General features: G+C 38.5%; 1 protein-coding gene across 1 annotated transcript; it reads left to right on the plus strand.

Moving 5' to 3' along the window:
• Positions 1 to 21723: 21723 nt before the first annotated feature.
• LOC130962937 (uncharacterized) lies at positions 21724 to 41471 on the plus strand. The gene is made up of 6 exons (XM_057889095.1): positions 21724 to 22219; positions 22358 to 22596; positions 22977 to 23069; positions 23174 to 23278; positions 23391 to 23792; positions 41250 to 41471. Exons 1-6 carry the CDS (start codon positions 21724 to 21726, stop codon positions 41469 to 41471), a joined length of 1557 nt encoding a protein of 518 aa, XP_057745078.1.
• Positions 41472 to 72089: the final 30618 nt, after the last annotated feature.

A 72089-nucleotide genomic window follows, 5' to 3' on the forward strand; every position in this document is an offset into this window, starting at 1 on the left:
AATTTGACTTGACTTATAAGAAACAACTAATTTTAAAATTTTTTGACTAAGTCAACTCAAATTTTCGAAAATTATGGGCAAATTAAGGAAAAGATATTTTTTATTTTTTGAATTTTTAATGATGAAAGAGAAAAACAACTAAAATGACTCACAACATGAAAATTATGAATCAAAACACATGATGCATGCAAGGACATTATGAATGTCAAGATGAACACCAAGAACACTTTGAAGATCATGATGAACATCAAGAACATATTTTTGAAAATTTTTTTGATGCAAAAAAAACATGCAAGACACCAAACTTAGATATCTTTAATGCTTAGACACTATGAATGCAAAAATACACATGAAAAACAATAAACAACACAAAACAAGGAAATTTAAAGATCAAACAAGAAGACTTACCAAGAATAACTTGAAGATCATGAAGAACACTATGAATGCATGAATTTTCAAAAAATGCAAGAAATATATTTTTAAAACATGCAATTGACACCAAACTTAAAACTTGACTCAAGACTCAAACAAGAATCACAAAATATTTTTTATTTTTATGATTTTATTATTTTTTTGTATTTTTATTATTTTTTTTCGAAAATATTCTTTAGGAAAATGAAAAAGAGAAAAAATTTTTGAAAGATTTTTTTGAAAATTTTTTGAAATTAAAACGAAAAGAAAATTACCTGATCTGAGCAACAAGATGAACCGTCAGTTGTCCATACTTGAACAATCCCCGGCAACGGCGCCAAAAAGTTGGTGGACGAAATTGTGATCATCAACAATGGCCTCAAAGGCTTGGTGCTATCAAACGTGAATCACACTTTGTCACAACTCCACACAACTAACCAGCAACTGTACTGGGTCGTCCAAGTAATACCTTACATGAGTAAGGATCGATCCCACAGAGATTGTTGGTATGAAGCAAGCTATGGTCATCTTGTAAATCCCAGTCAGGCGGATTCAACTATATTAAGAGATTATTAGATTTTCGAATAATAATAATAAATTTAAATAGAAAATAAACATAGAGTTACTCATGTAATTCAATGGTGGGAATTTCAGATAGGTGTATGCAGATGCTGTGTTCCTTCTGAATCTTTGCTTTCTTACTACTTTTATCCCATTTTTGTCACTCCTTTCTATGGAAAGCTGTATGTAGGGCATCACTGTTGTCAATGGCTACATCCCATCCTCTCAGTAAAAATGGTCCAAATGCTCTGTCACAGCACAGCTAATCATCTGTCGGTTCTCGATCATGTTGGAATAGAATCCCTTGATTCTTTTGCGTTTGTCATCACGCCCAGCAATCGCGAGTTTGAAGCTCGTCACAGTCATTCAATCCCGGAATCCTACTCGGAATACCACAGACAAGGTTAGACTCTCCGGATTCCCATGAATGCCGCCATCAATTATTGCTTATACCACGAAGATTCTGATTAAGGAATCCAAGAGATATGCGCCCGATCTAAGGTAGAACGGAAGTGGTTGTCAGTCACGCGTTCATAGGTGAGAATGATGATGAGTGTCACGGATCATCACATTCATCATGTTGAAGTGCAACGAATATCTTAGAATAGGAATAAGTCGAATTGAATAGAAAATAGTAATTGCATTGAAACTTGAGGTACAGCAAAGCTCCACACCCTTAATCTATGGTGTGTAGAAACTCAACCGTTGAAAATACATAAGTGATGAAGGTCCAGGCATGGCCGAATGGCCAGCCCCCAAAATATGATATGAATTCAAAAATAAGGAGAAGGACCAGATATGTGATCAAAAGACCAAATGGTCAAAGACATCTAATAAACTAGTAAAAAGTTCTATTTATACTAAACTAGCTACTAGGGTTTATAGAAGTAAGTAATTGATGCATAAATTCACTTCCGGGGCCCACTTGGTATGTGCTTGGGCTGAGCTTGATCTATCCACGAGTTGAGGCTTCTCTTGGAGTTGAACGCCAAGTTGTAACGTGTTTTGGGCGTTCAACTCTGGTTCGTGACGTGTTTCTGCCGTTTGACTCCAGAATACAGCATGGAACTGGCGTTGAGCGCCAGTTTACGTCATCTAATTACGAATAAAGTATGGACTATTATATATTGCTGGAAAGCTCTGGATGTCTACTTTCTAACGCCGTTGAGAGCGCGCCATTTGATTTTCTGTAGCTCTAGAAAATCTATTTTGAGTGCAGGGAGGTCAAATTCCAACAGCATCAGCAGTCCTTTGTCAGCCTCCTATCAGAGTTTTGCTCAGGTCCCTCAATTTCAGCCAGAAAATACCTGAAATCACAAAAAAACACACAAACTCATAGTAAAGTCAAGAAATGTGAATTTAGCATAAAAAATAATGAAAACATCCCTAAAAGTAACTAGATCATACTAAAAACTACCTAAAAACAATGCGAAAAAGCGTATAAATTATCCGCTCATCATGGAGCAAGGAATGAAGATGCCAACGTTAGTGACATGAACTTTGTCACTAACGTTGGAGATGGCAAAGTACACCCACGTTAGTGGCCACGTTAATGCAATTAAGGTGAGCTCTAACGTGGAAGAGAAAGAGTTTTGTAGCGTTAGTGACAAAGTTAGTGTCACTAACGCCTTCGTGTCATGGCATGCCTACGTTAATGGTCACGTTAGTTACACTAACGAGGACCATTAACATGGGAGAAAAGGGGAAGAAGGTAGCGTTATTGGCAAAGTTAGCGCCAATAACGCTAGCGAAGGATGGAAAGGCTATGTTAGTGGTCACGTTAGTGCCACTAACGTTGGAGTTAACGTGGCTCAAGTAGGTTGGGACGTTAGTGACAAAGTTAGTGTCACTAACGTCTTCGAACCAGAATTCACACTTAACGTTAACACCACTAACGTCCTGACTAACTGCATACCATTCCTGACTCACCCTCTTTCTGCAAGCAAAGCTGAGCCCACTGAGGACTGTAACTGCTTCAACTAAAGATCAAAGACCCATATCCAAGACTTGGAGAGCTAACTAGAAGATCAGAAGAGTAGTATATATAGGAGTAGTTTTTAACTAGAAGAGAGCTCGGCATTATTGGGAGCTACACTCTGTATATTTACTCTGCAATTTCTAGTTACTTTAGAATGCACTTTTCTTTTACGCGTTCCATTCCCAGAGCTATGAACAACTAAACCCATTTCATTGGGTTAGGGAGCTTTGTTGTAACTTGATAGATCAATTATAGTTTTCATTCTTCTTCCTCTTTCTTTTCTCTTGATTTTGCTAGAAAGCTTTCGGTCTTCAACCAATTGGTTAGTTATCTTAGAAAAGAAACTCTCCATAATTGGATCTCCTCTGAGCCTTGGAAGATGAATGAGGAGATCATGCTAGAAATGCTTTCTCACATTGGATTAGGTTGGGGGTTGGATGGATATCGTGACATGTAATCCTACCAATACTTTGATCCATGAAGGTATATGGTATAATCAGTGACCAAACTTCATCTCTTCTCATGAGCAATTAAATCAAGAAATTGGAAAATTGTTCAAGCTTAGAGAGATTGGGTTGCCAAGAAATTGGGATCCAATCACCTAAGATTGCCAATGAGATCAATGAATGCATTGATTGAGGAAGAGATGAAGATGAACTTGATCCGGAGAATGTAACATCTCCTAAGCCCAATGAATTTCCCATCTCTGATCTTACCCATTCTCTTTACTTTCTATTATTTACTTTCTTGCTCATCTCCCCAATCCCCCATTTAAGATTCTGCAAATTTATATTCCATGTCATTTATCTTTCCCGCCTTTAATTTTCTGCAATTCTCACTCAATTTGGCTTAGCTTGACTAGAACACTCCTCTAATTAAAGTTGCTCGACCAATCAACCCCTGTGGGATTCGACCTCACTCTATTGTGAGTTTTTACTTGACGACAATTCGGAATACTTGCCAAAGGGAAACTTGTTGAGAGACAAGTTTGTGTGGATCACTATCCGAGTGGATTTCAGTTCAAGAATTTGAAGTTTCCTCATGAGAGATAGAGGAATCAAGTTTATGCTTGCACCAAGGTCATAGAATGATTTCTTAATTGTGATGTTCCCTATGGTGCAAGGGATATGAGAGCTCCCAGGATCATCTTTCTTCACTGGTAGACCTCTTTGGAACATAGCACTACACTCCATTGTCATCTCAACAATTTGTCCTTCTTTCAAGGGCCTTTTCTTTGTTAACAGTTCCTTCATAAACTTGGCATATAGTGGCATCTTCAAGTGCTTCTGTGAAAGGAATATTGATGTGGAGTGTCTTGAATATCTCCAAGAATTTGGAGTACTGCTTCTCCTTGTTTTCTTCCTTGAACATTTGAGGATATGAAAGTTTGGAGACATATGACTTCACCTCTTTCTTCTTCTCTTGTGGCTGTGGTTCAAGGATGTGCTTGTCTTCCTTTGACATTTGTGAGTCTTTAGTCTTGTGATCCTCCTCATTTCTCTCCTCTATCTTCTTTTTTGAAACCTCTCTATCGTGTTCTTCTTAATGGTGGCTTCCTTTCCCACAGCCTTCCCACTTCTCAATGTCATTTCTTTGCACTCCTCCCATTTTGTAGCTTTTTCTTTGTCCCTTGGGTGTCTTTTGTGGCACTAGGGAAGGTCTGAGTACCTTTTAACACTCATATTCAAATTTTTCCAGGTCTTATTTTTCTATCCTCCATAAAAAAGTGGCCTCTTAAATGCATGGATCTTCTCTCTTTTTGCTTCCCTGGAATATTAGAGGTTAGATGTATGGTTAATGAACTTTTATCTTTCCCATATTCAAATCAACAGCTAATGATATTCTTACTTGTATTTAAACTCTTGTCAATAGTAGTTTATATATGTATGTGTACAGTGAGCAGGAATAAAGTCTTCTACTTGTTTCTCTTACAATTTATATTTATGTTTATACGATCACTTAGTTAAGTTTCAGTGTTTTTGGTTTCAATTATGGTCCATTGGGTGAACCCCTTCCATGAGTGAGTTGAATGAAAAAAAATGCTTGTAAATTGACTTTAATATAAAAATACTAATTTTTGTGTTTGATTCTTAAGACTAAATGATACATTTCTAGCATAAAGCCCATATCATAGTCCCAACTACTCAATGATTTTTTATTTTTCAAAGGCTACAATTGAATTCAAATCCAGGTCACTAGACCCAAGTTCTGTAAAAAAAAAAAAGATATATATATATATATATATATATATATATATATATATATATATATATATATATATATTGATTGTCTAGATGGCCCACAATCACCGTGGATAACATGGCCTTCAAATTGGAGAACTCTTATAATAGCCTTCTTACAAATAACTTTATTTTCCAAAACCTAAAAAGAAAAAACGATTCTTAATATTAGTATTACTTTTAATTTTTTAAATTTTTGTAAGCTTGAAAACATATTTTCGGATGCACATTCTAATAGATAGTTTACACAAAATAAATAAAATAATAATAAAATTTTGATTAGTGACTTGTTAAGCTGCTATTTTGTTATGGACTTATGGCACTGAGTGTTTTGAATTTTGAATTTGTGAAAAGTGATCTGTGATTTATGATTAGTGATTTTGTTATGCTGTTGGTTTGATTTAATTTAGGGGTGATTATTTGTTATGCTGCTGTATAGAAAATTTTTTAAATCATGTATAGAAAATTCTTTTTCATAGGTCTATTTCATGAGTCTTTACCTCCACAAAGTGATGATGTTTTTGGTTTCTGAAGTCTAATCTGTCCCTTTGAGCTCGTCAGTTTTGCAACATTGACTCGGTAATTTAAAGCTCAACCTTATTCCCTATTATTACACTGCATTATTAGTTAGAACTTATCCTGCTACTCTATATTATGTATATATCAAGATCATGGGACACTAATGGGAATTATTCTGCCTATTTTAGATGCGAACCCATATTAGTAAAAAAAGTTAACTTAATAAGTGCAAAAAAATGTACATTAGTATAGAAACTTAAAATTGGGCATTATTTGGTTTTCCCTTTCTGAACTTGATTATTTTGACTTTGTTTTGTGTACAAGATAATTTTTTCGTACTGGTAAAGATAACAGAAGTTGCTGCGGCACCGTTTATAAAAACTTCATATGGCATTTCAAAATGAAGGAACTAAGCAGTAAGTTTATCTTGTAATTGCCATATATAATAATTTGATAGCACATTTAACTAGGGTAGTAAGCACATATATGGTAGTTAGATTGTCTCTATAATTAACCTATTAGATTATGCTTAGTAAGTTCAGATATTTGCATTCTTAGGTTTAATCATGTTTTGTCAAAAGATTGGATGGATTTACCAAGTTTTGAGAACGAGTACATAGTTGGTGTAAATAATTTTTTAGAGTTTGCCTTCGTAATTGGAAAACCGGTTGGAAAAGAAATCCAATGTCCATGTGCAAAGTGTGGAAACACTTATTGGCGTGAACAAGAAGACGTACATGAGCATCTTATTTGCTATGGTTTTGTCGAAGGTTATAAATGATGGATTAATCATGGGGAATCGGTAATTCCAACAGTTGTAGATAGTGACATTGATGATTAAGGGGGCATTGATGATATTGACAGGTTGCTGCGTGATGCATTCGGAAATATGACAAATCTTGAAGAGGGAAACAACGGGTTAAATGAAGATGCGAAGAGATTTTATAAGCTGGTAGATGAAGCAGGTCTAGAATTACATCCGAATTGTACTACTGGATTTTCGAGACTATCGTTTATCATTCGTCTTTACCACTTGAAGTGTCTGCATGGTTGGAGTAACACATCCTTTACCTCCCTCTTGGAGTTATTGAAAGAAGCTATACCTGATTTGAACATTCCCACTTCTTTTAATAAAGCAAAGAATATGGTTAAAGACTTGGGTCTTGACTATGAAAAGATTGATGCATGTCCTAATGACTGCATGCTATATCGGAATGAGTACATAAATGACTCAATTTGCCATATCTGTGGAGAGTCTTGATATAATCAGACTCCTACTATGGATGGCAACGAAGATGACTTTGCGCTTCCCAATAAAGTTCATAAGGTTGTTGCGAAGACCTTAATATACTTTCCTTTAATACCAAGGCTTAAAAGGCTTTTTATGTGCCCAAACATAGCAGAGGCATTGAGGTGGCATGATGAGCAGCGTTTGAAAGACGGTTACATAAGGCACCCTGCTGATGGCCAAGCATGGAAGAACTTGGACACTCGGTACCCAAACTTTTCAAAAGAACTTTAGAACTTGAGGCTTGGTTTGGCAAGTGATGGTTTTAATCCTTTCCGAACTATAAACGTGTCACATAACACATGACCAGTTGTCTTAATGTACAATTTCCCCCCTTGGATGTCCATGAAGTCAGAATACTACATGCTCTCTTTACTCATACTTGGACCTTGTTCCCTAGGAAATAATATTGATATTTTTTGCAACCATTGATCGAAGAGCTAAAGGAGCTATGGGTGTCAGGGATAGATACATATGATTCTTTTAAGGGATAAAATTTTCAAATGCATGCTGCACTTCTTTGGACAATCAATGATTTTCCTACATATGCGATGTTGTCCTATTGGAGTACGAAAGGGAAGCTTGCTTGCCCTTGTTGTAACCATGATACTTCTTTTTGTTACTTGAAACATAGTCAAAAGACAGTTTACATGGACCGTAGGAGATTTTTGCCAATTGATCATGCATGGAGGTCTAACAAGAGATCTTTTAATGGAAAAATAGAATTCAGTCCACCATGAATGTTAACAAGTGAAGAGGTTCTAGATATGCTAAAGTCAATAGATAATGCCCTTGGGAAGACGCAAAGCAAAAGTAACGGCCAATGGAAAAAAAGATCAATATTTTTTGAGTTACCATATTGGCAGCATTGTATGCTCAGGCACAACCTTGATGTAATGCATATCGAAAAAAACATAGTCGACAGTATAATTGGTACCTTATTGGATATTCCTGGAAAGACAAAGGATCATGCAAAGGCTCGTTATGATCTTAAGGAGATGGGCATTCGAAAGAATCTTTACCCAATAAATACGAAGGATGGCAAAAAAACTAAAGTTACTAGAGCATGCTTCTCCATGACCAAAGCCGAGAAATCCATTTTTTGCGGTGTTTTGAAGAAAACAAAATTGCCTGATGGAAGTGCTTCAAACATTTCTCGTTGTGTACAACAAGAAGAGATAAAGCTTTACGGTTACAAGACTCATGATGCTCACTTCATGTTGCATTACCTGTTGCAAATACCAATCAAGAGCATTCTTCCAGATCATGTTGCTGGACCGTTAGTTCGCTTGGGTTCCTTTTTTCGTCGGCTATGTCAAAAGGAAATCTCTTTAGAATAGATTAATGGTTTGGAGTCAGAGATTGTAGAGACATTGTGCCAGTTGGAGAGGATTTTTCCCCCTACCTTTTTTGATATAATAGTTCATTTGCCTATTCATTTAGCTAATCAATTAAGGTTAGGTAGTCCCATCCAGTTTCGATGGATGTATCCGATTGAGAAATACATGTGCACACTAAAAGGGTATGTGTAATAGAAGTCGTCCAAAAGGATCAATTGCGGATGGTTATTTGGCTGAAGAGTGTTTAACTTTTTGTTCAAGATATTTGCATGAAGGAGTGAAAATAATATTCAATCGAGTATCTCAGAATAAAGATAAAGGCACTTCAACCAAAGAGCCTGATTCAAACTTGTTCACAAACAAGGGAAGTCCATTGGGTGGAAAAAAAGACAACTAATTATTTTGGACGAGAAATCACTCCTTCAAGCTAATGCATATGTATTGAACAATTGTATTAACGTGGAGCCTTACATGAGGTAAATTTGCACTTCTCATTAGTTCTATTCCTTAGACTAATTTTGGTAGTATTACATAATAATATACATCCCTTGTAGAGAACATGGTGAGCAACAAAAGCAAGACAAGCGGAAGCGAAAGTGGAACGTTGTTAAAGATCAGAATGAAGACTTTATAGACTGGTTTACAAGACGTGCCATGAAGGATGATGTTCCCAGTTGGATACAACAGTTGTCTAAGGGTCTAAATAAAGTGGCAAAATCATTTTCTGCTTATGTCGTCAATGGGTACAGATTTTATACTAAATGGTGAGAAGTGATGCGAAAAACGCAAAACAGTGGTGTCAGTGTGGTAGCTGAAACTACAAGCTTTGCAAGTGTTAAGGACCAAAAACCAATCACAGCCAATATAAGATATTATGGTAGAATCATGGATATTATCGAGTTAGACTATTATAGCCAATTTAAAGTTGTGTTATTTAAGTGTGAGTGGTTTATGGCTGAGGAAGATGATTATGGTCTGACATACGTTAATTTCAACAAAAGATGTTACCAAGACGAACAATTTGTGTTGGCAAGCCAACCACACCAGTGCTTTTATGTGAAAGATCCATATATTCCCCAGAAGTATTATGTAATGAAAACGGTTCCAAGAGACTTGTTTAACATTGGTGTCCAATTACAGTTTGACCCTAACATAAGAGAGCCACATGAATCGGCGAATAGTCCGATACCCTTGAGTGATATTGGCGAGGTAGACTTGGTTAGACAGGGTGTGCGACCCACTATTGTTGATGTGGCACCGAACAAGATCAAACCTAACCACAAAGAAATAGAGTCTGATGATTCTGAGAGTGAAGTTGAAATTGAGGTAGTACAAAAATTGTCCATGATGCTTTATTTGTTCATGATGCTTTATATGTCGCTGTCCATATGATTTATTTGTACAAAATTGATGAGAATAGTGGGCCATAGCCTTCTTAAAATATGTGGATGCCGTATGATTTATTCGTCCATCAAGCTTTATTTGTTCATGAAATCTCAATGTTTGTTTACTTTATTATGTGGCTGCCTGATGAGCGGATAATTTATACGCTTTTTGGCATTGTTTTTAGTATGCTTTTAGTATATTTAGTTAAGTTTTTAGTATATTTTTATTATTTTTTAGTTAAAATTCACTTTTCTGGACTTTACTATGAGTTTGTGTGTTTTTCTGTGATTTCAGGTATTTTCTGACTGAAATTGAGGGTTCTGAGCAAAAATCTGATTTAGAGGCTGAAAAGGACTGCAGATGCTGTTGGATTCTGACCTCCCTGCACTCAAAGTGGATTTTCTGGAGCTACGGAAACCCAATTGGCGCGCTCTCAACGGCGTTGGAAAGTAGACATCCTGGGATTTCCAGCAATATATGATAGTCCATACTTTGCCCAAGATTTGATGGCCCAAACTGGCGTGGCAAATCAGCCTCAGAATTTCCAGCGTTTAACGCTGGAACTGGCATAAAACTTGGAGTTAAACGCCCAAACTGGCATAAAAGCTGGCGTTTAACTCCAAAAAAGGTCTCTACACGAAAATGCTTCATTGTTCAGCCGAAGCACACACTAAGTGGACCCAGAAGTGGATTTTTCTGTCATTTACTCAATTCTGTAAACCTTAGGTTACTAGTTCACTATTAATAGGATCTTTTGACATTGTATCTGTACCTGATGACACTTTACACGTTTCTTTGTGTACTTCTTACAGCATGAGTCTCTAAACCCCATGGTTGGGGGTGAGGAGCTCTGCTGTGTCTTGATGGATTAATGCAATTACTACTTTTTCTTATTCAATCATGCTTGCTTCCATTCCAAGATATTACTTGTTCTTAAACCGGATGAATGTGGTGATCCGTGACACTCATCATCATTCTCAACTATGAACGTGTGCTTGACAACCACCTCCGTTCTACCTTAGATTAAGTAGATATCTCTTGGGTTTTTTAACCGGAATCTTCGTGGTATAAGCTAGAACTGATGACGGCATTCAAGAGAATCCGGAAGGTCTAAACCTTGTCTGTGGTATTCTGAGTAGGATTCAATGATTAAATGACTGTGACGAGCTTCAAACTCCTGAAGGCGGGGCGTTAGTGACAGACGCAAAAGAATCAATGGATTCTATTCCGGCCTGATCGAGAACCGACAGATGGATAGCCGTGCCGTGACAGGGTGCGTTGAACATTTCCACTGAGAGGATGGGAGGTAGCCACTGACAACGGTGAAACCCTACATACAGCTTGCCATGGAAGGAGTCTTGCGTGTTTGATGAAGAAGACAGTAGGAAAGCAGAGATTCGTAAGATGGAGCATCTCCAAAACCTCAACCTATTCCCCTTTCTGTGTAACAAGTACTTATTTCATGTTCTTTTGCTTTTCACAATCAATCCTGATAATTTCTGATATCCTGACTAAGATTTACAAGATAACCATAGCTTGCTTCAAGCCGACAATCTCCGTGGGATCGACCCTTACTCACGTAAGGTATTACTTGGACGACCCAATGCACTTGCTGGTTAGTTGTGCGAGGTTGCAAAAGTGTGATTGCAATTTCGTGCACCAAGTTTTTGGCGCCGTTGCCGGGGATTGTTCGAGTTTGGACAACTGACGGTTTATCTTGTTGCTTAGATTAGGACTGTTTTATTTTTGTTAGTTTAGAGTCTTTTATTTGAGTCTAGTTTCATATTTTAAGTTTGTTTTCAATTGCATGCTTTTGTTTTTCTTCTAATTTTCGAATTTGCATGTCTTTAGTCCCTTTTTGATCCGTAAAAATTCTAAGTTTGGTGTCCTCTTTATGTTTTTCTTTTAAAATTTTCGAAAAATTGTGTTTGATTTTCTAAAAATTTTAAGTTTGGTGTCATTTTGTTGTTTTTCTCTTTCCTCTTTTCAAAAATCAAATCTTTTTCATAAAAATTTTTCAATCATATCTTTCTAATTGCTAATCTCAAAATCTTTTTAATTAACTAATTGAGTCAGTTTTCAATTTGCTTTGATCTTATTTTCTTTTAATTTTCGAATTTTTATTTTGTTTTCCTTTTGTTTTATTTTATTTTATTTTATTTTTTCGGTTAATTCAAAAAAAAAAAACAAAATTTATCTATTTGCAATCCATATCATTTTCCTTTATCCGTTATGGACCTAAGTGGGATTGATCAGTCCAGAAGGACTCTGGGGTCATATGCTAACCCCATTACAGCTGCATATGGGAGTAGCATCTGTACACCTCCCATCAAAGCAAGCAGCTTTGAGCTAAATCCTCAACTCATTATCATAGTGCAGCAAAATTGCCAGTATTCCGGTCTTCCACAGGAAGAACCTACTGAGTTTCTGGCACAGTTCTTGCAAATTGCTGACACAGTACATGATAAAGAGGTGGATCAGGATGTCTACAGACTATTACTGTTTCCATTTCCTGTAAAAGATCAAGCTAAAAGGTGGTTGAATAACCAACCTACAGCAAGCATAAAGACATGGAAACAGTTATCAGACAAATTCCTGAATCATTTTTACCCTCCAAAGAGGATGACACAGCTAAGGCTGGACATCCAAGGCTTTAAACAAGAGGATAATGAATCCCTTTATAATGCCTGGGAGAGGTATAGAGGTATGCTTAGAAAATGCCCCTCTGAAATGTTTTCAGAGTGGGTACATTTAGACATCTTCTACTATGGGCTTACGGAAAAAGCTCAGATGTCTTTAGACCACTCAGCTGGTGGATCTATACACATGAGGAAGACAATTGAAGAAGCTCAAGAGCTTATAGACACTGTTGCTAGAAACCAATACTTATACTCTAGCAATGAGTTCTTTCCAAAGGAGGAAGTCATGGCAGTAGTCACTGATCCTAATCCTCAAGAACAGATGATTGAGCTTAATCAACAGTTACTCCTGATGACAGAACAGTTAGCAGAATTTAAAGAGATGCTCCATGAAACTAAAGTTGCTAACAAGAACATAGAACTGCAGTTGAATCAAGCAAAACAGCAGATATCTAAACAGATAACAGGAGAGTGTCAAGCAGTTCAACTGAGGAGTGGGAAGACACTGAACAACACCACTCAAAAGAGCAAAAAGTCAAATAAGGAACAATTGACAGAGGATAACCAAACCCCTGTTCAAAATCCCTCTGAGGACAGTAAGAGCCCAGAGAGGAATGCTAGTGGCGTTCAAACGCCAGAAGGGGAAGGAAAGCTGGCGTTAAACGCCCATTCCTTGCCCAGTTCTGGCGTTCAAACGCCAGAAAAGGGAGAGAAGTTGCCGTTTAACGCCCAATCTTCACCCATTCCTGGCGTTCAGACGCCAAGGGAGGATCAGACACCTGAGAGTGCTGACAGTAATCCCTCTAAAAAGGCTTCTTCAACCACTTCTGTAAGGAATAAGCCTGCAACAACTAAGGTTGAAGAATATAAAGCCAAGATGCCTTATCCTCAGAAACTCCGCCAAGCGGAGCAGGATAAGCAATTTGCCCGCTTTGCAGATTATTTAAGGACTCTTGAAATAAAGATTCCATTTGCAGAGGCACTTGAGCAAATACCTTCTTATGCTAAGTTCATGAAAGAGATCTTAAGTCATAAGAAGGATTGGAGAGAAACTGAAAAAGTATTTCTCACTGAAGAATGCAGTGCAGTCATTCTGAAAAGCTTACCAGAAAAGCTTCAAGATCCAGGAAGCTTTATGATACCATGCACATTAGAAGGTGCTTGCACCAAGACAGCCCTATGTGATCTTGGAGCAAGCATCAATCTAATACCTGCATCCACTATTAGAAAGCTTGGGTTGACTGGAGAAGTCAAACCAACCAGGATATGCCTCCAACTTGCTGATGGCTCCATTAAACATCCATCAGGCATAATAGAGGACATGATTGTCAAGGTTGGGCCATTTGCCTTTCCAACTGACTTTGTGGTGCTGGAAATGGAGGAGCACAAAAGTGCAACTCTCATTCTAGGAAGACCTTTCCTAGCAACTGGACGAACTCTCATTGATGTACAAAAAGGGGAAGTAACCCTGAGAGTCAATGAGGATGAGTTCAAGTTGAATGCTGTAAAAGCTATGCAGCATCTAGACACACTAAATGACTGCATGGGCGCTGACATTATTGACTCTCTAGTGGAAGAGATCAATATGACTGAAAGCCTAGAATCAGAGCTTGAAGACATCTTCAAGGATGTTCAACCTGATCAAGAAGAACCACAGGAAACAAAGGAATTTTCGAAAATTCCTCAGGAGGAGGATAAGCCTCCCAAACCTGAACTCAAACCACTACCACCATCCCTGAAGTATGCATTTCTGGGAGAGGGTGACACTTTTCCAGTGATTATAAGCTCTGCTTTGAATCCACAGGAAGAGGAAGCACTGATTCAAGTGCTAAGGACACACAAGACAGCTCTTGGGTGGTCCATAAGTGATCTTAAGGGCATTAGCCCAGCTAGATGCATGCACAAGATCCTGTTGAAGGATAATGCCAAACCAGTGGTCCAACCACAGAGGAGGCTAAATCCAGCCATGAAGGAGGTGGTGCAGAAAGAGGTCACTAAATTACTAGAGGCTGGGATTATTTATCCTATTTCTGATAGCCCCTGGGTGAGCCCTGTCCAAGTTGTCCCCAAAAAGGGAGGCATGACAGTGGTTCATAATGAAAAAAATGAACTGGTTCCTACAAGAACAGTCACAGGGTGGCGTATGTGTATTGACTACAGAAGGCTCAATACAGCCACCAGAAAGGATCATTTTCCTTTACCATTCATAGACCAAATGCTAGAAAGACTAGCTGGTCATGATTATTACTACTTTTTGGATGGCTATGCAGGCTACAACCAAATTGTAGTAGATCCTCAGGACCAAGAGAAAACAGCATTTACTTGCCCTTCTGGCGTGTTTGCCTACAGAAGGATGCCTTTTGGTCTGTGCAATGCACCTGCAACCTTTCAGAGGTGCATGCTCTCTATCTTCTCAGACATGGTAGAGAAATTTCTGGAAGTCTTCATGGATGACTTCTCAGTATATGGAGACTCATTCAGCTCCTGTCTTAATCACCTAGCACTTGTCCTGAAAAGGTGCCAAGAGACTAACCTGGTTTTAAACTGGGAGAAATGTCACTTTATGGTGACTGAGGGAATTGTCCTTGGGCACAAAATTTCAAGCAGGGGAATAGAGGTGGATAAGGCAAAGGTAGAGGTAATTGAAAAATTACCACCACCTGCCAATGTTAAGGCAATCAGAAGCTTTCTGGGGCATACAGGATTCTACAGAAGGTTCATAAAGGATTTTTCGAAAATTGCAAAACCTCTGAGTAATCTGCTAGCTGCTGACACACCATTTGTGTTTGACACACAGTGTCTGCAGGCATTTGAGACCCTGAAAGCTAAGCTGGTCACAGCACCAGTCATCTCTGCACCAGATTGGACATTGCCATTTGAACTAATGTGTGATGCCAGTGACCATGCCATTGGTGCAGTGTTGGGACAGAGGCATAACAAGCTTCTGCACGTCATTTATTATGCTAGCCGTGTTCTAAATGATGCACAGAAGAATTACACAACCACAGAAAAAGAATTACTTGTAGTGGTTTATGCCATTGACAAGTTTAGATCTTATCTAGTGGGATCCAAAGTGATTGTGTACACTGACCATGCTGCTCTTAAATACTTACTCACAAAGCAGGATTCAAAACCCAGGCTAATAAGATGGGTGTTGCTTCTGTAAGAGTTTGATATAGAAATAAGAGACAGAAAAGGGACAGAGAACCAAGTAGCTGATCATCTGTCCCGAATAGAGCCAGTAGCTGGGACGTCCCTCCCTTCTACTGAGATCTCTGAGACTTTCTCAGATGAGCAACTCTTTGCCATTCAGGAAGCTCCATGGTTTGCAGACATTGCAAACTATAAAGCTGTAAGGTTCATACCCCAGGAGTACAGCAGAGTGCAAAGAAAGAAATTAATTTCAGATGCCAAGTACTACTTATGGGATGAGCCATATCTCTTTAAGAGATGTGCAGACGGAATGATCCGCAGATGTGTACCCAGAGAAGAAGCACAAAGGATCCTATGGCATTGCCATGGATCACAGTATGGAGGACATTTTGGAAGTGAGCGAACAGCCACTAAAGTCCTCCAATGTGGCTTCTACTGGCCTACTCTCTATAAAGATTCCCGAGAGTTTGTGCGTAACTGTGACAGCTGCCAAAGAGCTGGTAACTTGCCTCACGGATATGCCATGCCTCAACAAGGGATATTAGAGATAGAATTGTTTGATGTATGGGGAATTGACTTCATGGGTCCATTCCCACCATCATATTCAAACACTTACATTCTGGTGGCAGTAGACTATGTATCTAAGTGGGTAGAAGCAATTGCTACACCCACCAATGATACCAAGACCGTGCTGAAATTCCTCCAGAAACACATCTTCAGTAGGTTTGGTGTTCCCAGAGTACTAATCAGTGATGGGGGCACTCATTTCTGCAATAGACAGCTGTACTCTGCTATGGTCAGATATGGAATTAGCCACAAAGTGGCAACTCCGTATCATCCACAGACAAATGGGCAAGCTGAAGTCTCTAACAGAGAGCTAAAAAGAATCCTAGAACGGACTGTGATAGCCCGAAGAAAGGATTGGGCAAAGAGCTTGGATGATGCTCTGTGGGCATACAGAACAGCATTCAAGACTCCTATAGGAACCTCTCCATACCAACTGGTGTATGGGAAGGCCTGTCATCTGCCCGTGGAACTGGAACATAAAGCCTACTGGGCAACCAGATTCCTAAACATGGATGCTCAGTTAGCTGGTGAAAAAAGATTGCTCCAGTTAAATGAGCTAGAGGAGTTCAGACTCAATGCCTTTGAAAATGCAAAAATTTATAAGGAAAAGGCAAAGAAGTGGCATGACAAGAAGTTGTCAACCAGAGTCTTTGAGCTAGGACAAAAAGTTCTGCTCTTCAACTCTAGGCTCAAATTGTTTCCAGGAAAACTCAAATTCCGGTGGAGGGGTCCGTATGTGATCACAGGAGTGTCACCATATGGATATGTTGAGCTTCAGGACATTGATTCTGACAAAAAGTTCATTGTTAATGGACAGAGAATCAATCATTATCTTGAAAGCAATTTTGAGCAGGAATGCTCAAAACTGAGACTTGAGTGAGTCTCAGTAAAAGTCCAGCTAAAGACAGTAAAGAAGCGCTTGCTGGGAGGCAACCCAGTCATTAGGAGGTTATATGATTTGTTTTTACAGAGGCAAGTATCAAAAATGAAGCAATTCACAGAGTTACAGAAGGATTCAACTCAAAAAGCAGAGAAAAAGAGCTTGCTGGCGAAAAAACGCCAGTAAGGGGCATTTTGGGCGTTAAACGCCAGAATGGGTACCATTCTGGGCGTTTAACGCCAGGAATGGTGCCATTTTGGGCGTTAAACGCCAGAATGGGCACCATTCTGGGCGTTTAACGCCAGGTGTGCCGCATCCTGGGCGTTTAGCAAAACGCCCAGTGATAAAGGAATTCTGGCGTTTAACGCCAGCCAGGGCACCTGGCTGGGCGTTAAACGCCCAAATTGGGCAACAGATGGGCGTTAAACGCCAGAATGGATGCCATTCTGGGCGTTTAACGCCAGAAAGGTGGGGGGACCAAGATTTCGTTTTTCAATCAAATTTTTTAAAACTTTCCTTTTGTTACCCATACTCTTCTACATAAACACACTTCACCCTCTCATCATTCACTCTCAAATCTTCAAAAATCAAAACCATTCTTCAAATCTATCTCAAATCAATTCCAAATCTCATTCAAAAACTCACCCTTTTTTTTTTCAAATTCTCTCCATATCTTCTCAAATCTCTTCTTTTTTTTTTTCGAAATCTCCTTTCCCCCCCCCCTTATAAGAACACGTTCGGCCTCACCATTTCCCCACACCATTCGAATTTGCTCTTCTCCTCTCTCTTCTCCTTCCTTTCTTTTGCTTGAGGACAAGCAAACCTCTAAGTTTGGTGTGCTTTTCCGTGATCACTAAAGCCAAGATTCATCAATATCATGGCTCCTAAGGCAAAACAAACCAATTTAAGAGGAAAGAAAGAGAATAATCCAAAGAATCTTTGGAATCAAGAGAAGTTCTTAACCAAAGAACATGAAGACCATTATCACAAAATAATGGGTCTGAGGTCAGTGATCCCGGATGTAAAATTTGATCTGAAAGAAGATGAATATCCGGAGATCCAAGAGAAAATTCGAAACAGAGGATGGGAAGTTCTAACCAATCCTGAGATAAAGGTTGAAAGGAACATGGTTCAGGAATTCTACTCAAATCTGTGGCTAACAGATAAGCAGAGAATGACTGGAACCGCTTACCATACCTACAGAACCATGGTCAGAGGGAAAGTTATGTACTTCCATCTGGACAAAATAAGAGAAATCTTCAAGTTGCCTCAACTGCAAGATGATCCTGACTCCTTTAATAGGAGAATGGTGAGAGCAGATAAAGGGTTGGATCAAGTTCTAGAGGACATATGCCTCCCTGGAACTAAGTGGATAACCAATTCAAAGGGTGTCCCAAACCAACTCAAGAGGGGAGACCTCAAACCAATTGCAAGAGGTTGGCTAGACTTTATTGGGCGTTCTATACTGCCCACTAGCAACCGTTCTGAGGTCACTATCAAGAGAGCAGTGATGATTCATTGCATTATGCTTGGAAAAGAAGTGGAGGTGCATCATGTGATTGCTTGTGAGATCTACACAATTGCAAATAAGAATTCCACTGAAGCCAAATTGGCTTACCCAAGCTTGATCTCCTTGCTCTGTAAAGAGGCTGGGGTAAAGATGGGAGTAGATGAATTCATACCCATTGAACATCCAATCACCAAGAAGTCAATGAAAGGACAAATGCAAGACAACTCTATCAAAAGGAGGGCGCAGGAGTTCCTCCCTGAATTCCCTGAAATTGGCTAATGGGCCAGCCTAGAAGCATCTATCAACAAGTTGTAAGAGACTATGGAGCAACTTAAGGAAGAACAGCAGAATCAGAACTGCATGCTCTGTAAATTGCTGAAGGAACAAGAGAAGCAGGGGCGTGAACTCCAAGAGTTGAAACGCCAAAAGCTCTCCTCTCAAGCTGAGGGAGCATCCACTTCTCAAAATCAAGGTTGTTGAGTCCTAACTCTGTGAAAACCTCTATCATTAGGAGCCTAGTTTAAATTTTTGTTTTATAATTTTTTTAGTCTCATCTTATATCCATTTTTGAGTCTTGTTCTTAATTCATAATTAATAAAATTTAGAATTCATGTCTTAAAGCTATGAATATCCTATGAATCCATCACCTCTCTTAAATGAAAAATGCTTTAATCACAAAAGAACAAGAAGTACAGGATTTCGAAATTTATCCTTGAAACTAGTTGAATTAGTTTGATGTGGTGACAATACTTTTTGTTTTCTGAATGAATGCTTGAACAGTGCATATGTTTCTTGAATTTGTTGTTTTGAGAATGTTAAAAATTGTTGGCTCTTGAAAGAATGAGGAAAAAGAGAACTGTTATTGAGGATCTAAAAAAATCATCTAATTGATTCTTGAAGCAAGAAAAAGCAGTGAATACAAAAAAAAATTTCGAAAAAAAAAAGAAGAAAAGAAAAGAAAAAAAAATTAAAGTTGTGAACCAAGGCAAAAAGAGTGTGCTTAAGAACCCTGGACACCTCTAATTGGGGACTCTAGCAAAGCTGAGTCACAATTTAAAAAGGTTCACCCAATTATGTGTCTGTGGCATGTATGTATCCGGTGGTAATACTGGAAGACAGAGTGCTTTGGGCCACAGCCAAGACTCATACACTAGCTATGTTCAAGAATCATTATACTTAACTAGGAGAATCAATAACCCTATCTGAGTTCTGAGTTCTTATAGATGCCAATCATTCTGAACTTCAAAGGATAGAGTGAGATGCCAAAACTGTTCGGAGGCAAAAAGCTACTAGTCCCGCTCATCTAATTGGAACTATGTTTCTTTGATATTTTGGAGTCTATAGTATATTCTCTTCTTTTTATTCTATTTTGATTTTCAGTTGCTTGGGGACAAGCAACAATTTAAGTTTGGTGTTGTGATGAGCGGATAATTTATACGCTTTTTGGCATTGTTTTTAGTATGCTTTTAGTATATTTAGTTAAGTTTTTAGTATATTTTTATTAGTTTTTAGTTAAAATTCACTTTTCTGGACTTTACTATGAGTTTTTGTGTTTTTCTGTGATTTCAGGTATTTTCTGACTGAAATTGAGGGTTCTGAGCAAAAATCTGATTTAGAGGCTGAAAAGGACTGCAGATGCTGTTGGATTCTGACCTCCCTGCACTCGAAGTGGATTTTCTGGAGCTACAGAAACCCAATTGGCGCGCTCTCAACGGTGTTGGAAAGTAGACATCCTGGGCTTTCCAGCAATATATGATAGTCCATACTTTGCCCAAGATTGGATGGCCCAAACCGGCGTGGCAAATCAGCCTCAGAATTTCCAGCGTTTAACGCTGGAACTGGCATAAAACTTGGAGTTAAACGCCCAAACTGGCATAAAAGCTGGCGTTTAACTCCAGAAAAGGTCTCTACACGAAAATGCTTCATTGTTCAGCCCAAGCACACACTAAGTGGACCCAGAAGTGGATTTTTCTGTCATTTACTCAATTCTGTAAACCTTAGGTTACTAGTTCACTATTAATAGGATCTTTTGACATTGTATCTGTACCTGATGACACTTTACACGTTTCTTTGTGTACTTCTTACAGCATGAGTCTCTAAACCCCATGGTTGGGGGTGAGGAGCTCTACTGTGTCTTGATGGATTAATGCAATTACTACTGTTTCTTATTCAATCATGCTTGCTTCCATTCTAAGATATTACTTGTTCTTAAACCGGATGAATGTGGTGATCCGTGACACTCATCATCATTCTCAACTATGAACGTGTGCCTGACAACCACCTCCGTTCTACCTTAGATTAAGTAGATATCTCTTGGGTTCTTTAACCGGAATCTTCGTGGTATAAGCTAGAACTGGTGGCGGCATTCAAGAGAATCCGGAAGGTCTAAACCTTGTCTATGGTATTCTGAGTAGGATTCAATGATTGAATGACTGTGACGAGCTTCAAACTCCTGAAGGCGGGGCGTTAGTGACAGACGCAAAAGAATCAATGGATTCTATTCCGGCCTGATCGAGAACCGACAGATGGATAGCCGTGCCGTGACAGGGTGCGTTGAACATTTCCACTGAGAGGATGGGAGGTAGCCACTGACAACGGTGAAACCCTACATACAGCTTGCCATGGAAGGAGTCTTGCGTGTTTGATGAAGAAGACAGTAGGAAAGCAGAGATTCGTAAGATGGAGCATCTCCAAAACCTCAACCTATTCCCCTTTCTGCGTAACAAGTACTTATTTCATGTTCTTTTGCTTTTCACAATCAATCCTGATAATTTCTGATATCCTGACTAAGATTTACAAGATAACCATAGCTTGCTTCAAGCCGACAATCTCCGTGGGATCGACCCTTACTCACGTAAGGTATTACTTGGACGACCCAGTGCACTTGCTGGTTAGTTGTGCGAGGTTGCAAAAGTGTGATTGCAATTTCGTGCACCACTGCCGTATGATTATGCATATGCCAATTTCTTTATTAGTTTTGATGCTTTATTTTTTTCTCTTCATGCAATTGAATTATGTTGATGCTTTATTTGACTTTTTTTATACAGGATGAACAATGAAGGAAATCCCAAAAGAAAAAGGTTAAGGACCCTATCACAAATAGAGTCACAAAGAAGTCCCTTGAAGATGAGGAGTCCAATAAAAAATTCAGGAAAAATATAATTCACGAGTGCTTATGCATTGTTAAAACAATTTCAAATCAAAAGGGAAGATATTTTAGCTGCATGTGGGGATAATAGTAAACATGAGACATGAAAAAGGACAAGATGCCAAAAAAGTTGCTGACAAGAGTTGACGATGAAGGTCAAAGCAAAATGGCAACCAAGAAGATAACAAACATGAAAGACCGTGAGGATCAAATCAAGATGCCAACAAAGAACTGCAACGAAGAAAATCATCTAGGCAAGATGAAAGCCAATGAAATTGAGGGTCAAAGTGGGAAGAAGCCGTCTAGGAAGAAGGTGACAATGAAGAAATCAAAGATGGAAGATGATAAAACCAAGATGAATAGCAATGACGATAATGGTCAAAGCAAGAAGCCGACCAATAAGAACATGCTGATGAAGAAATCAAATGAAGAAGATGCCAACGAAGAAGAACATAAGATTGAGTCTCTTATCCCAACTATGACTTTGGATGAATTTTTCAAAAAATATGGGATATCATTGGATGAAAATGATGAGGAATATGAATATGATTATGATGATCACAATCCAAGTGTTGGTGATTGTAGTGACAGTCAACTCGGTAATGCCTTTATCCTTTTTTTTTTCAATAGCAAATAGTGAAAGACATCAATCTAACTCTTGTAATTTAGTTGATTACTCTTTTATTTACTTTATTAGTATTCTTGTTAATATTCTCTAGTAATGACATTGGAAATAGGTACGAAAAAGAAAAAAGTTTGTGGTCCCACCCAACTCAAGCATATTCATGCTATGGAGACACAGATAGAGTTAACATGGTGCAACGACAGACCTATAGGCCCAACAAAGACTCAGGTTCAATTGTTTAGTCGATTCTTAGGTACACTTGCAAGAAACTCTAATTTGGTCATGTTATTATATACTAGTTGGCAAGCTGTTTCAAGTGAGACTAAAACTTTAATGTTCGATTATGCAAAGGTAACTAGACCATTCTCCTTTTTAAATTGTTTACAATTAGGCTTAGCATTGTATGGTAAAATAACATAATTCACTGTTTATTCATAGTCTAAATATAAAATTCCAAGTGATGCTGAGCCTTGGGTGATAGATACCACTGGAGAGTCATGGAAGCAATTTAAGAAATGCATAAAAAAATACCACTATACACCGTACAGCTCATTCAGAGAGATGATAAAAAATCATCCAATTACTATACCTGAACTGCATTTTAGAAAATTAGTTCAATTTTGGAGTCTTGATATCATCAAAGTAAGTTATTTTCACAACTTTCTTAGCTTTATTAATGGTATCGTGTATTTAACTAACATTATGTATTTTTGCATTGCAACAATATGTAGGTTATTTCTCACAAAAATCGTGAAAATAGATCCAAACAAAAATGGAATCATCGAATGGGACCTGTTAGTTTTGAATTAGTACGCACTGAATTGGTATCATATTTATGCTTCGCATTTAAGTATCTTTACATCTTTCATGTCATCTATGTTGACTTCATCTGTGTGGACTTTGAGTAATCTTGGTGGTTTCTTTGTAGCATGCAAAAAAAGAGCACAATGAAGATCCATCACAGTATGAGATGTTTGTTGTAACTCGTACTAACAAGAAAGGAGAGACTGACTCGGGAACACAAGAGACGATTGTGAATTGTTTAGTTTCGTAGAAATGTACACTAAAAGAAATGTGTAAATCATTTTTTTTATTTTCAGCATATGCGCACATGAACTTATTACAATTTTCCTTCTTTGTAATAGGATCATCTTCAAAATTTGAAGCAAGCTGGATACAGTGATGATGAAGCACTTCAAACGGTTTTTGGAAAGGAGAGACATGGTAGAGTTCGTTTCTACGGTCGATCAGTCACAAAATCCTCACTTAAAAAGGATAAGCAAATTCGACAAATGCAACAACAACATACTGAAGTGGTTTCAACTATGGAGAAAAATCAAAATAACTTAACTTCCAAGTTGGATAGTTTAACGAGCTTGATCAAAACGTTGTTGCAACAAGTTAATCCTGGTATTAGTGCGAAACAAGTGCAAGTAATGATAGAAGCTGCCCAACAATCTCCGCCTGATGCAAGTAGTGCACCAAATGATGCGAGGCGAAGCATTCCTCTTTCACTAGGATCGAACCATGTGTCAAAAGCTATGGAAGTAAGTACTGTCAAAGTTAGTAGTTAAATTAATAGTGGCTGATTGCTGTTTGCTTAATAGTGGCTGATTGCTTAATAGTGGCTGAAGGGGTAGCAATCAGCATTGAATTAGTACTCAGTAATATTATTTTAAATTTGACTTTGTCTATTGATTTCACACTCGATCTGTTTTTTCTGTTTTGCTGGTGTTGATTACTTGATTTGTTTGATAGGTTGGAAGCTAATAATAGTATTTCGGTATTACCGTATTTTTTAAGCTTCTATTTTGGTTGTAGTTGTTTCTTTGTGCTGGATTTTTTTCAGTTTTAAGCGACTTCAACAGGGGAGTTGAAGTTCCCCTCAAAGATAGATTAAAAACATATAAACATTACCAAATGTCTCAAAACATTAGCAAATGCTCCTTATTATTTAGTGGTTGAAATTTTCATATTGATTGACTTACTTAACTTGTGCTCCATATTCATTACTCAACTGCACTGCATGCATCATCAAAAACATTTTTGTTCTGTTCTAACTTCTTTATTTCTTTTGCTAACAGGAGGACATGATGTGAAGAAAATATGTTCAATACAAATATAAGATGGGATGGGTCTTATAATGATTTTAGTTATCTAAATGTATTATTTTGATGTGTTCTTTACATTTTGATAAGGGACTTTATCCGATATTACATGTAATGGATAAATGACACCCTATTTTGATTAGTGTTGTAATGGATATTTACTTTTTGATGAAACTTTTATGATTTACATTAATTGAATTTCTCATTCTAAGATTTATTTTGTGATTATCATTATTTTGGAATGTGATTATGTTTTAAAAAAATAGGTTACCATAGATAAGTTATGGCCACGGTGAAAACCATGACCATAGATAAGCTATGGTCACGGTTTTCTCGCTTGACCATAGATTAACCTATGGTCACGATAAAAAAATGTGGCCTAAAGTGCCAGAATTTGAACATTACAACCATGATCATAGAAATCGTGACCATAGATAAAAACACCGTGACCATAGGTCTATGGCCACGAGAGAATAGGCCACGGCAGAAAAATCCTGACCATATGTCAAAAACCGTGACCATAGACCTATGGTCACCTTTTTCACTAGCTATGGTAACAGGTTTTCACCGTGACCATAGACCTTTTCTTTTGTAGTGATAATAAAGGGGTGTGGGATTCTGGGATTCAAAATTTAACAACAGAAAGTAAAAAAGATGAGTTAAATGCAGTAGATCTAAATAGAATTGGAAAATTGCAATGAAGAACAAAACAGAAAGTAAATTCAACTCAATTGCAAGAGCTAGGAAAGAAATCCAAGAGATCAGAGGCTCAATGAGACTAGAAAACAAGTCTAGATCTCAATTCTTTCCTTGATCCAATAGAGAACAATTTGTAGAAGAAAAGAAAATGAAAACAGTAAAGGAAACTCAGATTCAATTCTTGGAACAATTGAGAAGAGAGGTAAAGATGATTCTCAAACTTTGAATCAATGAAACTCTTCAATCTCAATTCAAATTGCAAAACAGAAAGCAAAAATAGTAGAAGGAATGAAAATGAAAACAGAAGGCTAAATCCAATTCCCAAATCTTAGAATTATGCAGAAGAAAACAAAGATGAATTGTAGATCAATTATTGAAATAGAATTCTTCAATCTCAATCCAAAATTTATAAACAGAAAGTAAGAAACGCGAAAGTAAGAAAAAGAAGGAGAGAACTCAACTCTCAATCCCAATTCAAAGCTCAAATGTCAAAGTCAGCTCAAAATAAAACTCAAAAATAAAAGAAGGTTCAAAAGTGAAAGTAAAAAAAAAGTTATCTCTAAATCAAACTAAGTCCTATTTATACAATTTCTATTTTTTTATCTTGAGAATTTGGAGTGGGCTTCTCAATTTGGTGAAAATTTTGATCCAAGGTAGCTTTTGATTGAAATTGGACTCAGGAACCACCTCCAGTGGAGCGCTCAGTTATGTAAAATAACGTAGCGCTCCCTTGCCTTCTTCCTGGGCTCATGCCAAGCCCATATGCATAGCAAAGTAGTGCTCAGTGAATTATTGTAACGCAGTGCTACATGCTTAAGTAGGATTCCCTCTTTGAGACTTGGTGAACTCATTTTGGACCAATTTCCTTTGTGAAGAGTAGCGCTTCATGCCTTGAGGAAAGGCTCCCTCTTCGAGCCCTGGTGGATGCATTTTGTGGCAAATTTCCTTGGCCCAAGCAATGTAAAGTAGCGCTCAGTGAACTACACAAATGTAGCGCTACTTGTTGCTTCCCTTGTGTTCCCCAGTTCGATCCTTGCTAGCTTCATTTTGGGCAATTTCCTTGCACACTAGCGCTCCTTCCTTCTCCTTGTGTACATGGTTAGAAACTTGGTGAAGCCATTTTGGCTAGTTTCCTTGCCAAAGCCTTGTGTTGCTCCTTCCTTGTCCCCATTTCGAACCTTAGCTCCATCATTCCTTAGCATTGCGCCTTGATTTCATTTTCATGAGGAGCCCGATAAAGTTAACTTAGTTAACTGAGTGCCCTTGCTTTCTTTGGTTCCTTGTAGTGCTCAGTTAAGTGAGTTCACTTAACGCTATAGGCCTTGCTCCCTTGGTTGATGCCACGCTTTTGTTTCCTTGATTGCCACTTTTTTATTTCCTTAGGTCATGCTTTCCAAAGCGTGGCCTAAGGTCCAAAGCGTGCTTTAACTTCAAAAGCATGCCAAAAATTCCTTTTTCCACCATTTCTTCACCTACAAGTAATCAAAACAACCAATCAAAGTATCACCAAATTCACAAGGATGATTTTGTGTCAAATAAAGGATGATTGATTGATTCAACAAAACCATGCAAATCCACTCCATATTACTTACTTACAATGCAAGAAAGTGCATAAAACCTAATGAAACAAGTGAAAAATGCTTGAAAAGCTAGCATAAGCTGAATTGTCATCATCGCCTTCCCAATTGCACACCCCACGTGTACGCATCAATCACGCGTATGCGTCGCTTACACGGCACCACTACACCAGCGCGCCGCCCAGTTTCAATTATTCCCTCCTCCCAAATCCTAATTCTCTTCCTTCTTCTTTCTTCTTTCTTCTTTCCCCTCTCTTCTTTCTTCTCCTCCCCTCTCATCTTTATTCCCTTTATTTTCTTCTATTTGTTACATTTGCATACTCACATTCATGGCATTTTTACTTCATTGTTTCTTCTCCCTTTTTTTCTATATTTGTTGTTTTCACATTGGTGTTAAATTTTTCTTACTCAACTGTTGCATATTTCCTGCATTTTTTTGGGTGCTCCTTGACTTGTTTGCTATTTAGTTGACATGCCCTATGCTTCTATTAATTTCTCACTTACATGTTGTAGCTACATGTAGTCAAGAACCTCATTATTTGGCACTAGCCCACATATGCTTTATTTCTTTTCATATCTTTGCTTGTGGGTTCTTTTCCTTCCTTTTTCTCTTCTTTCAGGCTGGCCACCAAGAGGTAAAAGGAAAAGTTTCTAACTGGAGCAATAAACAAGTCTACCGCACAATCTTTGGAAAAAAAAGCATCAGTTGGAGCCACCCATCCACTTGTACATCTCTGCATGCACCGAGGACGGTGCAATCTTTAAGTGTGGGGAGGTCGATACCGATCTCCGTGGGTTAGTCACTTTCTTTTCAACACCAATTTTTGTTTTTCTTTGTTAGTTCATTGTTGCATTTGCATGTTTGTTTGATTTTGTGCATATATTACCGTTACTTAGTTGAAATGATGAATTCTTTTTCAAGAAACTTTTTAGAGTATTTCACTAATTTGAATTAAAACTTTTGTTAAACCTATTTGAAAAAATTGTATTTGGAACATAGTTTATAGCTAAGAACACACAACCTGTGAGACTTGAGCTTAATTATATGGTTACATTATTTAACCATAAATTTTTATTCTTGTGTGTTTTCTTCTCTATGATTGTAATCTATATTTTGCTCCATTCTATATTTCCATTATTTAGTGTATTTACATGCTTGCATATGATTGAGGCCAACATTTGTTGTTAGCTCCCTTATCCCAAATAGCCTACCCTTTCAATCACATTTGTTTGCCACCTTGAGCCTTTTAATCCCCGTTTGTTCTATATTTTACCACATCACTAGCCTTAAGCGAAAAAATAATTAATTACCCCAAATGAATCTTTGGTTAGCTTAAGTTAGAGATTGTGTGTCAATTAAGTGTGGAAAACTGTGGGAACTTGGGTTGATGAAAGTATACAGTGTTTCATTGAAAAAATATTGGGAATTTGGGTACCTACTCATGTGAGACCAGAAAAATTTAAAACTCATGTGCATTGATATGTTATGTTTGCTTCCAAAAAAAAAAAGAGAAAAACCGAAAATATTCAAATAATTAAGTAAATAAGTGAATAAGGGGACAAGATTTGCCCAATGTTAAGTTTAATAAACGATCAATGCATATGTGATAAAATTAAAGATAATTTGGTACATGAGTATGTAATGTAAAAGTGGAAATTTTGGGTAGCTAGGCATGATTTTGGAATTACATAGAGTGTGTATGTGTGTTAGGTGAGAGCTTAGGTTAATTAAAGATTCATATTTTAGCTCACTTGACCATACATATATCCTCACCCTTACCTTAGCCCCATTACAACCTTGAAAAGTCCTCATGATGTTTGCATTGGTATACTAATTAAATACTTGTTGATTGATTAGATGAAGAACAAAGTTTTAGAAAGCATGATTAGAGAAGAGTAGAGTGATTGACCCTAGACACTTGAGAGATTAGAGCGCATATACACTTCCTGTTAGGGTTCAATGCTTGATTTTATGTTCCCTGCTTTCATGAGTTATTTTTTTCTGCAAGTCTATTTGTACTTTATTTTTATGATTTGAATTAGTGAAATACAGTTCATATTTGTTTTTGAAAAATTTATCTATTTTTAACCAAGTGGGTAGAAACATTTTGCATGTAGTTGCATTCATATAGATAGGTTGCATTTCATCTATTCTACCATTCCTCTTCACTCGTATAGCTTCTCTTGAGCTTAGCATGAGGACATGTTAATGTTTAAGTGTGGGGAGATTTGATGCACCACTATTTCGTGGTACATCTTGTGCTTAATTGAGTGAATTTTATCCACTAATCTCACACTTATTCATAGAAATAGCATGTTTTACATTTTTCTTCCTGATTTTGTGCTATGATTGGAAACATGTTTCTTTGGTCTTAATTTAGCTAATTTTAATCCCCTCTTATTACCATTCGATGCCTAGATATGTGTGTTAAGTGATCTCACAATTTATAGGGCATGAATGGCTTAGAGGATAGAAAGGAAGCATGCAAAAGTGGAAGGAATACAAGAAATTGAAGGAATTGCTGAGCTTTCCAGCTTGACCCCTTCGCATTCAATCGATCATAACTTGAGCTACAGAGGTCCAATTGAAACGGTTCCAGTTGCGTTGGAAAGCTAACATCCGAGGCTTCACAACTACATATAATTTGCAATAGTTGCCATGCTGTTAGGTGATGCGCACGCGTGGATCACACGTACACGTGACTTGGCAAAAGTTCAATCCACGCATACGTGTGGACGACGCGTACGCGTGACAGAGACACGTGCTGGACATATCAGAAATCACTGAGGTCGATTTCTGGGCTTTTTTTAACCTAATTTTTGGCCCAGAATATGCAGATTAGAGGCTACAAAGTCAGAGAATCCATTCATTCAATCATCATTCACTTATCATTCACACAAGTTTAGGTTTTAGATGTAATTTTTAGAGAGAGATGGGCTCTCTCCTCTATTTAGGCTTTAGGATTTAGGATTTCTCTTAGTTTTAGGTTTGTTTCTTCCCAATTCCAGGTTCAATGTTCCTTTAATTTATTTTTCTTCTACTTTTTATTTATCCCATTACTCTAGTTTATCTATTCCTCTTGTGGATTCTCTTCTTATTCATTTTGGCTATGAATTTTCCATATTAGAATTGATTTCTCTTATTAATGCAAATGAGGTGTTTCATATTTATTACTTCTTCTATTATTTGTTATTAATTGATGTTTTATGTTAGATTTGTCCTCTTGGCTTTGGTTGAGTAATTGGTGACACTTGAGTTATCAAACTCCTTTGTTGATTGATAATTGGAAGTTGTTGATTGATTTAGATCCCTCTAAAGCTAGTCTTTCCTTAGGAGTTGATTAGGACATGAGGAATCAAATTGATTAGTCCACTTGACTTTCCTTCATTCGTTGAGGGTTAACTAAGTGGGAGCAATGAACAATTCTCATCATAATTGATAAGGATAACTAGGATATGATTTCCAGTTCTCATACCTTGCCAAGAGCTTATCTAGTTATTAGTTTATTCCTTTTGCCATTTACTATTCTTGCTTCTTATCTTAAAAACCCCAAAATAGACCTTTACATAACCAATAACAATAACACTTCTCTGTAATTCCCTGAGAGAAGACCCGAGGTTTAAATACTTCGGTTATTATTTATTAGGGATTTGTTACTTATGACAAACAATCTTTTGTACGAAAGGATTCTTGTTGGTTTAGAAACTATACTTTCAACAAAAACTTATTTGTGAAATTCTAGACCACGAAAGAATCCGCTCGTCAAGCATCAGCACTAGTTAGAGAAGATGATAGTGGACAACAACCCATTTACTTCATCAGTAAGGTTTTACAAGGGCCTGAACTGAACTACCAAAAGATAGAAAAATTCGCTTACACCCTCAAACTCACCTCCTGGCAGCTTCGACCATATTTTCAAGCCCACACCATCAGGGTACGGACTAATCAACCTATGAAAGGAATCATGCAAAAAACATATCTGGCTGGAAGAATTCTACAATGGGCAATCGGGCTGTCAGAATTCGACCTCAAATATGAAGCTCGCACTGCCATCAAGTCCCAGTACTTGGCTGACTTCATTGTATAGTACACAGACACCCCGGGGACCTCCATAGAATGGAATCTCTATGTCGACTACTCATTGAACAAAGCCAGAAGTGGGGCAGGCGATATCCTAGGAAGCGACCAAAAAGAGTATGAAGAGTATGAAGCCCTACTGGCTGGCCTGAAACTGGCTAGGGAAGTCAGAGCACAAGAGCTTACCATCCTCAGCGATTCACAAGTAATCACCTCCTAGATAGAAGGAAGCTACCAAGCAAAGGATCCCACCATGAAAAAGTACCTAAACAAGACCAAAGAACAGCACGGGAACTTCAGAAAATATGAGATCCAACACATACCTCGGGAAGAAAATGCCCGATCCGACGCACTATCAAAACTACCCAGCACCAAGCAGGGGGCAACAATAGAAGCCTTATCCAAGAAACATTACAGCACCCATCGACTTCAAGGGAAGAGAAGGTCTTAAGCATATCAGACCAGAACCTAGGGTGGATGACCCCCATAATCAACTACCTCAAGTCCGAAATACTTCCCACAAAAAAGAAGGATGCAAAAAGGCTTATACGGGAAGCACAATATAACACCCTGGTACACGACGTCCTGTACAGGAGAGGAATTTCAACACCCCTCCTAAAGTGTGTCCCGACTTCTGCCACAAAGGAGGTCCTAGAGGACGTTCACAGCGGCATGTGCGACAACCACCTCGGGGCACGGGCTCTATCCAAAAAGGTACTCCAAGCCGGCTTCTACTGGCCGACCTTACAGAAGGAAGTAATAGAGTTCGTCAAAATATGCCCTCCATGCCAGAAGCACGCCAACTTTCACATCTCCTCACATGAAGAGCTCATTTGCGTCACTTCATTCTGGCCGTTCGCAAAGTGGGGGCTCAACCTCCTCGAACCATTCCCCCCAGGGGTTGAGACAAGTCAAATTTCTCATTGTAGGAATAGATTACTTCACAAAGTGGATTGAGGCAGAGCCACTGGCCACCGCTACTGCCCAGAGAAGTCAAAAGTTCCTGTATAGAAACATCGTCACAAGGTTTAGGGTTTCGTACTCCATCACCATGGACAATAGAACTCAGTTCACTAACAGAGGCTTTAGGAACCTAGTAGCTGATCTGAAAATCAATCACTAGTTCACCTCAGTGGAACACCCACAAGCCAACTGTAACAACCCCAGTTTTTGAGTACACGAGATATTTTCTGAAAGTACGAATTTCTCCAGAAGATCAGTAAGAGGAAAACCTTTGATATATCATCAAGTATCTCGATCCTCATTGTCATTATGTCATCTTTAAGCTAGAACCTTTTCCGAGGCAAGCTTGATAACGCAGTCACAAAGAACCTCGTTCTTGAACCACATCAGTTAGAAATTTTGATTCTGTTTTTCGTAAATTGTCTCAATTTGATGAACTGGACTTGATTCATAAGAGAAGAGAGATAATAGGATAATATCATCATTATATTAGTATTAGAAGCTTCTTGGATGATATTATAAGGTTACCTGGTCAGTTTTAGTTAAAAACAGAAAATCGGTTTAACCGGGTTCACAGTTTACTGGTGCAGCTTAGCACCAGCACTCTCTGATGACTTTAGCAATGCTAAGGCCTCATTATACATGTTTTATTCTCATAATAGATATGTTACTAGTGTTATTTATGCTAGTAGCTCAGAAAATAATTTTTAGAGATGTTTTTACAAGTGTTCCAATACATCTAGTTTTAGTAGTTATACACGGAGATATTTTAATATTATTTTAACCCACCTCCAAGCCAACCAATCACAACTCTCCTTACACCCCCAAAGCACTCCAAGGCTGGTCATTTACTCCCTTTGGCCGAAAATGAGAAGAGAGAAAAAGAGAGAAACTTTCATGACACTTTAATCTTCAAAGCTTGATTTCTGCTGAACTAAAACTCAAATCAAAATTCCAATCCAACCAAAATGATACTCTCTTCTTTCTCTACATGATCATATGACTTATCAAGGCTAGAATCAAGGTGAGTTGGCTGCACCATCTCCCTTTTGATTCGGTTTCCAGAAAACATGCTTAAACATGTGTTTTCTTGATGTTCTTCCTTAGGAATCATGCTTAACTTGAATTGAGGGCCAAGAAACGTGAGTTTCCAGCAGGTATAAGGTGAGAAATCCCTGTCTAACATTCTGAGTGAGATTTGGTTAGTTGAGGGTTTTTGGATTTAAAGTTGTTCTTGATGTGATTTAGGAGGAAAAAGTGCTTAAGGACCACCTGAAAGTCTAACTGAATTAGGAGCAGCAAAATCAGGTAGGGTGTAACGAAATTAATCTTGATTATTTGTGTTTGAGTTATGTGAATGTTGTATGATTTGGCTGTGCTAAAAATTGGTTGCATATATGATTGATTCTTGGTGAAAATTTGGTGAAATTTTGATGAAATTTGATAAAATTCAAGCTTTGAGTTCATGTTCTTGGAGCAGCTAGAAAATGAAATGCTAGACCCTAAATTGGGGTTCAATTTGTGTTAAAATCATGTAGAAAAGATGGGGTTTTAGTGGCTGCTAATTAATTTTGAATTATGGTAAAAATTGGTTGCTGAAAAGACTGAAAAACGGGTAAAAACAGAGGAAGAATCTGAAGAATTTACGAATAACATGAGGAACACTTTGAGTGTGATGAAGAACAATGGAGAACAGGTTTTAGATCTTTAAAAGGGCAAGGAAGTAAAATTTTTGGTGTTTAAGGGGTTATTTGGTAATTTCTAAAAGTTAGGGTGGTTAAAGTAGAAATATTAAAAGTTACGGGTGGTAAAAAGTGAATTTTAAAGGTTAAAAGTAAAAGGTAAGTTAATTTTTGAAAATTAATGATAAAATAATAAATAATAATAAATGCGGAAAAAGGCAGTATTCTGTAAAAGCTTTAGAAAGACAATTTTAAGCGCAGAATCTCTTAATTACCTTCATAAAACACTTAGGGAGTGGTAAGAACATATTAGTGAGGCAAAGATAAAAGAAAGATAAAAAGTTGAAGAAAATATAAAAGTCAAAGAAAAAGTCTGTAAAGTTTTAATGATAGAAAAACAGACAGAGACTAGTGAACAAACTAGGGCAACATAGTTAGTCCTTGAGTTGCGACTAGGATTAGGTATTATATAAAAAGTTAAACTGTTTCAGTATAAACTTAATGAACCTATACTTGGGACAGGCTAACTATTCATACCGAAATTTACATAAGTCTTAAATACACACGTTAAACAGAGAAATAAGAGCAGAGTAAAGAAACTAAGAGCAGAATGCTTATCGAAAAGTTATTTGTTGCTTGAGGCAACCCAAGAGACATTGTTTACTTATTCGTTGCTTAATGCAACCCAAGAGATAATGTTTATTTATCTGTTGCTTAAAGCAACCCAAGAGCTTCTGTAGGGAAACTAGGATACCTACAGCAATTTTTCGTTCCCAAGAGCTTCTGTAGGGAAACTAGGATACCTACAGCAATTTTCCGTTTCCAAGAGTATATTTCCTGCGAGTAGAAAGCAGAGGCTGTCTCAATAGAGCTGCTAATAATTATATGCGCATTTATTTGAACGGAAAATCGTATCCAGGAAATCGGGATTACTCGTGACCGGGGGCAGCCAACCGACACATGAGCTCATGGCCTGCGCTAGGGCTAGACATACATCATTCTTGTTTTTGCATCATTCTCTGTTGCATTTCTTTCTGTGTGTGATCTATTTCTTTATGTTTGTCTGCTTGCATGCTATTTCTGTGTTTTATTTTCTTGTATACTTTTGTTTGTGTTCTGCTTTCTGTTGTCTATACTTTCTCTTGCTATCTTTATCTTTGGTTTACTGCTTTGCTATATTCTGTTATTCGTCTGCTAATCGACACCGAATAAATGAACGTAATTAATAGCCCCGACCCTATTAAGAACTCCACAGTTCTTATCCCTTCTCTTCCTTCCTCCCCTTCAGATGGAGACGGGCGTGATATTCTATGAGTTCGAGGACCCTTACGTCTACGAGTACCCAGTACATCACAGTTACTTCATTATGGGATTGGAGCCTCGTATTAGACGATATGCATTACCTAATAGAGATTTTTAACATCCTCTGTCTAGCCCACATTTTGACCCCGATGCTCCTTATGAACTTCCCTTATCTTGGTTACATCCTGACGCACCTAGACATCCTTTTCCTGATGATCCCAGACACCCCATATCAGCTCAACCTTTGAATGAGGTGGAACCTGAGCCTATCATTCCTGATGACCCCGAGTTAGCTGGTGACTACGTGATGAGCGGATAATTTATACGCTTTTTGGCATTGTTTTTAAGTAGTTTTTAGTAAGTTCAAGCTACTTTTAGGGATGTTTTCATTAGTTTTTATGTTAAATTCACATTTCTGGACTTTACTATGAGTTTGTGTGTTTTTCTGTGATTTCAGGTAAATTCTGACTGAAATTGAGGGATTTGAGCAAAACTCTGAAAAAGACTGACAAAAGGACTGCTGATGCTGTTGGAATCTGACCTCCCTTCACTCAAAGTGGATTTTCTGGAGCTACAGAAATCCAAATGGCGCGCTCTCAACGGCGTTGGAAAATAGACATCCAGGGCTTTCCAGAAATATATAATAGTCCATACTTTATTCGGAAATTGACGACGTAACTTGGCGTTGAACGCCAAGTACATGCTGCTGTCTGGAGTTAAACGCCAAAAAAAGGTCATGATCCGGAGTTGAACGCCCAAAACACGTCATAACTCGGAGTTCAACTCCAAGAGAAGCCTCAGCTCGTGGATTGATCAAGCTCAGCCCAAACATACACCAAGTGGGCCCCGGAAGTGGATTTATGCATCAAATACTTACTCATGTAAACCCTAGGAGCTAGTTTATTATAAATAGAACATTTAACTAATGTATTTGACATCTTGGGACGATTAGTTCTCAGATCATGGGGGCTGGCCATTCGGCCATGCCTGAACCTCTCACTTATGTATTTTCAACGGTGGAGTTTCTACACACCATAGATTAAGGGTGTGGAGCTCTGCTGTACCTCAAGTTTCAATGCAATTACTATTATATCCTATTCAATTCCATTTATTCCTATTCCAAGATATTCATTCGCACCCAAGAACATGATGAATGTGATGAGTAAATAACCCTCATTATCATTCTCACTTACGAACGCGTGTGATTGACAACCACTTCCGTTCTACATGCAACAGAGCTTGAATGTGTATCTCTTAGATTCCCCAACAGAATCTTCGTGGTATAAGTTAGATAGATGGCGGCATTCATGAGGATCCGGAAAGTCTAAACCATGTCTATGGTATTCCGAGTAGGATTCTGGGATTGAATGATTGTGACGAGCTTCAAACTTCTGAAGGCTGGGCGTGATGACAAGCGCAAAAGAATCAATGGATTCTATTCCAACCTGATTGAGAACCGACAGATGATTAGCCATGCGAGTGACAGCCGCAGAGGACCATTTTCACTGAGAGGATGGGATGTAGCCACTGACAACGGCGATGCCCTACATACAGCTTGCCATGGAAAGGAGTAAGAAGAATTGGATGAAAGCAGCAGGAAAGCAGAGATTCAGAAGGAACACAGCATCTCCATACGCTTATCTGAAATTCCCACCATTGGATTACATGAGTAACTTTATCTTTATTTTTAGTTTATTTAATTTAATCCTATAATCTCTTAATTTAGTTATTTAACCCGACTGGGATTTACAAGGTGACCATAGCTTGCTTCATACCAACAATCTCCGTGGGATCGACCCTTACTCACGTAAGGTATTACTTGGACGACCCAGTGCACTTGCTGGTTAGTTGAACGGAGTTGTGTCACACATAAGTGCCATAATAATGATTCTATACAACAACAAAAAATACTACATTGATGTGATCACAATTTCGTCCACCAAGTTTTTGGCGCCGTTGCCGGGGATTGTTCGAGTATGGACAACTGACGGTTCATCTTGTTGCTCAGATTAGGTAATTTTCCTTTCAAAAAGTTTTCAAAAAAAAAAAATTTCAAAAAATTTTTTTCTTTATTTTTGTTTTTTTTTAAAGAATATTTTCAAAAAAAAATAATAAAAATACAAAAAAAAATCATAAAATCATAAAAATCAAAAATATTTTGTGTTTCTTGTTTGAGTCTTGAGTCAATTTTTAAGTTTGGTGTAAATTGCATGCTTTAAAAATTTTTCTTGCATTTTTTTTCGAAAATCCCATGCATTCATAGTGTTCTTCATGATCTTCAAGTTGTTCTTGACAAGTCTTCTTGTTTGATCTTGATGATTTCTTGTTTTGTGTTGTTTGTTGTTTTTCATATGCATTTTTCGTTTGTTAGAGTCCATGCATTAAAGATTTCTAAGTTTGGTGTCTTGCATGTTTTCTTTGCATCAAAAATTTTTCAAAATTATGTTCTTGATGTTCATCATGATCTTCAAAGTGTTCTTGGTGTTCATCTTGACATTCATAGTGTTCTTGCATGCATCTTATGTTTTGATCCAAAATTTTCATGTTTTGGGTCATTTTTGTGTTCTTCTCTCTCATAATTAAAAAAATTCAAAAATAAAAAAAATTATCTTTTCCTTATTTTTCTCATAATTTTCGAAAATTTGAGTTGACTTAGTCAAAAATTTTCAAAATTAGTTGTTTCTTACAAGTCAAGTCAAATTTTCAATTTTAAAAATCTTATCTTTTCAAAATCTTTTTTCAAAAATCATATCCTTCTCATTTTTTTATATTTCTCGAAAATTTCAAAATTATTTTTCAAAATATTTTCAAATCTTTTTCTTATCTTTCTATCATTTTTTCGAAAATATGCTAACAATTAATGTGATTGATTCAAAAATTTGAAGTTTGTTACTTTCTTGTTAAGAAAGGTTCAATCTTTAATTTCTAGAATCTTATCTTGTAGTTTCTTGTTAGTTAAGTCATTTTAAAAATTAAATCTTTTTCAAAATATCTTTTTATTAAAATTTTTTATCTTATCTTTTTATCATATTTTTTTTAAAAAAAAAAATTTATCTTTTTCAAAATTTGATTTCAAAATATCTTATCTAAACCTCTTACCTTCTTATCTTTTCAATTTTGATTTCAAATCTTTTTCAATCAACTAACTAACTTTTTGTTTGTTTCTTATCTTTTTCAAAACCACCTAACTACTTCTCCCTCTTCTATTTTCGAAAAATATTCAAAAATTCTTTTTAATTAATTAATTGTTTCAAATTTTAATTTCAATTACATTTATCTCTAATTTTCGAAAATCACTAAACCCTTTTTAAAATTATTTTCGAAATTCTCTTTCTTTTTTCTTCTTCTATTTAATTATTTGTTTACTAACACTTCTCTTCACCTCTCTTCATCTAAAAATCCGAATTCTTCTTCATTCTTCTACTCCCTTCTTTTTCTACTAACATAAAGGAATCTCTATACTGTGACATAGAGGATTCCTCTTTCTTTTCTTGTTTTCTTCTCTTTCATATGAGCAGGAACAGGGATAAAGGCTTTCCACCTCTGAGTCTTGGGAGATGGAAAGACTAATATAAGCCGTCATAGCTCAGTGGTAGAACATGTGGCTGCAAATCAAGAGATCCCTGAGATACCTCAGGGGATAAGTTGTCCTCCACACAAATATTGGAAGCAACTAAGGGGAGGGGCACCAAAATTACTAGGGATCATGCAAACAGAAGCAATGAAAAGACATAAAGGACCTCAAAAAGCACCATTGGACCTTCAAGAAGGCGCCACCCTCACTCAGGTGGACTCATTCCTTGTTCTTATTTTCTCTGCTTTTTCGGTTTTTATGCTTCATGTCTATCTATGTTTTATGTCTCTACTTCATGATCATTAGTATGTAGTAACTATGTCTTAAAGCTATGAATAAATTCTATAAATCCTTCACCTCTCTTAAAAAAAATGTTTTTAATTCAAAAGAACAAGAAGTACATAAATTTCGAAAATTGTTCTTGAATTTAATTTAATTATATTGATGTGGTGGCAATACTTTTGTTTTCTGAATGAATGCTTGAACAGTGCATATGTCTTTTGATCTTGTTGTTTATGAATGTTAAAATTGTTGGCTCTTGAAAGAATGATGAACAAAGAGAAATGTTATTGAGGATCTGAAAAATCATGAAATTAATTCTTGAAGCAAGAAAAAGCAGTGAACAAGAAGAAGCTTGCGAAAAAAAATAAAAAAATAAAAATAAAAATATAGAAAGAAAAAGAAAAAGCAAGTAGAAAAAGCCAGTAGCCCTTAAAACCAAAAGGCAAGGGTAAAAAGGATCCAAGGCTTTGAGCATCAATGGATAGGAGGGCCCAAGGAAATTAAATCCAGGCCTAAGCGGCTAAATCAAGCTGTCCCTAACCATGTGCTTGTGTCATGAAGGTCCAAGTGAAAAGCTTGAGACTGAGTGGTTAAAGTCGTGATCCAAAGAAAAAGAGTGTGCTTAAGAGCTCTGGACACCACTAACTGGGGACTCTAGCAAAGCTGAGTCACAATCTGAAAAGGTTCACCCAATTATGTGTCTGTGGCATTTATGTATCTGGTGGTAATACTGGAAAACAAAGTGCTTAGGGCCACAGCCAAGACTCATAAGTAGCTGTGTTCAAGAATCAACATGCTTAACTAGGAAAGTCAATAACACTATCCGAAATTCTAAGTTCCTAGAGAAGCCAATCATTCTAAACTTCAAAGGAAAAAGTGAGATGCCAAAACTGTTCAGAAGCAAAAAGCTAAAAGTCCCGCTCATTTAATTATAATTAATATTCATTGATATTTTGGAATTTATAGTATATTCTCTTCTTTTTATCCTAATTGATTTTCAGTTGCTTGGGGACAAGCAACAATTTAAGTTTGGTGTTGTGATGAGCGGATAATTTATACGCTTTTTGGCATTGTTTTTAAGTAGTTTTTAGTAAGTTCAAGCTACTTTTAGGGATGTTTTCATTAGTTTTTATGTTAAATTCACATTTCTGGACTTTACTATGAGTTTGTGTGTTTTTCTGTGATTTCAGGTAAATTCTGACTGAAATTGAGGGATTTGAGCAAAACTCTGAAAAAGGCTGACAAAAGGACTGCTGATGCTGTTGGAATCTGACCTCCCTGCACTCAAAGTCGATTTTCTGGAGCTACAGAAATCCAAATGGCGCGCTCTCAACGGCGTTGGAAAATAGACATCCAGGGCTTTCCAGCAATATATAATAGTCCATACTTTATTCGGAAATTGATGACGTAACTTGGCGTTGAACGCCAAGTACATGCTGCTGTCTGGAGTTAAACGCCAGAAAAACGTCATGATCCGGAGTTGAACGCCCAAAACACGTCATAACTCGGAGTTCAACTCCAAGAGAAGCCTCAGCTCGTGGATTGATCAAGCTCAGCCCAAACATACACCAAGTGGGCCCCGGAAGTGGATTTATGCATCAAATACTTACTCATGTAAACCCTAGGAGCTAGTTTATTATAAATAGAACATTTAACTAATGTATTTGACATCTTGGGACGATTAGTTCTCAGATCATGGGGGCTGGCCATTCGGCCATGCCTGAACCTCTCACTTATGTATTTTCAACGGTGGAGTTTCTACACACCATAGATTAAGGGTGTGGAGCTCTGCTGTACCTCAAGTTTCAATGCAATTACTATTATATCCTATTCAATTCCATTTATTCCTATTCCAAGATATTCATTCGCACCCAAGAACATGATGAATGTGATGAGTAAATAACCCTCATTATCATTCTCACTTACGAACGCGTGTGATTGACAACCACTTCCGTTCTACATGCAACAGAGCTTGAATGTGTATCTCTTAGATTCCCCAACAGAATCTTCGTGGTATAAGTTAGATAGATGGCGGCATTCATGAGGATCCGAAAAGTCTAAACCTTGTCTATGGTATTCCGAGTAGGATTCTGGGATTGAATGACTGTGACGAGCTTCAAACTCCTGAAGGCTGGGCGTGATGACAAGCGCAAAAGAATCAATGGATTCTATTCCAACCTGATTGAGAACCGACAGATGATTAGCCATGCGAGTGACAGCCGCAGAGGACCATTTTCACTGAGAGGATGGGATGTAGCCACTGACAACGGCGATGCCCTACATACAGCTTGCCATGGAAAGGAGTAAGAAGAATTGGATGAAAGCAGCAGGAAAGCAGAGATTCAGAAGGAACACAGCATCTCCATACGCTTATCTGAAATTCCCACCATTGGATTACATGAGTAACTTTATCTTTATTTTCAGTTTATTTAATTTAATCCTATAATCTCTTAATTTAGTTATTTAACCCGACTGGGATTTACAAGGTGACCATAGCTTGCTTCATACCAACAATCTCCGTGGGATCGACCCTTACTCACGTAAGGTATTACTTGGACGACCCAGTGCACTTGCTGGTTAGTTGAACGGAGTTGTGTCACACATAAGTGCCATAATAATGATTCCATACAACAACAAAAAATACTACATTGATGTGATCACAATTTCGTCCACCACTACGTACCTGTGATACCACCAAAGTAGGATTTTCCCCCTAAGCCGATCCCCGACTTTCCACAGCCTGATGAGCCAGCACTATCGGACGGTGGGGTAGCCCCTATATACGCGAACGGACCTGTGCTTGAGAATGGTTTTGTACATAGTGACAGTAGTGCTTCTGGTGGTTTTGAGGGTATAGTTGTAGCTGTGTACGAGGAGGAGGAGGAGGATCCTGAGATAGAGATAGAGCAGGATGAGGAGATGGACGAGCCTCACGACGATTCTCCGAACAGCCACGTGTAGATATAGTTTGACAGCAGAGGGGGCATTCTCACTTGTGTTAGTACACCCAAGAACTAGGAGCTATTTAGTGGTTAGGCTAGCCTGGGTGCCAGTTTAGCAGCTTTTTGTATGGGCCAGGCCCTGGGAGTGTCGTGTATATATTAGCTACGTAGGATGGCGAGGATGTAAACTGACTTGATCTTGTATAAACGCAACATGTTTTGTTATAGTGTACATGATGTATATTATCTGTTATATTTCTATATTTTCCTATGCTTCCTTTTATTGCCCTCAATGTATGCTTGTTTATTTTATCTCTTCACCGCAATGAATAAAAAAAAATTTACTCGTAAAATTGGCATCGTTCTAACAAGGAACAGGCTCCTATATTAAATAATAGTTAATAACTAGGAAGGATAAGTTAGTAACACTTAGCTTCTTGTATGATCATGGCATACTGCGAGTTAGGTCGTTACACCAACTGGCAGGCAGAAGCCGCCAATAAGGTCATATTGGACGGGTTAAAACGTTGACTGCAGGACGCAAAAAGGAGCCTGGTCTGAAGAGCTCCCACAAATCCTACGGGCATACCCGACAATGCCACACTCCACCACTGGTGAGTCACCTTTCCGACTCGCGTACGAAATAGAGGCAATGATCCCTGTAGAAGTAGATGAATGATCTCCTAGGGTGATCTTTTACAACGAGGACACCAACTCCCGAGCACAAAAGGAAGAACTCAACCTGCTTCCAGAAGTCCGAGAAAGAGCTCGGATCAGAGAGGAATCCTTGAAACATCGAATGGCCTCAAAGTACAGCCAGAAGGTAATCCAACGAAGCTTCGCTACCAATGACCTCATCCTAATCCGAAATGACATCGGAGCAGGATGGTCAGGAGAAGGAAAGCTGGCAGCAAACTGGAAAGACCCATACCCGATTACAGAAGTACTAGGAAAAGGTTACTACGGGGTAGCCGACCTCCAAGGGTAGGAGCTCCTGAGGTCGTGGCACGCCTGTAACCTAAGAAGGTACTATAGCTAGAAAAAGGTCTTGGCCAAGGCGCGCTCTTAATTTATGCTCGAAAAAATGCAAAACTCATCACTCGACCAGCAAAGGTCGATATGGTGAGGCGGCGACGTCCAAATTAATGCAAGAAGTTATAAAAGTAGTAAGCGACCTGACGAGGTCGGATACAAAATGGGGTTGCATAAATAACTTGAAAAGGCCTGGTGCACGAAATTGTGATCACTACTTTTTACAACTCAAATAATCCCTAGTAATGGCCCCAAAGACTTGGTGCTCAATACCATGGCATAAACACAACATCGCACAACTAACCAGCAACTGCACTGGGTCGTCCAAGTAATAAACCTTACGCGAGTAAGGGTCGATCCCACGGAGATTGTTGGTATGAAGCAAGCTATGGTCACCTTGTAAATCTCAGTCAGGCAGACTCAAATGGGTATGGGTGATATATGAATAAAACATAAAGATAAGGATAGAGATACTTATGCAATTCATTGGTAAGAACTTTAGATAAGCGAATGGAGATGCTTTGTCCCTTCCGTCTCTCTGCTTTCCTACTGTCTTCATCCAATCCTTCTTACTCCTTTCCATGGCAAGCTGTATGCAAGGGTTTCACCGTTGTCAGTGGCTACCTCCCATCCTCTCAGTGGAAATGTTCAACACACCCTGTCACGGCACGGCTATCCAGCTGTCGGTTCTCGATCATGTCGGAATAGAATCCAGTGATTCTTTCGCGTCTGTCACTAACGCCCCACAATCGCGAGTTTGAAGCTCGTCACAGTCATTCAATCATTGAATCCTACTCAGAATACCACAGACAAGGTTTAAACCTTCCGGATTCTCTTAAATGTAGTCATCAATTCTAGCTTATACCACGAAGATTCCGGTTAAAGAACCCAAGAGATATCCACCCAATCTAAGGTAGAACGGAGGTGATTGACGGTCACACGTTCATAGGTGAGAATGATGATGAGTGTCACGGATCATCAAATTCATCAAGTTGAAGAACAAGTGATATCTTGGAACAAGAACAAGCTGAATTGAATAGAAGAACAATAGTAATTGCATTAATACTCGAGGTACAGCAGAGCTCCACACCTTAATCTATGGTGTGTAGAAACTCCACCGTTGAAAATACATAAGAACAAGGTCTAGGCATGGCCGTGAGGCCAGCCCCCAGTGATCAAAAGATTCAAAGATCTCAAGATGATCTAAGATCCAAAGATCGCTACCAAGATGAAAAATACAATAGCAAAAGGTCCTATTTATAGGGAACTAGTAGCTTAAGAATTACAAAGATGAGTAAAAGACATAAAAATCCACTTCTGGGCCCACTTGGTGTGTGCTTGGGCTGAGAATTGAAGCATTTTCGTGTAGAGACTTTTCTTGGAGTTAAACGCCAGCTTTTGTGCCAGTTTGGGCGTTTAACTCCCACTTTGGTGCCAGTTCCGGTGTTTAACGCTGGAAATTCTGAAGGTGACTTTGATCGCCGGTTTGGGCCATCAAATCTTGGGAAAAGTATGAACTATCATATATTTCTGGAAAGCCCAGGATGTCTACTTTCCAACGCCGTTGAAAGCGTGCCAATTGGGCTTCTGTAGCTCCAGAAAATTCACTTCGAGTGCAGGGAGGTCAGAATCCAACAGCATCTGCAGTCCTTTTCAGTCTCTGAATCAGATTTTTGCTCAGGTCCCTCAATTTCAGCCAGAAAATACCTGAAATCACAAAAAAACACACAAACTCATGGTAAAGTCCAGAAAAGTGAATTTTAATTAAAAACTAATAAAAATATACTAAAAACTAACCAAAACATACTAAAAACATACTAAAAACAATGCCAAAAAGCGTACAAATTATCCGCTCATCACAACACCAAACTTAAATTGTTGCTTGTCCCCAAGCAACTGAAAATCAAATAAGATAAAGAGAAGAGAATATGCAATGAATTCCAAAAACATCTATGAAGATCAGTATTAATTAGATGAGCAGGGCTTTTAGCTTTTTGCCTCTGAACAGTTTTGGCATCTCACTCTATCCTTTGAAATTCAGAATGATTGGCTTCTTTAGGAACTCAGAATCCAGATAGTGTTATTGATTCTCCTAGTTAAGTATGATGATTCTTGAACACAGCTACTTTACGAGTCTTGGCCGTGGCCCAAAGCACTCTATCTTCCAGTATTACCACCAGATACATACATGCCACAGACACATAATTGGGTGAACTTTTTCAGATTGTGACTCAGCTTTGCTAGAGTCCCCAATTAGAGGTGTCCAGGGTTCTTAAACACACTCTTTTTGCCTTGGATCACAACTTTATTTCTTTCTTTTTCTTTCTTTTTCTTTCTCCCTTTTTTTCTTTTTTTCATTTTTTTTCTTTTTTTTTTGCTTCTTCTTTTTTTTTTGTATTCACTGCTTTTTCTTGCTTCAAGAATCATTTTTATGATTTTTCAGATCCTCAGTAACATGTCTCCTTTTTCATTATTCTTTCAAGAGCCAACAATTTTAACATTCATGAACAACAAATTCAAAAGACATATGCACTGTTCAAGCATACATTCAGAAAACAAAAGTATTGCCACCACATCAAAATAATTAATCTGTTATAAAATTTAAAATTCATGCAATTCTTCTCTTTTTTCAATTAAGAACATTTTTCTTTATTTAAGAAAGGTGATGGATTCATAGGACATTCATAACTTTAAGGCATAGACACTAAGACACTAATGATCATAAGACACAAACATGGATAAACATAAGCATGAAAATTCGAAAAACAGGAAAATAAAGAACAAGGAGATTAAAGAACGGGTCCACCTTAGTGATGGCTTGTTCTTCCTCTTGAAGGTCTTATGGAGTGCTTGAGCTCCTCAATGTCTCTTCCTTGTCTTTGTTGCTCCTCTCTCATGATTCTTTGATCTTCTCTAATTTCATGGAGGAGGATGGAGTGTTCTTGGTGCTCCATCCTTAGTTGTCCCATATTGGAACTTAATTATCCTAGGGAGGTGTTGATTTGCTCCCAGTAGTTTTGTGGAGGAAGGTGCATCCCTTGAGGCATCTCAGGGATTTCATGATGAGGAATTTCCTCATGCTTGCTCCATCCTTTTCTTAGTGATGGGCTTGAGGTCATGCCTTCTCAGTTGAACCGGCTTCCCTCTTGAATCTCTCTTCCATTGGGCGCCCTCTTCACAGATGTCTAAGAGGACTTGGTCCAACCTTTGATCAAAGTTGACCCTTTTTGAGTTTGAAGGGGACCTCGGGGATCACCTTCTTCAAGGCCACAGCTTCATAGAAGTGGTCTTGATGCACCCTTGAGATGAATCTCTCCATCTCCCATGACTCGGAGGTGAAAGCTTTTGCCTTCCCTTTCCTCTTTCTAGAGATTTCTCCGGCCTTGGATGCCATAAATGGTTATGGAAAAACAAAAAGCAATGCTTTTACCACACCAAACTTAAAAGGTTTGCTCGTCCTCGAGCAAAAGAAGAAAGAAGAGAGTAGAAGAAGAAGAAATAGAGGAGAGGGAGATGGCTTTGTGGTTCAGCTAAAGGGGGGAGAAGTAGTGTTTAGGGTGTGTGAAAATGAAGGAGTGAAGATGGGTTTATATAGGGGTGAAGGGAAGATGGGATTTGATAGGTGAGGGTTTTTGGGGAAGAGTGGTAGAGGTGATTGGTGAATGGGTGAAGAAGAAGAGAGAGGTTGGTGGGGTAGGTGGGGATCCTGTGGGGTCCACAGATCCTGAGGTGTCAAGGAAAAGTCATCCCTGCACCAAGTGGCGTGCAAAAATGCACTTCATGCTAATTCTGGCATTAAACGCCGGGCTGGTGCCCATTTCTGGCGTTTAACGCCATGTTCTTGCCCTTTCCTGGCGTTTAACGCCAGTCTGGTGCCCCTTTCTGGCGTTAAACGCCCAGAATGGTGCCAGACTGGGCGTTAAACGCCCAACTGCTACCCTTACTGGCGTTTGAACGCCAGCAGGATCTTCTTCCAGGGTGTGCTATTTTTCTTCCTGTTTTTCATTCTGTTTTTGCTTTTTCAATTGATTTTGTGACTTTCCATGATCATCAACCTAAAGAAAACATAAAATAACAAAGGAAAATAGATAAAATATAACATTGGGTTGCCTCCCAACAAGCGCTTCTTTAATGTCAGTAGCTTGACAGTGGGCTCTCATGGAGCCTCACAAATGCTCAGAGCAATGTTGGAACCTCCCAATACCAAACTTAGAGTTTGAATGTGGGGGTTCAACACCAAACTTAGAATTTGGTTGTGGCCTCCAAACACCAAACTTAGAGTTTGACTGTCGGGGCTCTGTTTGACTCTGTTTTGAGAGAAGCTCTTCATGCTTCCTCTCCATGGTGACAGAGGGATATCCTTGAGCCTTAAACACAAAGGATTCTTCATTCACTTGAATGATCAGTTCACCTCTATCAACATCAATCACAGCCTTTGCTGTGGCTAAGAAGGGTCTGCCAAGGATGATGGATTCATCCATGCACTTCCCAGTCTCTAGGACTATGAAATCAGCAGGGATGCAATGGTCTTTAACCTTTACCAGAATATCCTCTACAAGTCCATAAGCTTGTTTCTTTGAATTGTCTGCCATCTCTAGTGAGATTCTTGCAGCTTGTACCTCAAAGATCCCTAGCTTCTCCATTACAGAGAGAGGCATGAGGTTTACACTTGACCCTAGCTCACACAGAGCCTTCTTGAAGGTCATGGTGCCTATGGTACAAGGTATTGAGAACTTCCAGGGTCCTGCCTCTTTTGAGGTAATTTCTGCCTAGACAAGTCATCCAGTTCTTTGGTGAGCAAAGGGGGTTCATCCTCCCAAGTCTCATTACCAAATAACTTGTCATTTAGCTTCATGATTGCTCCAAGGTATTTAGCAACTTGCTCTTCAGTGACATACTCATCCTCTTCAGAGGAAGAATACTCATCAGAGCTCATGAATGGCAGAAGTAAGTCCAATGGAATCTCTATGGTCTCAGTGTGAGCGTCAGATTCCCATGGTTCCTCATTGGGGAACTCATTGGAGGCCAGTGGACGTCCACTGAGGTCTTCCTCAGTGGCGTTCACTTCCTCTTCCTCCTCTCTAAATTCGGCCATATTGATGGCCTTGCACTCTCCTTTTGGATTTTCTTCTGTATTGCTTGGAAGAGCACTAGGAGGGAGTTCAGTAATTTTCTTGCTCAGCTGACCCACTTGTGCCTCCAAGTTTCTAATGGAAGATCTTGTTTCAGTCATGAAACTTTGAGTGGTTTTGATTAGATCGGAGACCATGGTTGCTAAGTCAAAGTGGTTCTGCTTAGAATTCTCTGTCTGTTGCTGAGAAGATGATGGAAAAGGCTTGCCATTGCTAAACCTGTTTCTTCCACCATTATTATTGTTGAAACCTTGTTGAGGTCTCTGTTGATCCTTCCATGAGAAATTTGGATGATTTCTCCATGAAGAATTATAGGTGTTTCCATAGGGTTCTCCCATGTAATTCACCTCTTCCATTGAAGGGTTATCAGGATCATAAGCTTCTTCTTCAGATGAAGCATCCTTAGTACTGCTTGGTGCATTTTGCATTCCAGACAGACTTTGAGAAATCAAATTGACTTGCTGAGTCAATATTTTGTTCTGAGCCAGTATGGCATTCAGAGTATCAATCTCAAGAACTCCTTTCTTCTGATTTGTCCCATTGTTCACAGGATTCCTTTCAGAAGTGTACATGAATTGGTTATTTGCAACCATTTCAATTAGTTCTTGAGCTTCTGTAGGCGTCTTCTTCAGATGAAGAGATCCTCCAGCAGAGCTATCCAAAGACATCTTGGAATGTTCAGACAGACCATCATAGAAGATACCTATGATGCTCCATTCAGAAAGCATGTCAGAGGGACACTTTCTGATCAATTGTTTGTATCTTTCCCAAGCTTCATAGAGGGATTCTCCTTCCTTCTGTCTGAGGGTTTGGACTTCCACTCTAAGCTTACTCAATTTTTGAGGTAGAAAGAACTTTGCCAAGAAGACATTGACTAGTTTTTCCCAAGAGTTCCGGCTTTCTTTAGGTTGTGAGTCCAACCATATTCTAGCTCTGTCTCTTATAACAAAAGGGAATAGCATAAGTCTATAGACCTCAGGGTCAACCCCATTAGTCTTGACAGTGTCACAGATTTGCAAGAATTCAGCTAAAAACTGATGAGGATCTTCCAATGAAAGTCCATGGAACTTGCAATTCTGTTGCATTAGAGAAACTAATTGAGGCTTAAGCTCAAAGTTGTTTGCTCCAATGGCAGGGATAGAGATGCTTCTCCCATAGAAGTCGGGAGTAGGTGCAGTAAAGTCACCCAGTACCTTCCTTGCATTGATGGCATTGTTGTTGTTTTCGACTGCCATGGGTTTTTCTTCTTTGAAGATTTCTGTTAGGTCCTCTACAGAGAATTGTGCCTTAGCTTCTCTTAGCTTTCGCTTCAAGGTCCTTTCAGGTTCAGGGTTAGCCTCAACAAGAATGCTTTTGTCCGTGCTCCTGCTCCTATGAAAGAGAAGAGGACAAGAAAATGTGGAATCCTCTATGTCACAGTATAGAGATTCCTTGAGGTGTCAGAGGAAAAGAAAAATAGAAGGAAGAGGTAGAAGAATTCGAACTTAGTGAGATAGAGTTCGAATTGTGCATTGAGGAGGAGTGGTACTCCATAAATAGAAGGATGTGAGAAGAGGGGAAGAGATTTTTCAAAAATTAATTAAAAAGATTTTAAAATCATTTTGAAAAAGATTTTGAAGAAGATATGATTGAAAACTTTTTTGAAAAAGATGTGATTGAAAAGTTATGGTTTGAAAAATAATTTAGAAAGATTTGATTTTAAAAATTAATGACTTGGCTAACAAGAAAAGATATGATTCAAACATTAAACCTTTCTCAACAGAAAAGGCAACATACTTGTAATGTTGAATCAAATCATTAATTGTTAGCAAGTATCTTTGAAAAAGGAAAGAAATTGATTTTGAAAAAGATTTGATTGAAAAGATATGATTTGAAAAAGATTTGATTTTGAAAAACTTTGAAAACTTGAAAAAAAAAATTTGCATTAAAAACAAAATCTTCCCTCTTGTGCCATCCTGGTGTTAAACACCCAGAATGGTATCCATTCTGGCGTTTAACGCCCAAAATGCTACCTTTTTGGGCGTTAAACGCCAGTTTTTCCTTCTTCACTGGGCGTTTTGAACGCCCAGCTTTTTCTGTATAATTCCTCTGCTGCATGTACTGAATCTTCAGTTTCCTGTATTATTGACTTGAAAATAGAACCAAGATCAAATAAACAAAGCATGCAAGACACCAAACTTAAAATGAGACACTGGACTCAAACAAGAAACATAAAATATTTTTGGTTTTTATGATTTTGTAATTTTTTTGGATTTTTCGAAATTTAAGTGGAAAAGAAAATAAAGGTATCAAAATTTTTAATGAGAATTCCAGGAATCATTGCAATGCTAGTCTAAGACTTCGGTCCAGGAATTAGACATGGCTTCACAGCCAGCCAAGCTTTCAAAGAAAGCTTCGGTCCAAAACACTAGACATGGCCAATGGCCAGCCAAGCCTTAGCAGATCATTGCTCCAATAGCAAGATTGATAGAAATCAACAAGCTCTTGTGATGATAAGTTGAAACCTCGGTCCAATAAGATTAGACATGGCTTCACAGCCAGCCAGACTTCAACAGATCATCATGAAACTCTATAACTCATTCTTAAGAACTATGAAAAAAAATACCTAATCTAAGCAACAAGATGAACCGTCAGTTGTCCATACTCGAAACAATCCCCGGCAACGGCGCCAAAAACTTGGTGCACGAAATTGTGATCACTACTTTTCACAACTCAAATAATCCCTAGTAATGGCCCCAAAGACTTGGTGCTCAATACCATGGCATAAACACAACTTCGCACAACTAACCAACAAGTGCACTGGGTCATCCAAGTAATAAACCTTACGCGAGTAAGGGTCGATCCCACGGAGATTGTTGGTATGAAGAAAACTATGGTCACCTTGTAAATCTCAATCAGGCAGACTCAAATGGGTATGGGTGATATATGAATAAAACATAAAGATAAGGATAGAGATACTTATGCAATTCATTGGTAAGAACTTTAGATAAGTGAATGGAGATGCTTTGTCCCTTCCGTCTCTCTGCTTTCCTACTGTCTTCATCCAATCCTTCTTACTCCTTTCCATGGCAAGCTGTATGCAAGGGTTTCACCGTTGTCAGTGGCTACCTCCCATCCTCTCAGTGGAAATGTTCAACGCACCCTGTCATGGCACGGCTATCCAGCTGTCGGTTCTCGATCATGTCGGAATAGAATCCAGTGATTCTTTTGCGTCTGTCACTAACGGCCCACAATCGCGAGTTTGAAGCTCGTCACAGTCATTCAATCATTGAATCCTACTCAGAATACCACAGACAAGGTTTAGACCTTCCGGATTCTCTTGAATGCAGTCATCAATTCTAGCTTATACCACGAAGATTCTGGTTAAAGAACCCAAGAGATATCCACCCAATCTAAGGTAGAACGGAGGTGATTGACGGTCACACGTTCATAGGTGAGAATGATGATGAGTGTCACGGATCATCACATTCATCAAGTTGAAGAACAAGTGATATCTTGGAACAAGAACAAGCTGAATTGAATAGAAGAACAATAGTAATTGCATTAATACTCGAGGTACAGCAGAGCTCCACACCTTAATCTATGGTTTGTAGAAACTCCACCGTTGAAAATACATAAGAACAAGGTCTAGGCATGGCCGTGAGGCCAGCCCCCAGTGATCAAAAGATTCAAAGATCTCAAGATGATCTAAGATCCAAAGATCGCTACCAAGATGAAAAATACAATAGCAAAAGGTCCTATTTATAGGGAACTAGTAGCTTAAGAATTACAAAGATGAGTAAAAGACATAAAAATCCACTTCCGAGCCCACTTGGTGTGTGCTTGGGCTGAGCATTGAAGCATTTTCGTGTAGAGACTTTTCTTGGAGTTAAACGCCAGCTTTTGTGCCAGTTTGGGCGTTTAACTCACACTTTGGTGCCAGTTCCGGCGTTTAACGCTGGGAATTCTGAAGGTGACTTTGAACGCCAGTTTGGGCCATCAAATCTTGGGCAAAGTATGGACTATGATATATTGCTGGAAAGCCCAGGATGTCTACTTTCCAACGCCGTTAAGAGCGCGCCAATTGGGCTTCTGTAGCTCCAGAAAATCCACTTCGAGTGCAGGGAGGTCAGAATCCAACAGCATCTGCAGTCCTTTTCAGTCTCTGAATCAGATTTTTGCTCAGGTCCCTCAATTTCAGCCAGAAAATACCTGAAATCACAGAAAAACACACAAACTCATAGTAAAGTTCAGAAAAGTAAATTTTAATTAAAAACTAATAAAAATATACTAAAAACTAACCAAAACATACTAAAAACAATGCCAAAAAGCGTACAAATTATCCGCTCATCAAGGCCCGAAAGAGAAGTCGGACCATCTAAAGGATCACTAAAAAAGGGAACATAGCCTACCTAGCCATGCGAAGGTCCAAAAAAGGTTGGAAAACCTAAGCACCAAAGTCGCCAAGCTAAAAAGGTAAGAGTCCGAAAAGGATGCTACTTAAAAAGCAAAGGCAATCTCAAACCCGAACAAGGCTCAAAAGTCGTCCAAATAAACTGAAAAGAAAAGGTTCTAAATAAAGAACACTACCTAGAAAGTTATTGGAAATCGACTGAAAGCCCAAACACCAAGCTGCAAAGGCAAGATCACCAAAAAAGCAGAGCAAATGCGACTCGGCAAGGTTGTCAACAAAACCAGAAGAAGTGCAGAACAATAAACAAAAGGTAGAGGTTCATGAAAAGAACACTACCCACAAGGTCATCAGGAAAGACGTCGGTCAGAAAACACCAAACGCCTAAAAGAGCAGACCAAAACGCGCAATGGGACGCCACCCCAAGAAGGAAACCAGAAAGGGGGTGAAGCAACAGCCAAAGGATGGGAACACTTCCCAGAAACCAAGCCAGCACAGTTGACACAAAATTAAAGCACTAGGAACTCAAAGGATTACCTAGCAGGCAACCCAAGAGCAAAAGTGCTTTGATTAAAAAACTAAAAGTTGCTAGAAAGCAGCCATAAGTGTCAGAGAGTTATCCCAAAATATTACAAAATCAAGAGTTCAAAGGCCCAAAGTCGGACAATACTAATACATAATCAAAAGAGAGACAAAAAAGAAAGAGTCATAAGGGGTCCAACTTCACTGTTGTCGCCGCATCCTTAGGAGTAGGAGGAATGATTGAAATAGGGATGGCTCCGTGATGCACGGAAACTTGTCTCTCAACAAATGTCCCTTCGGCAAGTATACCGAATTATCATCAAGTAAAAATTCACAGTAGAGTGAGGTCGAATCCACAGGGATTAACGGATTAAGCAATAAATGGTTAATTGATTTTACTAGTTAGACGAATCATATTGGAGTGATGAGTAACAAGGAACTGTAAATGGCATAAAACTAAAGAAAGCAGTAAAGTGCAGAAAAGTAAAATGGCAAGAAAAGTAAATGTAAGAACTAAAAATAAAATGAACATTGGGATCAAGAGATATTGCAATCCTCCGGATCAAGTTCATTCTCATCTCTTCCTCAATCAATGCATTCATTGATCTCCTTGGCAATCTTAAGTGATTGGATCCCAATTCCTTGGCAATCCAATCTCTCTAAGCTTAAACAATTTTCCAATCCTTGATTTAATTGCTCAAGGGAAGAGATGAAGTTTGATCACTAATTATACCACACACATTCATAGATTAAAGTATTGGTAGGATTAAATGTCACAATATCCATCTAACCCCCAACCTAATCCAATATGAGAGAGCATTTCTAGCATGATTTCCTCATTCCTCTTCCAAGGTTCAGAGGAAATCCACGTATGAGGAATTTTTCTTCCGAGATAATTACCCAATTAGATGAAGATCGAAAGATCTCTAGTAAAATCAAGAGAAAAGAAAGAAGAAGAAGAATAAAAACTACAATTGATCCATTAAATCACAATAGAGCTCTCTAACCCAATGAAAAGAGTTAGTTGTTCATTGCTCTACCAAAATAGAAAATAAAGAAAGTGCAGAAAAATAAAGATGAAGATTAAAACTGAAATTGAAACTTCAAAGTTCATAATTGAAAAGTACAAATTGAAATTAAACTACTACTAAGAAAAGAAAAAGAAGGAGAAGTGTGTGAGGGGAGGGAGTCCGAAGACCCCTCTTCAATCCCTGGCTTCCAGCCTTTTCAGAATTCCCCCCTTTAATGTAAAAACTAAGGCCCCTTATATAGGCTCTCCTAAATTACAAAATGAAATGAAATTAAAAGCAAATTACAATTAAATGAAGATTCCTATTCTAGATGCTTCTTGTGGCCTTGATTGGTTGACACTTGTGGGCTTGCTTCCTTGAGGTTGGGTGATAAACCACTGTTTTATGGTTTACAATGTGTTTAATTGTGTGGTTTTATCATGGTATTTACCCACTTATTCATATAAATAGCATGCATTTATATTTCCTTCCAAAAATTATTACATGATTGAAAACATGCTTCTTTTGGTCTTAATTTAGCTAATCTTAATCCTCTCTTATTACCATTTGATGCCTTGATCTGTGTGTTAAGTGTTTCAGGCTTTATAGGGCATGAATGAGTGAGAGATTGGGAAGGAAGCTTGCAAAAATGGAAGGAACACAAGAAATTGAGCAGATGACCAGCGAGAAGTGACGCGTACGCGTCAGCGATGCGACCGCGCAAAAGAAAGGAATCCGCAGTGACGCGGCCGCATGGCTCACGCGACCGCGAGGATTGGAAAAGCACAAGTGACGCGGAAGCGTGGACGACATGAACGCGTGGCAGGGAAAAACACGAATGACGCGTTCGCATGGATGACGCGATCGCGTGACGTGTGCGATCTGCAGAATTACAAAAGTCACTGGCAGAGATTCTGGGCCGCATTTCAGCCCAATTTTTGGCCCAGAAACACAGATTAAAGTCAGGGAACTTGCAGAGACTCAGGAGGCTCTCATAATTCATAATTTTAGATTTAGATGTAGTTTTTAGAGAGAGAGGTTCTCTCCTCTCTCTTAAGATTAGGATTAGGATTAGGATTTACATTAGGATTAGGATTTCATCTTCTGAGTTCCAGGTTATTATTCCTTTTATTTATTTTTCCAATTTACTTTATGAACTCCTTCATGCTAAATTTGAATTTATGTTTAAACGTAGTTTGATTGCCTTCTTCTATTTATGTCATTGATGCTTTTAATTTAATTTAGATTTTATTCCCTTTTGACTTTGGTTGATTAATTGGTAACTCTTGAGTTATCAAACTCATTGTTGACTGAAAATTGGAATTCTTCAAGAATTAATTCGAGATCCAATAACTCTAACTTTTCCCAAGGAAAGACTGGCTTGAGGATTTGAATTAATTCATTCACTTAACTTAACTTCATAGTTAGAGGTTAACATAGTGGGAGAAAAATCCAATTCTCATCACAATTGATAAGGATAACAGGGATAGGACCTCCGGCTTTCATACCTTGCCAAGAGTTTTATTAGTTATTAATCTATTAATTCCCTGCAATCCCTTTCTCTTCTTCAAAACCTTTTCAACCCCCAAAAATACTGTTTTGCATAACCAATAATAATTCATACTTCCCTGCAATTCCTTGAGAAGAAGACCCAAGGTTTAAATACTCGGTTATCAATTTTAAAAAGGGGTTTGTTACTTGTGACAACCAAAACGTTTGTATGAAAGGACTTTTGTTAGTTTAGAAGCTGTACTTGCATTGGGAATTTATTCTGAATTCTAGACCACGCAAAAGTTCTCTCATCAAAATAGCGCCGTTGCCGGGGAATTGCAAACGTGTGCCTTTTTATTGGTTATTGTAAATATTTTTCAAAATTTATATATATATTTTTTCCTTTTTTGTTAGTTTTTGTTTTTATTATTTCTCACTACTATGAACTCTCACCCCTTTGGCTATGAGTCTGGTTATAATTATGTTGCAGGAAGAGGAGATTATAATGACAACATGCACCATGGTTAGAACAATCAAAGATGGGAGGAGCCACAAGGATTTGATCAGCCCTCATGGCAACAACCACCTCCAATGGACTATCAACAACCATTCTGTGATGTATATCAAGGCAATGGCTATGGTGAGCACTCTTTTGACTACCAACAAGACCCACCATATGCCTATGAACCCCCTCCTCCTCAATATAATTTTGAACCACCATACTCACAAGCTCCTTTCCACCAAACACCTCCGTATGACCCTAATCCATATCCACCATACCAACCACCTTATGAGCCAAATGAACCATACATAGAACCACCACCGCAATATACACCATCTCCTTATCATTATCAAAATGAACCCTCCTATCCACCCCAAACCTCCATGGAGAAAGTATTTACCGATTTAAACTCTACTATACAAGCTCTGGTCACCCAAATCAGACCACCGAATACCTTCAACAATCAACCCTCAAGCTCTAGTGTACTTTCTTTTCAACCATATAATGATCTACCCATTTCATCATCACCCATCCCATCACCACCATCCATGGAAGAGCACCCACATCCATCAATCCAAGAGCAAGATGATCCCAGTTATGCTATTGAAATGGAACAAGAGTCAAGGGATCGTCTCAAGGAAACAGTAGATCAATTTCATGCAACCCTTCATCAATTGGAGCAAGCAATAAATCAGTTACCTTCTAGACGTTTGGACACTCAAGGAACCCCCATGGCTTCATATGGAGAATCTAATGAAGAACATAGCATGAAGGAGACACTAGAAACTCCAGTGGACAGTAAGGAGAATGAATTTGTATTGGAACAAGTGGAGGAAGCCATAATTATTGAAGAGGAAGAAGCAGTTGCAGACTTAGGAGATGCAGAACCTCCATGGGAAATTCAAGTCATAAAGCCTCCTTCCAAGGTATTTGAAATTGATGTTGAGGAGGGTGTACAACCTCCAAGGCATGTCATAATAGAAGACTTGGAAGAGGTTAATCGAGAGATGGAGATTCAAGAAAAAGAGGCACAACCTCCCATGCCCTTGGTGCGCAATGAAGAAGAGTTTGAATTAGAAGAAAGCTACCAAGAGGAAGAGGTTGAAATCAAAGAAGTTTGCAAAGAGGTGGAAGTTGTCAAAGAGCACAAGGGAGTGGAGCTTGCAATTTCATTAAAAATACCTCCCCCTAAGTTGCCATCATCCTTCACAACATTCAAGTGGGTAAAATTCATATCCCTTAGCTTTCTAACCCCACTTGAATATGGGCTACTGGAGACGGATGGTCAACTTAGAGCTCTTTGTGGCATAAAGAGTAAGAGGAAGATGGTCAGTGATAAGATTTATCCTGTAAGGTTCAACATGGTTGTGTGCTCAACATTTAAACGCAAAGGTTGGTTTAGAGCTCAAATGAATGGGTCTAGAAAGTTGTCTGGCTGCTTCAGTGAGAATTCAGACTGTTTGCCACCCGGATGGAACAATATTGCTCAACAAGAAGACGGGTGCAAAAGCAAGATTTGGGACCCCAGAATTCAATCTAGAAATCAACACTCTTGGGGCCTTGTCACTTGCTTTAACTTGCTTGAAGGCTTTCTATGCCTTGTTTGGGACCCTGGAGGCTACTGGAATTCCAAACATTGGTGGAGATTTTTGGATGAGTTCAAGCACAAGCCGCCATAACAGGAAGCTTCTCAATTGTCCAACTTAAGGACTTTAACTAAAAGTGCTAGGTGGGAGACAACCCACCATGGTATGATCGTTCCTTTTCATTTTTATTTAGTTTTATTTGTTTTCAAGTTTTTCATTGAACCTGGAATTACTCATAACATTCATATCATTTTGCATTCTGCATACTTCATATTAAAAAAAATGCCACGCGACGCGACTGCATCAGCGACACGTCCGCGTCGAAAGGAGAGGGGAGAAAATAAAAACGAACAGAGAGTCACGCTGGAGCGTGGCTGGAGGTGTGCCAGTGGCCCAAATCGTCCCACGCGACCGCGTCGCTGACGCGTCCGCGTCACATGAAAATAATGGCTTCCCACGCGACCGCTTGCCCCACGCGGCCGCGTGCCCTGATTTTCGACGTAAAAAGGGTGCACAATGAATTATTGTGCGAGAGTGGTGCTGGATTGGTGCTGGACGCACAATCACTATCACGCAACCGCGTTGCCGACGCATCCGCGTCATTCCTTTCTGAAGTCCACTCACGCGATCGCATGCCCCGCGCGATCGCGTCACCCCAAATTTGGCAAATATATAAATTCGAACAGAGAGTTGTGCAGGCGCGAGGCTGCACTCGCGGCAGAAGCATAACATGGGTCACGCGACCGCGTCAACTGAATTAAAGCGCAATCACGCGAACGCGTGCCCCACGCGGCCGCGTCGCTTACGCCGTACAGCTCAACCTAAATTACCAAAATATCTTATCTTTCTTTTCCCCAATCCTAATTTTTCCTCCCTCCTTTCTTACTTACTTCTTCTTCCCTTCTTTCCCTTCTCATTTTTTTTATCTTTCATTTTCTTTTACTTAATTGGATACTTTCATTCATTGCATTATTTTCATTGGTGTTGGAATTTTATTTGGGTCATTGTTTTTTCTATATTTTTGTGGATTATTTGACAATTATATATTACTTTTTAAAGGGTTGCTTGCATGTTCAATTTAATACTTTCAAATAGCTTATTTACCATGCATGTTATGTGTTTGTGAAAACGCCCGTATGGCATTGTGCACTATTTTTAAGATTTCTTTTAATCTACCACTATAAATGCTTGCTTTTCACAAAACCCTTTTTATATTTTATTAATTAAATATAATTGTTATTACAAACATGTTGTTAGTTTGAAAGACTTGGTAATCTAACTTGGACATTGAATGCTTGATCTATGCTACTCATGCCTTTCCCAGCATGCCAATAAACATCTTGCATTTAACTGTCATCACATGCACTTACTATATTTCCATTGATGACTTTTCACATGTAGTCATGACCATGTGTTAACATCATTCTTCTTTACTGTGCATTGATTACCACCTTTCCCGCTCTCTTCCTTGTTGGATCCCCTAGCTTTACTTGTTACTTTCCTTTTTCCCCTTTCAGGATGGCCACCAAGAAGGGTAAAGAGAGAAAGCTACTCCCAAACCACCGGCAAGGAAAGGAACACAAAGAGCACTAGCTGAGGAACTACAACCCCCATCCACCTGCACATCTCAGCATGCACCGAGGACGGTGCAATCTTTAAGTGTGGGGAGGTCGATACCGATCTCCACGGGTTAGTTAGTCCCTTCTCAACACCAGTTTTTATTTTTCATTGTTGCATTTGCATGTTTGATTGCATGTTTATTTTTTGTGCATATTTTACCACTTGGTTAAAGTAATATTTTCTTTTTCAAGAAATTTTTATAGTATTTCACTAATTTTTATATCATTCTAATATCCTTGGAAGACGCGATCGCGTGACGTGCGCGATCTACAGAATTACAAAAGTTGCTGGCAGAGATTCTGGGCCACATTTCAACCCAGTTTTTGGCCCAAAAACACAGATTAAAGTCAGGGAACTTGTAGAGACTCAGGAGGCTCTCATAATTCATAATTTTAGTTTTAGATGTAGTTTTTAGAGAGAGAGGTTCTCTCCACTCTCTTAGGATTAGGATTAGGATTAGGATTTACATTAGGATTAGGATTTCATCTTCTGAGTTCCAGGTTATTATTCCTTTTATTTATTTTTCCAATTTACTTTATGAACTCCTTCATGCTAAATTTGAATTTATGTTTAAATGTAGTTTGATTGCCTTCTTCTATTTATGTTATTGATGCTTTTAATTTAATTTAGATTTTATTCCCTTTTGACTTTGGTTGATTAATTGGTAACTCTTGAGTTATCAAACTCATTGTTGACTGAAAATTGGAATTCTTCAAGAATTAATTCGAGATCCAATAACTCTAACTTTTTCTAAGGAAAGACTGGGACTTGAGGATTCGAATTAATTCATTCACTTAATATACCTTCATAGTTAGAGGTTAACATAGTGGGAGAAAAATCCAATTCACATCACAATTGATAAGGATAACAGGGATAGGACCTCCAGTTTTCATACCTTGCCAAGAGTTTTATTAGTTATTAATCTATTAATTCCCTGTAATCCCTTTCTCTTGGTCAAAACCTTTTCAACCCCCAAAAACACTGTTTTGCATAACCAATAATAATTCATACTTCCCTGCAATTCCTTGAGAAGACGACCCCAGGTTTAAATACTCAGTTATCAATTTTAAAAAGGGGTTTGTTACTTGTGACAACCAAAACGTTTGAATGAAAGGACTTTTGTTAGTTTAGAAGCTGTACCTCCAACGGAAATTTATTCTGAATTCTAGACCACACAAAAGTTCCCTCATCATTGGGTGGTCCTTGAAAGAAGTGAATAAAGTTGAGGTCCAGGTGGTAATCATTAGTGTTACCGTTAGCCACACTAACGCTACAAGTGTGGCGTTAGTGCTGAAGTTAGTGTGGCTAACGTTACACTTGCTACCAGTTGGTGTTTTGGGGCTTAGAAGATGCCTATTGTTTGTGCTTCAATTTCATGCCCACTATAAAGCATTATATATCTTTGGAAAGCTCTAAATGTCAGCTTTCTAACGCAACTAGAATCACATCAATTGAACCTCTATAACTCACGTTATGCTCCTTTGAAGCGGGTAGGGTCGGTGGCATAGTCGCTGGCGTTATTGGAAAAAGTGTGCCACAATAACGCTAGCGATCAAGGGATTAATATTTCCAGGTTCTGAAGTTCAAACTTAATGTCCACCCAATACTATTATATATTGTTGGAAAGCCCTGGATGTCTACTTTCCAACGCCTTTAGAAGCGCATCATTTGGAGCTCTACAACTCGCATTAGACTTCTTGGAAGGTGAAGAGGTCAGCTGGCCTTATTACAGGTTGATACCATGTTCATCTTTGCACTTTCGGGACAGATTTTCTCCTTCAAATTTAGTGTCCACCATGTAGTTCCATATATTCTTGTTTGAAGAAGGCATGGTCAGGCTGCCGGGTGAGATTTTGCCCACGTTAGTGTAACTAACGTGGCCATTAACGTGGGTCTTCCTTTGCTTCGCTAGCATTATTGGCACTCACTTTTGCCAATAACGCTGGCCCTTGTCCCTCTTTTCCACGTTAATGGTCTATGTTAGTGTAACTAACATGGCCTTTAACATAGGCATGCCAAGGCCCGAGGGCGTTAGTGACACTCACCTTTGTCACTAATGCTACAACAACCCCTCCTCTTCCACGTTAATGGTCCACGTTAGTGGTGTTAACGTGGCCATTAACATGGGTCTTCCTTTGCTATCTCCAACGTTAGTGACAAAGGTTAGTGTCACTAACGTTGGCACATCATCCCTTTCTCCATGCTACCCTTCACGTTAATGGCACTAACGTAGCCACTAACGGGGCTCTTCTTTGCTTCTTGTTACCTGAAATCAATCAAACAAAGTGCATCAAAGTCTTGCTCTTAATCATGAAATTATGCATCATCCATTTTATCATTCAATTCATGCATAATTCTCATGAAATCATTCGAAATTCACAATGTTTGCTTAAATCATGGTATGAATGCATTTTTAACCAAATATTTGCTTATTTCCTAAGAAAATGCATGAAACCAACCTAAAGCATACAAAAAATGGCTAGTAAAACTAGCCAAGTGATGAGCGGATAATTTATACTCTTTTTGGCATTGTTTTTAGGTAGTTTTTAGTATGATCTAGTTAGTTTTAGGGATGTTTTAATTAGTTTTTATGCTAAATTCACATTTCTGGACTTTACTATGAGTTTGTGTGTTTTTTCATGATTTTGGGTAATTTTTGGCTGAAATTGAGGGACCTGAGCAAAACTCTGATAAAAGGCTGACAAAGGACTGCTGATGCTGTTGGATTCTGACCTCCCTTCACTCGAAATGGATTTTCTGGAGCTACAGAACTCCAAATGGCGTACTCTCAATGACATTAAAAAGTAGACATCTAGAGCTTTCCAGCAATATATAATAGTCCATACTTTATTCATGATTAGACGATGTAAACTGGCGCTCAACGCCAGTTCCATGCTGCATTCTGGAAGTCAAACGCCAGAAACACGTCACGAACAAGAGTTGAACGCCCAAAACACGTTACAACTTGGCGTTCAACTCCAAGAGAAGCCTCAGCTCGTGGATAGATCAAGCTCATCCCAAGCACACACCAAGTGGGCCCTGGAAGTGGATTTCTGCATCAATTACTTACTTCTGTAAACCCTAGTAGCTAATCTAGTATAAATAGGACTTTTTACTATTATATTTTAATCCTGGATTGTATTTTTGATCCCGTGATCACGTTTTGGGGGCTGGCCATTTGGCCATGCCTGGATCTTCATCACTTATGTATTTTCAACGGTGGAGTTTCTACACACCATAGATTAAGGGTGTGGAGCTTTACTGTACCTCAAGTTTCAATGCAAGTACTACTATTCTCTATTCAATTCGACTTATTCTTATTCTAAGATATTCGTTGCACTTCAACATGATGAATTTGATGATCTGTGACACTCATCATCATTCTCACCTATGAACGCGTGACTGACAACCACTTCCGTTCTACCTTAGACCGGGCGCATATCTCTTGGATTCCTTAATCAGAATCTTCGTGGTATAAGCTAGAATTGATGGCGGCATTCATGGGAATCCGGAAAGTCTAACCATGTCTGTGGTATTCCGAGTAAGATTCAGGATTGAATGACTGTGACATGCTTCAAACTCGCGATTGCTAGGCGTGATGACAAACGCAAAAGAATGAAGGGATTCTATTCCAACATGATCAAGAACCGACAGATGATTAGCCGTGCTGTGACAGAGCATTTGGACCATTTTTACTGAGAGGATGAGATGTAGCTATTGACAACGGTGATGCCCTACATACAGCTTGCCATGGAAAGGAGTAAAAAGGATTGAAGGAAAGTAGTAGGAAAGCAGAGATTCAGAAGGCAGAAGCAGCTCCATGCGCTTGTCTGAAATTCCCACAATTAATTTACATAAGTATCTCTATCCTATTTTATTCCTTCACGTATACTATAATTTATTAACATAGTTGAATCCGCCTAACTGGGATTTACAAGATGACCATAGCTTGCTTTATACCAACAATCTCTGTGGGATTGACCCTTACTCACGTAAGGTATTACTTGGACGACCCAGTACACTTGCTGGTTAGTTGTGCAGAGTTGTGACTAAGTGTGATTCACATTTGAGAGTGCTACCAAGCCTTTGGAGCCATTGTTGATGATCACAATTTCGTCCACCAAGTTTTTGGCGCCGTTGCCGGGGATTGTTCGAGTATGGACAACTGACGGTTCATCTTGTTGCTCAGATTAGGTAATTTTCTTTTTATTTTCTTTTCAAGAAAAAAAAAATTTTGTCTTTATTTTTGTTTTCCTAAAGAATATTTTCGAAAAAATAAACAATAAAAATACAAAAAAAAATCATAAAATCATAAAAATAAAAAATATTTTGTGTTTCTTGTTAGAGTCTTGAGTCAATTTTTAAGTTTGGTGTCAATTGCATGTTTTTAAAAATTTATGCATTATTTTTTGAAAATTCATACATTCATGGTGTTCTTCATGATCTTCAAGTTGTTCTTGGTAAGTCTTCTTGTTTGATCTTGATGTTTTCTTGTTTTGTGTCTTTTATTGTTTTTCATATGCATTTTTGCATTCATAGTATCCTTGCATTAAAGAATTCTAAGTTTGGTGTCTTGCATGTTTTCTTTGCATAAAAATTTTTTCAAAAATATGTTCTTGATGTTCATCATGATCTTCAAAGTGTTCTTGGCATTCATCTTGACATTCATAGTGTTCTTGCATGCATCATGAGTTTTGATTCATAATTTTCATGTTGTGAGTCATTTTTGTTGTTTTTCTCTTTCATCATTAAAAATTCAAAAAAATCAAAAAATATCTTTTCCTAATTTTCTCATAATTTTCGAAAATTTGAGTTGACTTAGTAAAAAATTTTTAAAATTAGTTGTTTCTCATAAGTCAAGTCAAATTTTCAATTTTAAAAAATCTTATCTTTTCAAAACTTTTTCAAAAATAAAATCTTTTTCATTTTTTATTAATTTTCGAAATTTATTTTTTAATATATTTTTCAAAAATCTTTTTCTTAATTTTATCTTTATTTTCAAAAATTATGCTAACAATTAATGTGATTGGTTCAAAAATTTGAAGTTGTTAATTTCTTGTTAGGATAGGTTCAATCTTTAAATTCTAGAATCTTATCTTTTAAGTTTCTTGTTAGTTAAGTAATTAATTTTAACTTTAAAAAATTAAAATCTATCTTATCCTATCTTTTATATCATATCTTTTTCAAAATTTTATCTTTTTCAAAAATTGGATTTTAAAATATCTTATCTAACTTTTTATTTTCTTATCTTTTCAAATTTGATTTTCAAATCTTTTTCAACTAACTAATTAACTTTTTGTTTGTTTCTTATCTTTTTCAAAACCACCTAACTACTTTTTCCTCTCTAATTTTCGAAAATATTTCATCCCTTTTTCAAAATTCTTCTTAAATTAACTAATTATTTTAAATTTGAATTTTAATTCTATCTCATCTTTAATTTTAAAAAATCATTAACTCCTTTTCAAAATTAATTTTCGAATTCTCTCTCTCATCTTCTTCTATTTATTTATTCATTTACTAACACTTCTCTTCACCTCTCTTCATCTCCAATCACTGCCTCTATCCTTACCTTTGTGTTTGGATTCTCCTTTCTTTATTCTTTTCTTCTTCTACTAATAATAAGGATCCTCTTTACTGTGACATAGAGGATTCCTCTTCTTTTTTTTCTCTTCTCTTTCATTTGAGCAGGAACAAGGAAAAAAAATACTCTTGTTGAAGCTGATCCTGAACCTGAAAGGACTCTGAAGAGGAAACTAAGAGAAGCTAAATTACAACAATCCAGAGGCTACCTTTCTGAAAGTTTCGAACAAGAGAAGGAGATGACAGCAGAACCCAACAACAATAATGCAAGGAGGATGCTTGGTGATTTTACTAAACCCACGTCCAAGTTTGATGGAAGAAGCATCTCAATTCCGGCCATTGGAGCAAACAATTTTGAGCTAAAACCTCAATTAGTTGCTTTAATGCAACAGAACTGCAAGTTTCATGGACTTCCATCTGAAGATCCTTACCAGTTTTTAACTGAGTTCTTGCAGATTTGTGAGACTGTTAAGACGAATGGAGTAGATACTGAAGTCTACAGGCTCATGCTTTTCCCTTTTGCTGTAAGAGACAGAGCTAGAACATGGTTGGACTCACAACCTAAAGATAGCCTGGACTCCAGGGATAAGCTGGTCACAACCTTCTTGGATAAATTCTTTCCTCCTCAAAAGCTGAGCAAGCTTAGAGTGGATGTTCAGACCTTTAACCAAAAAGATGGTGAATCCCTCTATGAAACTTGGGAAAGATACAAGCAGATGACCAAAAAATGTCCTTCTGACATATTTTCAGAATAGACCATATTAGATATATTCTATTATGGTCTATCTGAGTTTTCCAAAATGTCATTGGACCATTCTGCAGGTAGATCCATTCACCTAAAGAAAACGCCTGCAGAAGCTCAAGAACTTATTGACATGGTTGCAAATAACCAATTCATGTACACTTCTGAGAGGAATTCCGTGAATAATGGGACGCCTCAGAGGAAGGGAGTTCTTGAAATTGATGCTCTGAATGCCATATTGGCTCAGAACAAAGTGTTGACTTAGCAAGTCAACATGATTTCTCAAGGTCTGAATGGATGGCAAAATGAATCCAACAGTACTAAAGAGGCATCTTCTGAAGAAGAAGCTTATGATCCTGAGAACCCTGCAATGGCAGAGGTAAATTACATGGGTGAACCTTATGGAAACACCTATAATTCATCATGGAGAAATCATCCAAATTTCTCATGGAAGGATCAACAAAAGCCTCAACAAGGCTTTAATAATGGTGGAAGAAACAGGTTTAGCAATAACAAGCCTTTTCCATCATCTTCTCAACAACAGATAGAGAATTCTGAGCAGAGCTCCTCTAATTTAGCAAATATAGTCTCTGATCTGTCTAAGGCCACTTTAAGTTTCATGAGTGAAACAAGGTCCTCCACCAGAAATTTGGAGACACAAGTGGGCCAGCTGAGTAAGAAAGTAACTGAAACTCCTCCTAGTACTCTCCTAAGCAATACATAAGAGAATCCAAAGAGAGAGTGCAAGGCAACTGATATAGTCAATATGGCCGAATGCAGAAAGGGAGGAAAGGACAAAAATTCTAGTGAGGAAGACCTCCTAGGACGTCCTCTGAGCAAGAAGGAGTCCCCTATTGAGGACCTAAAGGAATCTGAGGCTCATATAGAGACCATAGAGATTCCATTAAACCTCCTTCTGCCATTCATGAGCTCTGAAGACTGTTCTTCCTCTGAAGAGGATGAAGATGTAACTGGAGAGCAAGTTGCTCAATATTTAGAAGCTATCATGAAGCTGAATGCCAAGTTATTTGGTAATGAGACTTGGGAAGGTGAACCTCCCTTGCTGTGAACTAGATACATGGGTTCAGCAAACATTACCTAAAATGAGACAAGATCCTGGCAAATTGTTAATACCCTGTACCATAGGCACCATGACCTTTAACAAGGCTCTATGCGACCTGGGGTCAAGCATAAATCATATGCCACTCTCTGTAATGGAGAAACTAGGGATCATTGAGATACAACCTGCCATATTCTCATTACAAATGGCAGACAAGTCAGTAAGACAAGCTTATGGATTGGTAGAGGATGTGTTAGTGAAGGTTGAAGGCCTTTACATCCCTGCTGATTTCATAATCTTATACACTAGGAAGGAGGAGGATGAATGCATCATCCTTAGAAGACCTTTCCTAGCCACAGCAGGAGCTGTGATTGATGTTGATAGAGGAGAGCTAGTCCTTCAATTGAATGGGGACTACCTTGTGTTTAAGACCCAATGGTGTTCTTCTATAAACATGGAAAAGAGGCACAGTAAGCTTCTCTCAATACAAAGTCAAACAAAGCCCCCACAATCAAACTCTAAGTTTGGTGTTAGGAAGCCACAACCAAACTCTAAGTTTGGTGTTGAGAATCCCCCACATTCAAACTCTAAGTTTGGTGTTGGGAGGCCCTCATCATGCTCTTAACATCTGTGAGGCTCCATGAGAGCTATTGTCAAGCTAGTGACATTAAAGAAGTTCTTGTTGGGAGGTAACCCATTTTTTATTTATCTAATTTTATTTTTTATTTTATTGTTCTTTTATGTTTTATTAGATTCATGATCATGTGGAGCACGAAAAAAATATTAAAATTAAAAACGGAATCAAAAATAGCAGAAGAAAAATCACACCCTGGAGGAAGAACTTACTGGTGTTTAAACGCCAGTAAGGAGCATCTGGCTAGCGTTCAACGCCAGAACAGAGCATGGATCTGGTGCTGAATGCCAGAAACAAGCAACATCCCGGCGTTCAAACGCCAGGAATGCACCCTGAGGAGAGCTGGCGCTGAACGCCAGAAACAAGCATGGAACTGGCGTTCAACGCCAGAAACATGCTGCACATGGGCGTTGAACGCCCAGAACATGTATCACTCGGCGTTTAAACGCCAGAATTGCAAGCAAAGGCATTGTACATGCCTAATTGGTGCAGGGATGTAAATCCTTGACACCTCAGGATCTGTGGACCCACAGGATCCCCACCTACCTCAACTCACCTTCTCTCTTCTTCACCAATCACCTCAATCTCTCTTCCCCATTACATCTTCACCACTCACATCCATCATCTCTTTCCCACCCAAACCCACCCTACATAGCCGAATACACACCTCTCTTCCTCTCCTCCATGTCTTCTTCTTCTTCTTCTATTCTTTCTTCTTTTGCTCGAGGGCGAGCAACATTCTAAGTTTGGTGTGGTAAAAGCATAGCTTTTTTGCTTTTCCATAACCATTGATGGCACCTAAGGCCAAAGAAACCTCAAAAAAAAAAAGAAGAAGAAAAAGGGAAGACAATTGCTTCCACCTCTGAGTCATGGGAGATGGAGAGATTCATCTCAAGGGTCCATAGCTCAGTAATAGAGAATTTGACTACACATCAAGAGAGCATGAGGAGTTTTCTCATCAAAGAAATCCCTGAGATACCTCAGCGGATACATGTTCCTCCACATAATTATTGGGAGCAACTAAGGATAGGAGCACCAAAATCACTAGGGATCATGCAACAAAGGCAAGGAAGAGACATAAAGGAGCTCAAAAAGCATCATTGGCTCTTCAAGAAGAAAGCGCCACCATCACTAAGGTGGACTCATTCCTTGTTCATAATTTTTTTCTGTTTTTCTGTTTTTATGCTTTATGTTTGTTTATGTTTTGTGTCTCTACTTCATGATCATTAGTATTTAGTAATTATGTCTTAAGGCTATGAACAATTCCATGAATCCTTCACCTCTCTTAAATGAAAAATGTTTCTAATTCAAAAGAACAAGAAGTACATGAATTTCGAAATTATCCTTGAATTTAGTTTAATTATATTGATGTGGTGACAATGCTTTTTGTTTTCTGAATGAATGCTAACAGTGCATAATTTTGATCTTGTTGTTTATGAATGTTAAAATTGTTGGCTCTTGAAAGAATGATGAACAAACAGAAATGCTATTGATAATCTAAAAAATCATTAAATTGATTCTTGAAGCAAGAAAAAGCAGTGAAAAAGCAAAAGCTTGCGAAAAAAAGAAAAAGAAAAAAATGGTGAAAAAAATTAGAAAGAAAAAGAAAAAGCAAGCAGAAAAAGCCAATAGCCCTTAAAACCAAAAGGCAAGGGTAAAAAGGATCCAAGGCTTTGAGCATCAATGGATAGGAGGGCCCAAGGAAATAAAATCCAGGCCTAAGCGGCTAAATCAAGCTGTCCCTAACCATGTGCTTGTGGCATGCAGGTCCAAGTGAAAAGCTTGAGACTGAGTGGTTAAAGTCATGATCCAAAGCAAAAAGAGTGTGCTTAAGAGCTCTGGACACCTCTAACTGGGGACTTTAGCAAAGTTGAGTCACAATCTGAAAATGTTCACCCAGGTATGTGTCTGTGGCATTTATGTATCCGGTGGTAAGATTGGAAAACAAAGTGCTTAGGGCCACGGCCAAGACTCATAAAAGTAGTTGTGTTCAAGAATCAACATACTTAACTAGGAGAATCAATAACACTATCTGAAATTCTAAGTTCCTATGGATGCCAATCATTCTAAACTTCAAAGGAGAAAGTGAGATGCCAAAACTGTTCAGAAGCAAAAAGCTACAAGTCCCAATCATCTAATTAGAATTAGTATTCATTGATATTTTGGGATTTATAGTATATTCTCTTTTTTTTATCCTAATTGATTTTCAGTTGCTTGGGGACAAGCAACAATTTAAGTTTGGTGTTGTGATGACCGGATAATTTATACGCTTTTTGGCATTGTTTTTAGGTAGTTTTTTAGTATGATCTAGTTACTTTTAGGGATGTTTTCATTAGTTTTTATGTTAAATTCATATTTCTGGACTTTACTATGAGTTTGTGTGTTTTTCTGTGATTTCAGGTAATTTCTGGCTGAAATTGAGGGACCTGAGCAAAACTCTGATAAAAGGCTGACAAAGGACAGTTGATGCTGTTGGATTCTGACCTCCCTGCACTCGAAATGGATTTTCTGGAGCTACAGAACTCCAAATGGCGTGCTCTCAATGGCGTTGGAAAGTAGACATCCAGAGCTTTCCAGCACTATATAATAGTCCATACTTTATGCATGATTAGGCGACGTAAACTGGCGCTCAAGGCCAGTTCTATGCTGTAATCTGGAAGTCAAACGCCAGAAACACGTGACGAACCAGAGTTGAACGCCCAAAACACGTTACAACTTGGCGTTCAACTCCAAGAGAAGCCTCAGTTCGTGGATAGATCAAGCTCAGCCCAAGCACACACCAAGTGGGCCCTGGAAGTGGATTTCCGCATCAATTACTTACTTTTGTACACCCTAGTAGCTAGTCTAGTATAAATAGGACTTTTTACTATTATATTTTAATCCTGGATTGTATTTTTGATCCTGTGATCACGTTTTGGGGCTGGCCATTCGGCCATGCCTGGACCTTCATCACTTATGTATTTTCAACGGTGGAGTTTCTACACACCATAGATTAAGGGTGTGGAGCTCTGCTGTACCTCAAGTTTCAATGCAAGTACTACTATTCTCTATTCAATTCGACTTATTCTTATTCTAAGATATTCGTTGCACTTAAACATTATGAATGTGATGATCCGTGACACTCATCATCATTCTCACCTATGAACGCATGACTAACAACCACTTCCGTTCTACCTTAGACCGGGCGCATATCTCTTGGATTCCTTAATCAGAATCTTCGTGGTATAAGCTAGAATTGATGGCGGCATTCATGGGAATCCGGAAAGTCTAACCTTGTCTATGGTATTCCGAGTAGGATTCTGGAATTGAATGACTGTGATGAGCTTCAAACCCGTGATTGCTGGGCGTGATGACAAACGCAAAAGAATCAAGGGATTCTATTCCAACATGATCGAGAACCAACAGATGATTAGCCGTGCTGTGAGAGAGCATTTGGACCATTTTCACTGAGCGGATGGGATGTAGCCATTGACAACGGTGATGCCCTACATATAGCTTGCCATGGAAAGGAGTAAGAAGGATTTAAGGAAAGCAATTGGAAAGCAGAGATTCAGAAGGCACAAGTAGCTCCATGCGCTTGTCTGAAATTCCCACCATTAATTTACATAAGTATCTCTATCCTATTTTATTCCTTTGCGTATACTATAATTTCTTAACATAGTTGAATCCGCCTGACTAAGATTTACAAGATGACCATAGCTTGCTTCATACCAACAATCTCTGTGGGATCGACCCTTACTCACGTAAGGTATTACTTGGACGACCCAGTACACTTGCTGGTTAGTTGTGCGGAGTTGTGACTAAGTGTGATTCACGTTTGAGAGCGCTACCAAGCCTTTGGAGCCATTGTTGATGATCACAATTTCGTCCACCACCAAGATGCCCAGGCATCACTCCGACAACACCATCAAGGCCATTCAAGATCTCCACATCAGGGTCGGCCTCAGATCAGATCGTCTCAGAAGAAGGAGCTTTGGCGGAAGGATCTGGAGTAAGAGTCTCATTGGAGGCTGGCACGATCTTACCATCTTCAACAATGCTATCCATACTAAATAAGGTAAGATCGGCATCAGGAAAAGAACCTGGACCTGTGCTTTCAAATTCTCATATAGAGAGGTCATGCCATTCACTATGTAGCCTTGAAGCTCGGCGTAATCATCAAAAGAGGGCTGGAGTTTCTCCTTAACCTCCAGAAGCTCATCATAAGTCCGGGTGTAGCTCTCCTTAGTCTTCTTTGCCATATCCTTAGCCAAATTGGTAGCCGCCTCCACAGTAGTAGCCCAGGCCTTCTCTTTCTCCGCAGCAAGCTCCAACCCAATATTCTTCGCCTCTAACTCAAGCCTCAAACCCTCTACCCTATCATAATCAGCGTTGGCCTTCTCAAGAAAGGCACTAGTAGCATGGATAGGAGACTTCTTGAAATCCATAGACAAAGCGGCACTAAGGTTAGCCATCTGAATACTATTACTAGATATAAAGTCAAGGTGGTGGAGAATGGACACATTATCAGTCGGAACGAACCCATGAGGGTCGATATGCTCCGCCGCAAAGGCCACGCCGTCAACGTTCTTGTCATTAAGATCATAAGTCCCAGTAGTCCCCGGCCTCTTAGGAGAAGAATCAGATGAAGAAGGAGAAGAGGCAGCACCAGAAGTTGTTAGAGGCAGATCAGTAGAGGCCACCCGAACTTGAGGGGTCGGGATGATCTTCCTCGGACCCTGAGGACCAGTGACCAGCTTCTTAGGCAGGACTTGGGAAGAGCCGTCCCCCGATGACTTCCTTTGGATGTTTTGAGCGGCCACCATTTTCTTGGTCTTGCGAAGGACCTTCATGGAATTAGAACTAGCAACCATCTTGGAAAAAAGAAAGGGATCACAAAAACAATTATATATTGGACAAAATAGCAAACAAACAACAGTAAAGAAGAAATTCTTTAGAAAGTCACGCACTACCTAGCTTGGACTGAAGGAGAGCAGGATCCTCGAAAAACCTCTTTGTGTCCAAATGAGGGGGCTCTCCCCAGTGTTCCTCCAAAACACCCATAAAGACCCTCTCTACCTCATCTAGACTCAACCACAAATACTTAAAAACTACAGGCTCTGAATGGAACCAAAGGGGAAAGGTGGGCTCCTTATTCTCATCAAGAAAAAAGGGAAGAACACCATCTACTGCCCTAACCTTAAAGTAAAAATTCTTAAATTCATGAAAGGAGTAATCAAAAATAGAAAATACATTTCTTCCCTGGGTAGCACAAACAGGTAAAGAAAAAGACTAAGGGAAGGTCGGACACCCAACTCCCGGCACAGTAGCTGAAAATTTTTCATAAAAGCCCAGGA

The sequence above is a fragment of the Arachis stenosperma genome, chromosome 2 (genome assembly GCF_014773155.1).
Source record: "Arachis stenosperma cultivar V10309 chromosome 2, arast.V10309.gnm1.PFL2, whole genome shotgun sequence".
NCBI lineage: Eukaryota > Viridiplantae > Streptophyta > Magnoliopsida > Fabales > Fabaceae > Arachis > Arachis stenosperma.

Excerpts from the sequence above, each read along its gene's own strand:
- LOC130962937 (XM_057889095.1), top strand. The coding sequence starts at position 21,724 with ATGAAAAAGGACAAGATGCCAAAAAAGTTGCTGACAAGAGTTGACGAT. Across the intron at positions 23,070-23,173 it reads AATTAGTACGCACTGAATTG|CATGCAAAAAAAGAGCACAA; the intron begins GTATCATATTTA and ends GTTTCTTTGTAG. Across the intron at positions 23,793-41,249 it reads ATGTGTCAAAAGCTATGGAA|CCTGATGAGCCAGCACTATC; the intron begins GTAAGTACTGTC and ends GACTTTCCACAG.